This window comes from Pholis gunnellus (assembly GCF_910591455.1).
Source record: "Pholis gunnellus genome assembly, chromosome: 14".
NCBI lineage: Eukaryota > Metazoa > Chordata > Actinopteri > Perciformes > Pholidae > Pholis > Pholis gunnellus.
This window is the reverse complement of record NC_136541.1, coordinates 8153432-8225186: the sequence shown is the minus strand read 5'-3', so window position 1 is coordinate 8225186 and position 71755 is coordinate 8153432. Positions and strand designations below refer to the sequence as shown.

The following is a 71755-nucleotide window of genomic DNA, read 5'->3' as shown; positions in this document are numbered from 1 at the left end:
CGCCCAATGCTTTGCAAACAGTTTTTGACAACCTTTCAACTTTGCATTTACCTTGAACGATAGCAGGTTTAATCAGTTTCAAGAGTAGTGCGAAGAAAAGCTTGCTGATTTCCTAGAAAAGCACAAGAGGAGAAGAAAACACGGGGTTGATAAATAGAAGGCGGATTTTCATGTCTGATTTTCTCTCCATCTCTTGTTCTTACTGTCTTTCTTTCTCTAATCGTTGCTGCTTCTCTCTTTGTATCCATCCATCTATCTTCTTTTCTTTTTTCTCCTTTTCGCCATTTCACTTTGGACCATTTGATTTGTGTCACCAAATCAGATCCAAAGTTTGTGAGCATGTCTATGGCAGAAATGAGTCTTTGTTTTTCATCGGAGAGTTTGGCATAATGTTCCTTGGCTGAGCTAGCGATGGCATGAAGCAGCGTGAGACTCGACAAAAGGAAAGAATGCAAAACAGTCAAGTGGACTAATATTTGGAGTGACGCCACAGTTCTATAAAAAAATGTGAAGGGACGAACTGTAGATGTGTTCGAAACTATTGAGTGAAACAAAAATCATTGATGTCTCATTCATACTGGCTGACATACGGCGCATTAAAAATGTGTTGTATCTTTTTGGTCTTTTTGAAACAGACGAGTTAACTCTACGTATCCATTTACTTGCTGAAAAACACATAGTAACACGTTCATAGCATTTTCAACGGGACTCAAGTGTGAATAAAAGCGCCCATAAACAGATAAACTTGAACTGTTGTTAACATGCAACATTTGACACTACAGATAGAGTTTTGTAATCTTTTTATAAATGGTTGGAAATTAGTCTGAGGCTGAAATTAGAGAACTACATAAGAAAGACAACACCTGCTGCATTAGACAATATTTCTCCTTGTACATTATATGTAATTTCCTGCATGTCTTGAATGCTGAATGTCAAATGCCACAAGATGATGGAGCTTTTTCCGCGTTTAAAAGCCAAAAAAGCCCGTAGGTAACATAACAGATAAACAAACCCAGCAATTTCAGTGATTCCATGTCTGAAAGGGGCTTATCTTTATGGCTTTTTCTGCTTCCCTCCATCTCTTTACAGCTCTCTCTCTCTCTCTCTCTCTCTCTCTCTCTCTCTGTGTCTCTCTGCCACAGTATAGTTGTCATGTCGAGTCTTTTGTCACCTCTGGGGTCAGGCCCGGGGCACTGTGTTTTCTCCAGGTGAGAGTAGAATCCTCCTCGTACTCATGTTTATCACTCCAGTGCTGAGGAGCTGCTGAGTGAGGTCAGTGTAAACCAGGATTAACCCTTCCCACTTTCTGGTTGACCAGAGGGTCAGAGGGAACTTGCCTGCCTCTCACTCACCTCCCTTGTTTTTACTTCTTTTGTGTCCGGAGGAGCATCTGAAATATTTCAATCATTTAAAGAGCTTTTCTTTGCTGAGAGGTTGGCCTGTGTTGTCGCGGACGAGAGCTCATTGGTTCACTCGTGCAGCAGCAGGTGAAACAGGAGATGTTGGGGGGGTGTGAGCGCAAACACTGGAGGAATTCTTCAGGGATTCATTACCAAATCACCAAAATATAAACAAAATGACATCTCTCATCATTTCATTAGTGAAGAGTTTAGGTAAGATATCTACAATAATTTGGTGTCATTTCAAGTCATCAAGTCCACAAGCCGATGTCACTTCCTCAAATGCTACTTTTGTCATTTTTGACAGCTGCAAAATTAGCTATTTAAGTTTCTCTCTTTGCATCGACGACCATAACCGTACACTTACCCATTTGCTACATAATGCATTCACATCGTTTGGAAGATACTTCTGTCAAAAGCATTTTACATCCCACAGGATCAATTCGTAGTTCAGTGACACTTAGATACATCAAACCATCAAATCTCTGTAAATTACAGACCTGCTAATATGGGTTAAGCTTGAGTCAATCATTTGATAATATTAACAAGTAATATGTTTATCCATGTATCTGTCATTTCTTCTTTCCAAGAAAAATAAATGTATCGGCTAACATTGCTGGCAGAAGATGCGGCCAACTTCTATATCAGGTCAAGCAGCTGAATCAATTTGTAATTAACCATGCAATTAGCAAATACGATGTGGTCACCAATTGGTCCGGCATGAGACTTTTTAAGTGCCCTGAACTTGGTCTGAGGACACACCAGAGCTTCCTGCGGGTAACGTGACCTCCCAGGCGGTGTTTGCTCTCCGGCGCAGCACGAACATGTTTTTCCTGTAGATCCTGGGCTCATAAAACACACTAATTAGAGGGCATCTTTCAGCAGAGTGCAGCTATCAGTCAGTCATTTTATGTTTATGGCCATTTTTTTCTGTTGCTATAAAATCCTGTTGCTGAAGTGGTATATAGCTGACTTGAGGAGCCAGGGGACGAGATAAGACACCTATAATGTCTGGCATGGCTGTAACCCTTGGCCAGGCACTGATACATGACTTTGACAGTCGCCCACGCATGTTTCCAAAGCCAAGAAACACTGTGTGCACAGTGTGTTGTGTTGAAAATATCCTACACTGGCATTCTTTAGAAGTAAAAAAAAAATCTAAATCAAAAAATAATCACAGACATGCAGGAGAGAGAACATCTGTCGATTTAAAAAAACGCAGATAGGAATACCTCTCAGAAGCCCAAGTCAAACAGATACTCAACTGAAGGCATGAGAAAAGATTGTCCGTCCGGGTCCCATCCAGCAAGCATGCGATGAGTCATGGCAGCTTGGGCAAACAATGTTGTCTGGCGTGACTCATAACCACTGACACATGGGCATCCAGAACTCGTGGATGGGCACATAATGGGCAAGTCCGGGCAAAGGGCTGCATCCAGCCTGACAGCCATGTAGACCTGGATAAATCCTTTGATCCATCTCACACCAAACCAACCTCTACACCCGACTGCTGCGAGAGAGTTCATGCATACATTTTGCTTTCATTGCACCTTTATTTCTTGTTGATTTCTTGATCTACTGTGTGTCCGGATTGGTCCATTATACCTACAGCAGGATCCTGCTCCTCCACCCGCTCACGTGGCCATATACCCTTGTGATTAACAGCGCAGTGCAAACAGCAACAACCGTGCTGTGAGTCATTGAGTCAATATGCAAGTTGTCTTCTTGTCTTTGGCACTAAACAGTTCCCATCACCGACCGTCCAAGTCTCCCTTCACCAGCTTAGAATTAACAGTTATTTCTGCATATAATGTGACAAATATGGGAAATATGTTTCAAACATGTTAAACCATAAGGATATGATTTGTTTTGGGTTTTGATAGTTTTGTTTCAAAGAGCGAACACACACACACACACACACACACACACACACACACACAGACACACACACACACACACACACACACACACACCTGTCACTCTGGCAGTTGCAGATGCATTCTTTGCATATCCTGTCTTACATTTGCGAACAGGATTTAAAGATTATAATGCCACAGTGAACAAAGCAGCCAACATCTTCTCCAAGCTGATGTAAACCAATCTAATGCAATACACAATGCTGTACATTTATTCACTTTCACTAGTGTATGTACGCTGTGACATGTGACTCCTGCCATTTGAGGTACTTTTAAGGGCACTGTAAGGCTGGATTGGTTGGTTTGGTTGAGGGTGCTCCCACGGAGGAAAACAGGGATGTAACCTGACATGACACGGGACTCCGTGCTAAAGGATGAATGACTCTGGAACATTCAGTACTCCTGGTTGAAGCTCTTTGTTGTATGTGTGCCCATACAGCTGGTAATTGGTTTGGTGGAATGTGGCAATTCCTGCTGATGCCTTCAAGGAAATAAAAAGAAAACACAGACGATCTTCAGTCTTTTAGGACAACGGCTTTTGAGTTTTCAAGAAGAAAAATCTGTTAGTGACATGATTTCACCTGTCTTCAGTGTAAATTCTCCTCTTGTTTCTAGAATGTTCCTGAATCAAATGACTTAAAGCTAAAAGAGTAATTTGTCTCAGTCACTGTTACCTTGTAACTCTCATCTGCATCTAGAAATTGAGAGAAATACTCATCACAGTCAACTTTTTTCAAGGAAAGAAAAATCTCTTTCTGTGCAGACTCGAAGCAACGACAACTAAAGGTTGAACATATTTGAGATTCCGTATTGGATAACTTGCATGTTAAACTCGGGATGTTTTGAAGTGTAAAGTTCATCCAGGTTGCAGTGAAGGCATACAGATGCAGCAAGTTGCAAAAAGCACTTGAGTTTGATGCTCTCAGCACAGCTGCTCCGTGTCAAAGCCATGCTGGAAAAAATAGTATCTAGAGCCAAGAAGCTGTTGTAGTTAAGTTTTCAAGTGTATGAGACTGATAAAAGGAAATGCTAATCAAAAACACATGTCATACTACAAATGAACCTAAATAAACCAGCTGCTAGTGACATCTGCGATATGAACGTGTAAACCAAAGGAATCTGACAGGTTGACTGGAAATGGTTCACAATCAGTTTCATTTTTTTTAACTTTATAACCATCTTCTAGTGTACATTTGTTATCGGCTGTCGTATTTCCACAGAAAATTCCCTCCACTGTGACTTGAAAGTGTGGCCACGAGTCATGACCTCTCTCTGTGGTCACTTGGGGTCTGAGGATGAAGACGAGGTCCCCGGGGTTCTGATGTGGCCGTTCACTACACTGGACACCACAGCTCAGAGGTCTCTAGCAGAGAATAGGATATGTTTTTTTTTTCCCTTCCTCTTTTTTTTTCTCCAGGGTCGCGTAAACACCAGCTCCAGACCTGAGTGGGATCAAAGTGCTCATTAAAGAAGCCCACAACCCTGAGAAATGGCAGACAAATAGCAGCCCATGGTGGCGGGCAAAAACTAAATTTGGAACAAGGGAATGCATTCATTTCCCAGCAATGGGGTGTCTTAGGCAATTGCCATTGAGCAACGACAGTGTTTTAAACAGTAGTTTTTTTTAAAGCTACAGTAACAAATGCTGGAGTTTTGATGCAGAAAAAAGAGGAAAAGTTAGATAAGATGTGATAAGATATGATCGAACTTTATTGATCCCAAAGGAAATTCTTGTGGCAGAGTTTCATTAAAGATTACAGCAAAAAATAATTTGCCATATAAACAATAGAATAATTGATAAAGATATTGTTTATGAAATTGAAAAAGTCGTGGAAAGTTTTATTGCATATAGATTAATGAAAATAATATTGCACATGAAATTGAAATGTAATACTGCACAGGTAGAAAAGACTTCCTGTGGCAGTCTGTGGTGCACCTCGGTGGTCTCAGTCTATGGCTGAAGGTGCTCTGAAGTGATTTCAGTGTGGTGTGTAGGGGATGAGAGGTGTTGTCCATAATACTGAGTAGTTTCCTCAGCATCCTTTTCTCTGACACCTCCCACACAGACTAGACTCCCAGGACAGAACCAGCTTTCCTGATGAGCTGATTGGGTCTATTGGCATCAGCTGCCTTCACCCTGCTGCCCCAGAACACTACTGTACAGCGTAGAAGATCTGAGTCCTCGACGATGTCCACCTCTGTTCCCCTGATGCTGATCAGTTTCGGAGGAGTCCTTTGCCTCCTAAACTCAACCTCAAGCTCTTTTGTCTTTGTGATGTTGAGTTGCATGCGATTCAATTCACACCACTCAACAAAACTGTCCACCACACTCCTGTACTCAGCCTCCTGTCCCCTACTGATACAGCCTACAATGCATCCAAAAACCTCTGCAGGTGGCAGGACTGTGTGAGCAGTATCTGACGTCCGAGGTGTAGAGTGTGAACAGGAAGGGAGACAGGAAAGTTCCCTGAGGTGCCCCCGTGCTACTCGCTAATTTGCTGGACACGATGCTCTTCAGCTTCACAAACTGTGGCCGACCTCGAGAGGAGCACCCACATTCATGTCCAGTAGCTTATTCCTGAGCAGGGAAGATGGCATGTTCCACTCCATTGCGGGGCTGCAAACAGAGGGTTCAGAGATGGCTCGAGTAATGAACGGAGGTGCTTTAGGACCAGCCTCTCCAGTGACTTCATGACATGTGAAGTCAATGCCACTGGCCTGTAGTCACTGAGGTTTGTTTGCTTTTTCTTGGGGACAGGAACCAGGCATGATGTCTTCCACAGGACAGGGGCGACCATAAGGCTCAGGCTCAGGTTGAAGATGTGCTGAAGGACTACGCACAGCTGAGTAGCACATCCTTTGAGCATTCTCGAGGAGCTAAAGCCGTCAGGCCCTGCAGCCCTGCCTGTGCGTAGTCTGCTGAACTCTAGATAGATAGATGTGACGCATGATTTGGAAGTTGCATTACAAGTGATATCAGTAGATGCCTGACTATTCTGAACATTGATTGAACCCGAAAAGAAATATCACATGCTTTGACATTACTGCCGATATGCAAACACATCATAAAGATCTTTTTTTCAAATGTCACTTAAGCAGCTTACAAAAAGGAAATTAAAAGTTGTATTTAAGAATGTGTCATTAAAAAGTAAAAGAGTGCAAATACCCTGCCAGATATTCACTACACAGCTCATGTATGATCAACAAGTCTTTAAACAGGTGACCATACCTCCAGTTAAAATAACATACACTTGTAGTGAAAGAAAATGTGCTTTACAATTTTCATTCCATGGAGGTGTCATAGTTTCTGCTCATTTAACGGTTTCCGCCAGCTGGGCTGAAATTGTGGAAATGCAGTGTTTGTGTGTGTAACAGAAACACACTGAGGCATCTGTTGTAAGCGGGTGAACACAGGAGTGTGATTCACAGTTGGCCACGGATTCAAATCAATGTTTTTTTCTTTTAGAGGTTGTGAGCAGAATCAAAGATTGACTGGCAAGATGGAGAAAAACACCTTTCATGTGGCTTCGGAGTAAAAGCAAAAACACAAAAAGCACAATTACATATCACCGCTTACAGGTTTCTTAAAGGCTCAGTTAGAGAATTGTTAACATTTGTCAAAGGACAATAGGTTTTTACAGTTCTGAACGTAAATCAAAACGGCCTTGTGTAAACAGACGGAACGAAACAATTTGGAATCATCTGTTGATTTAGATTTCTATTTGAGTCTTTGTGATTATGGCTTTCCCACCATTGCTCTGTAATTATAGGCCTGCTCTCCTCGGCAGTAAGGTTCACATTACAAGTGTGGTTATCAACATGTGTGCGAGAGCAAGTGAGAATGTGTGAGAGTGAGTGTACGTGACGGGCAGTGCATGACTTACAGCGCAGGCTGAGCGTGCCTGTGGTTGACCTGTTACCATTAACGTCCACTGTGGAGGCTCAATTATCAGAAATAATGCCTCTGGTGAGACAATGTGCTACATGAGTGTATTGATGACAGGCGTGCACTTTTTGTCAGCGTTGTAAAATAACAAAATTCATTTACTCGAGGTCTGCTTGAGGGCAATTTTGAGGTTCTTGTTGTTTACATGAATATTTTTATGCCATGCTGTTTTTTCCTGTTTTTTCCGAGGGTAATATTGTACCTTCTACTCAAGTTTATGTGACAGCAGTTATTAGTCACTTTGTGGGTTGAGATTTTGTATAGAGTACAGTATATAAGTATTTTTTTACACATTTTTTACAATTGGTCCAGTATTAAACGATAGCACTGCAGCCAGTAGCCGCTAAATGGGCTGCAGTGTAATCGCTCTAGGTAATACCTCACTGTCGATACAACACTATGAAACGGGCTAATCTGCATTATTAGGATCTTTCTTTTATTTACAGTTATAATCATTAACATTTCTGTTTTGGCGGATTTGGTGACACCTGTGGTTACTGGTGGTAACCACAAGTGTATTTTAATAATACATGTCTGTGTGGGAAATCACACCCAGCTGTGGCAGGTGGTGTGATACGTGAGTGTAATTTTCCGTGCTATTAATTGTGAAGTATGGCATTGTGAGATTTGAAAGTAGTACATAGAAAAACATTGCTTGTATGATAATGTTGAACGTGTACAAGTTTAAATTAAGGCTCTGGATATCTCTTCCACCACTGATGTTTGTTTTTTGTGAATCAATGCAGCCTAAAAAATAGGATTAGGAAAAAATCCTGTTCCCTGTGTCAAACGGGAGGACCTTTGAGGAGAAACGCAGGCGTGCAGCTTTTAGGTAAAACCACATTTTAACTGTGGAATTTGGATTCTCCAGAGAAGTCATCAGTCAAACAGAGGACAGGACTGAGTTGTAGTTTCTTAAAGCTCAAGAGACAGCGCCAACAGTCCCACTTTTTAAGTGTAGATAGAGATATTCCCTGATGAAGCTGAGACAGGCCTAACCCCGAATGATGAATTAGGCTATTCACCTCTCCCAAATCCACACAGACCTCTGTGTGTTTTGTCACATGAAAACACAAGGTTGCCTCTTGTACCCCAGGCCCAAGTATGTAAAAACAGAGGAAATAGCTGAGAGAAAAGGTGTCATTTTTCTTCATTTCTGTGTGTGTATGTGTGTGTGTGTGTGTGTGTGTGTGTGTGTGTGTGTGTGTGTGTGTGCGACTCAGAGAGGGTGAGTGAGAAAAAGTGAGAGCGCCTGCATGCGTGAGAAGCACATGGAGGGAAAGTGAGAGCGCGAAGGGAGAAAGAGAAACCGGCCTCTAATTCGCTGATCTCAGCTGATTACATTTTCCCGTCCAGACGGTAGACATTCCTCCGACCTGTGGCCGCAACCATCGGGCCCCTCGGTTTTAACTCTGCAGCAGAGTCCCATTAGAGTTAAACAACCCTGAGTCTATGCAGGCCGCAGAAACAGGTGGGCGCGAGGGGTGAGACTGGTCACCGAAACCCTGTCAGAGGTCAACAGACAGGAAATCTCCACAGAGACACCATGAGGATTCACACATCGAGGATCGTCAACCTTTAGTACGTCTGATTTTCTCACGGACATCAAAAGGGAGAAAAAAAAAGATCCCGTGCGGTTTCTGTTTGTTTAGATGGCTGTGAAAACACAACATCTGTGCCACAAGGAGTTAAACATCAGATCTGTTTGCTGCTCTAAATACAGCCTTTGAATGTGATCTGCCCGAGTTGATCAGAGAGAAGCTGCCATTCCCACTGGGAGTACACCACTTCACATCTCAGGATCCCAAGGCCTGTGTGTCACTGTACACCTGTGTTGAGAGAAGTATTCAGATATGTTAAATGTAAAAGGACCAAAAGAGAAATTGTGAAAAATACTGGTAAAAGTCCTTCAACTAAGTAAAAATGCACAAGTGTTAGCAGGAAAGGTGCTTGTTCTTTTTACTTATTACACAAAAAGCTAGTGCAAGGGTTGGGTCCCATCAAGAGGTCCCACTCTGAGAGGTTTAGAGGGGAACTGCTTAAGATTCCTTTATAACTTCTCGTTGGGCCGATTACTCCAGAACCCCCCCACCACCACCTTTACGATGTTGGAAATGGGTGGGCTGTGTCCAACCGCTGTCATATTTGAACAATATAGCGTCTTGCCTCTAGATGACTTTTTTGGCCTGTCTTTAAGTGTGGCCATTTGCAACAGCTTTAAAAAAACATTTTGATATTCGAAGGTTGGACGACACACCGAACGAACGAGTTCTCAAACCCTAACAACTCATCTGAAAAGTGACACGGGCAAGGTTGCATTGAAGGACCATGGGGATCTTTTTCTAGGCCTTTTCTCTTTTCTACCGTCTCACTCAGTCAGTCAGTCAGTAAAAGAAACATATCACAGTCAGATATACAGCTGCAAGAAAAAGTTATTTTTCTTTCACGGCAGGTTGTGTTGGAGTAAAAAACTTCACTGCCATTGAATCTTTACGGAGCATCTTGTTGCGTGCCGGGTAGCGCTTCTCCCTGTGTTTGTCTTTTTTTCCCCCAGTCATAATGAAAAAACACTTCTTTAATTTCTATGTATTGTATTTGATACATTATAATATGACTTCTTATGTAGAACAATAACTAGTAACTTTATCTGTCAGATAAATGTCATGGAGTAAAAAGTGCAATATTTCCCTCTGATAGGTACGAAGTTGCATATAGTGGAAATACTCAAAGTACAAGTACTTCAACATTGTTTGTGAGTAAATGTATTTTCTTACTTTCCACCACTGCTGTGCACCCGCAAACACATAAACACACCTCAGCCCAGCGACACCATCATTTTTTCCGCCATGGAGGCCACAGAGGTCAGGGAAACACTGACAGCGTTTCAGCAAGCTCCCCCCTTCCCACCCTTTCTCTGCTCCGCAGCAGGCCGCACGTTTACTATCAACAGGAAACATCTTTCACCGTAAAGGAAGTGTTACTCTCTAATTGGCCTGATGTGATTCAATGACCAGACTGCTCTCGGCCAATGGGAGGGGGCTTATTTTAAGAGGAGGTATAAAAGGGAACCGAGGACCTTCCAGAAAGCTTAGACGGCAGAAAGTTCTCACACTGAATACATGGTGTGCTCTCGGCTCAACTTCTGCAAAGTTGTTAAGACTGTACATAGACGCATTACTAAGCACATCTGGTTTCGTTGTTGTTTCATGGATCCCATAACACATCATGAAACCACAGTCTAAGCAAAAGAAGATGGGGGGAAACCCAGAGTGCAAAAAAACTGACCTAGTTCCTCCTCGCACATTTAATGAACAGAGAGAAATGATCCATGTAGCCTGTAATATATCAAATCGTAAATCAAACAGGAGCTAACAGGCATGTGAAGGTGAGAGGAGTGTCCCGTTGAGAGGGATTTACTGTTATTCTTTCACTTTTTGAGCTCTGCCTCATGACGGAGCAGTTACCCCCTCAGCTGCCGCTGATGCCACCATCTCATTTTTAGTCTGCACATTCCTAAAGGTTATTGTTCTTGCTAACTTTTACAATTTTTTTGTTTCAATGACAGCAGAGCCAAAAATATCATTACACAGAGGGTGACATTAGGGGAGCGCGGACCGGCGACGGGGAGCTATGACGGAGTTCCCTGATTAGCGAGTTACCATGCGGAGACAAAGGGCCTCTGAAATCACAGGAAACAGAACAATCAAAGAGCCGGTGCACATTCCAAGAAAAGCAGCGCACCATAGAAATACAACATGATCCAGGACGTTGCTGCGTCTGAACATCTGATGAAAGCTCTAGCTGAGCAAGTGCAGTGAATTGTTTGAAAAGATTGATGCCAAGGACGGAGCGAATAGCTGAAATCTTAAATTACTGAAACGCACACATTTGTTGCTATCTTTGATCGCTGTTCCACACATTTCCCTGCTGGGAGAGGGAAAATCAAAAGACGACATGACTGCGAGCCATATGTGGAAAAGAACTGACCCTAACTATGACTTCCACATTGTCTTACGATCTCACTGACAGGTATTTTCATACACTCGCATATGCAAAAAATAAAAATAAACTCAAAGCTGTGGGGTCCCCTGCCTCCCAAATAGCACCGCTAGGCCCACACAGCTTTCCCATGACCCATTAGATCTCGGCATGGAAATAACTGGCTCCTTCCCTTTCTCCAAAATGGCAGCTCTGTTTCTTCAGCATCGGTTTGCTGGATTAGAACAATTCCCCACTAGTCCATAATTTGTGGGATTCTCATAACACGCCACACCCTGCCATACATTTCCATTATAACCCCTTTTTGTCCTCTAATGAGGATATTTCAGGATGAAGGAGGACATCTTATCCAAGGACCCTCTGGGTTTTGGAGGCTACTTTGGGTTACGGCCAAGACTGATGATCTTCTAGCCGCTAAATGTCTCAGATTTCGCCTCAATTGTTCAGTAGCAGGTAACAACAGGGTTGGGTAGAAAAACCCTCAATGTGGGCGCACAAATTCTAGGTCAAGTGGAGATGAAGGAGATCTATTTTGAGCAAAATGTGCTGTTTATCTCTGAGTGTAAAACCAGTGGGGAACCTCTTCCCCCACAAGTCAGGCCCACTTCTCTAATTTGTGGCGCATGTGGCTACCTATGTGATGCGGTTGCTAGATTATATGTTTTCTCTTTCTCTTTTGTTAGTTTTTTTGTGTGTGTGACATAAACCACTCCCAAATTTATGAGGAATAAGTAGTTGATACTGGGTTTGACCTTGATGAAGTGTTAAAGAATCTCCCGAGTATTAAGTTTAAAAACATGATACCTTGCAAATCCCTCATCAGAGCATCACGTGCTGAGAAGAGGACAAGATGAAAGTCCTTTCTCTGTATTTCCAGGCTAACAGTGTTTCAGTCAGACTTGTGCAACGCAACGGGGCGAGGGCGAAAAAGGCCGGATGAGTATAAATCCTGGCACGACTGACATCAGAGTCTGCAAAAACAAATTAGGGCCCAGCAGTCCCCTTGGCTCACTCAGAGACACACATTATAAACACAACTGGTGTACATATGTTCCTGTTAATCCCTGATTTAAAAGACAACATTCGACATGGGCCTCAGCACATGCAAGAATGTGGTATCTCTGTCGTGCGCCTGTGTGAGGTCCACGCCGCTGAGCTGATTGTAGACAAAGCACAAAGGAGAGATGCAGAGATCAAGAGACAATGTGAGCGCAGCTCTCACATGTTACTGTTTATCTGAGCAGGAAGGTAACAGCATGATGCTAAAATAGTGAATGATGCATCGGTTTCCTGAGAGCGTTTAAGACAAAGAAGCTCCAACACATGTCAATCAGACAAAAAGGGACGCACATTTCGTTCCACTGCACCATCCCCCCATAGACAGCCACTCATACATGAAGCTACACTCGCTGCACATGCACGAGGAAGCACACAGATACAAATGTTATTGCAGCATTCTTTGCAAGAAACTTAAGATAGTGTTTGCAGCACAAAGGTGCACCACGGTAAGTAGAGAGGAACTGTGATTGTTCTTTGCAAACATGCAAGCCACCTCAGTTTGCGTTAACCCACAACACACAAACGCTTGCACTCACACACACGAAACACACTTCAGGAAATTATGGCCAAACTGTGAGAAGATTCACTATTCAAAAAAACAGGAAGTGGTTACCAGCTGCATCAGAGTACACCTCTGTAATACTACCACTGAAAATACACTGACAACCTTCCATATCAGACTGCTTTAAAACTCTGAAGCAGAACTGAGGAAACTGTTCCACAGCCTGCTCTAATTTAATTTGTATTTGTTTTATTTGCATGAGAGACGTATGTTTCTGGGCACATTTTAAAAGTTCTCATTTGTGCTGGAATGCAGTTCCTCAAAGAAGCAGCTCTTGGTCATTAGAAAGTTGTACTAACTCACATGCATGCCGGCCTTTGTCAAAGGACATCTTTGTCCCTTTAACGAAAGAATGTCTGAATTGCATAATATGCCAAGCAGGTAGATTAGCAAAAGCTTATTATACTGCACCTTGTCTGTGCCTCAGGTTAAACAGAGCAGCTGCATTTGAGAATGTCACCCAGAGCTGCGGGGCTCCCCTTCCAAATGAGCACACATGCATTTATGGATCAAGTGTGTTTATCCCCTCGGCCTGTAGCAGGTTGAAGTACGTGACCTGTCCTGCTGCAGAGAAGTGCCCAGGCACGCTGGCGACAGCATGGACTTTGATGGGAACAAAAACAAGAAGGGAACTAATCGAGTCAAGAGTCATTATCTGAGCGGTTAGTGTCAACGGCTCAAGGGACGACACAGGCACAGAGCCGCTGTGAGAACCGGTTCTGACAGTTGAGCTGAGCTGCAAACAAGATGGGCCTAATAAGTGCTTAAGACAGAGCTCAGGTGAGTTTTAAGTGGCCAGTCAAGGTTGAGAGGTTGGGGACCTCAAGCTCTCCAGAGGTCATGGACTCAAGAGAAGCAGCCACTTTGACTTTTGACCCTTTGAGACGTGGTCACAGGTTCAGCTTTGGAGGAGTGAGAGTTGCTCTGTGTCAGCTTTCCCCGCTTTGTCAGAGCACAAGCAGTTGCTAAGCACAGGGTGTGTGTGTGTGTGTGTGTGTGTCAGCACAAGTTGATCACATATTTTGGGAACAGTTGGTTGATGAATAAGAGTAATGAAACGCTGCGGCGTTGTTACGTCGACAGTCCATCCTCGTAGCAATAACCTCGTCCATTCACAAACACACCTGACCCTGCTTTGACCTTTTAGAAAAATGTCATTCAGATGTCAGCTGCCGTCATCTTTTGAGATTTCAACAATAGTATTAATCCTTAGCTTCTCAGCTATGATAAGAACCAGCCCCCGTTTATTTTCACGTCACAAACAGCCCATAAATTACAGCCTGATCAATGGAGGGCCCCTTTCAGGAAGTGAGGGAAGAGGCATAGATGATACAAGAGATACGGGTTATTAAAGAGCAGCGGAGAGGAGGGGGAGTTTGAAGTTAACCTGTCGGGTGAGACCCCTGAGCCATTACAGTAGGTTAATTATACCTTAGTTGAAGTGTTAAATAGACCAGTAACCTGCTCTTTGGGGCCTTTTATTGAAGCCAGGTGTAGTAAATAAATCAATTAGGTATGCGGCTTCACAAGTAATGACTCCCTTTGCTTCTTGGGGGAGTTTTCAAAGCTGTCTTTGACTTTATGTTGGGTGCTGTGTGGGCATTTTCAGTTCTGCTACAATAGTAAAACGCTACCCTATTTAAAACAGATGAAAATTCTCCAACTGTAAACGACTTTCTACCGATTTACAATCAGGTTTCATTAGTATATTGCTCATAGCCACAAAAGAAACTGCTGAAAGTTGAAGAGGAAACCGACATGCGGCTCAGCAAACCACTCTCTCTCTGTTGAGGTAGCACACTTCACACAAGATGAACTGAATATTTTTGCATTGGTGTGGATTCACTCTGTGCATCGTGGACCCACCTGGTTATCTGACAAAACCACACTCCAAACATCAATTCCTGTCAGCAGGCTAAGAATGAAAGAGGGACACCTCAAAATATGAATGCTGCGCGTGCCAAATTGTCAGTACACACCGGATCTCGTTTGTTTGTGAACCACAGGTTGTTATCTTCTCTGCCGTTTTGCAACCAAACCCAAAAATCTAAATTACTCAGCTGTAGATACACCCTCGGCACCTGAATCCTCCCTTTAACTGTTCTAACTGTCCAAAGTAGAAAAGACACAGATTTATCACTTGTTCCACCCAGAAATTAATTCTTCAACTGTATTTTTCTCAAAATGAAACTCACATTGTGGCCATTATTCAATGAGAATCTATATTACACTATGTATCTATATGCTTCACTAGACTTCATCCGTTGGTATCTTTCTCACCCCTCACCCACTTGAAAAACGGGTGTTTTATGGCAGAGACCTGGGGTTAATGTCCCCGTCCTCCTTTGAGATAGCATCTGTAATGTGCAGAGGAACCTGTCTTAAACCCCCCAGTCCAGGTCACACAGCCTGATGAGTTGACTGAGTGAGTGCTGGATGGCTTTCAAACTCTTGAGGCCTCTGGTCTTGAGACATGGCGGAGAACAGACTTCCCCTGTGTGGAGTTTCTGTAATTATTCTTACTAAAACGTGCCACGTTAGATATTTGGGAGAGACTTTTGATTCTATTAATTATACAACAAATAGAGTTTGTACAAATATGTTAACTGTAATCTTTATATGTCATTCTATATCAAGGGTTTCTTGGCATTTACTTTATGAACTCTCTCCTGATTCACGTGATTAGAGTTTTGACAACGTTTGTCAACAGATTATATATTTAACATCAGTTTCAATTAAAAAGGCACTCCCTACTACATATGATATTGTGAGATTCACAAGAGGCAGATTTGGGGAGGAAAAATCCTGACTTTAAATCTCAACTATGAGTCAAGAACCAAAAACAATGGATCCTACATTTCCCATAATGCAGCCTTCTAAATGCCCTCTTCTTTCAAACCCCACACTTCAAGTTTGCCCCTCGAGGTCACACTGGACTCCAAAGATCAATCACTTTCTGGCCTTCAAGGGAAGAGATGCGCTAAATGTGGTCTCCTACGGTAGACTGGATGTGATCAAAGTTTGGTTCCAGTTTTCCGAAATTCAGCTTCTCTGTGTTGTTCAAGCAGTTTGGGGATGGCCCTTACTGTTAAATTAGCTTCCGAATCGTCTTTTTATACTTTCGAAAGTCATTGCTGTAGCCTTGCTGCAGAAACTTCATGTGTAAAATTTGTGGAAAGATCAACACACAAGTTGTATGATATCTTATGACAAATGTGAAGACTGAGAAACCTCCCTCATACACATTTAGTCATATAGTCCTGCGGTAGGTTTTTCACAATGATAGACACATCCCAACCTTTTGACCCTTGTACTTCAGCTGTTGACCTGTCACTGCCTCCCACTTGATTTCACACGCGATGACTACGCACTACGCAGTTCAATCCATGTCACCATCGCATTACAAGTCACACTCACTCATTTCGCAAACAACTCACCAATAAGCTCCTGACAGTTCAGGCTGAAATGGCGTCAAGCTTGTTTTCAATGTCATCCATTTAGAAAAACACAACGCCATTCAGGGGTGAGGGATCAATATCCACTCTCTGAAAGAGCGTGGTTCTGTGAAAACAGACGAGTGCACTCAAGGAATCGTAACCAGGTGTAGGGGAGGAAATACCTGGAGCATTCCTTGCTCCTGGAATGTTTTTATTAGCCTTTTTACAAATGTCGCCATTTCGAGGTGTGTACACTATAAAGTGCACTGCAGGCTGGATCACTCCATCAAGCGGAGCGTGGCTTCAATGGGGAACCTGTGTCGAGGCCGGGGTGATGCTATTTGAACAGCTGGCACAGTTTAGTTCGGCATGTTCAAATGTGCACAGGTCTGAGGCTGTCGTACCACATTGAGCAAAAAAACACAGGCCTCCCCGAGCTTTCATCGGGATAGACTCTACTTTATACAGTGTCATAATATACTGAAAGTGTTGATCAAACAGTTGAGTTAACCTGCTGACATTAGATGTGTCAGAAATCAGTGCAAACAAAACAGAAAAGGCTAAATGCACTTTAAAAGGACACACAAAGCCTGTCCACATTGTGCACAGTCAAAACATGAGGTTTAAATAGGAGACGTTTGACATTTTGGAAAGTACGCTTATTTGCTTTCTTGCCGAGAGTTAGATGGGTAGATTGACACCACTCTCTTGTTTGTACGCTAAATATGTAGCTACAGTCAGCAGCAGGTTAGCTTAGCTTAGCCTAAAGACTGGAAAGGTAGGGAAACAGCGAGCTTAGCTCTGCTAAAATGATTGTTTTCATGTACACATGGCTTTTCATACGGATAAAACAAGAAATTGAAAATCGCATGTGTTTGGCAAAGTAGTGAGCATGCAACTGGGTAAATTAGACTTTGATTGTACTGCACGAGTTGCGTGAGAGTTTGTAAGAACGTTTTCCTCACAAATACAAGGTAAAACAGGGTGAGTAATTGATATACAAATGGTCATTTTGTAGGCGTAGTAACCCTTTAAGATAAAGAGGAAGCATGACAATAGTAAAATAACTTTTATTTCATAACATACATTGAGTCTGGCCAGCACTTTCAATTGTCATATGTGCAAAGGCCGCTATGAAATGTTCCAGTCTTTTCAGAGTGGCCCACTTCAAGCCCCTGAGAGCCTGCCCGTTCTCATTTATCAAATAAAAAGCACCTTTCTTAGCACTTTGGAGAGAAAAAAACAACATTTTCACAGCCAGTGAAGCCATGTGTGTGTGGTATGACGAGTGAGACCGGTATGATTCCTGGTGTTAACAGCTAATAAATTGGGGCCCATCCCCCCGGTGCTCTACTGGCTCAATTATATCCACATGTAGCCATTATTCCTGCCATGTTAGCCGGAGTGAGCTGCATATTTTTAAAAGGTTGGTTTCCATAACACTTGCTGAAAGCTACATTAGTTGTCGAGACACATGTTAGGGTTCTGTATAGAAGCCAGACGCTGGCTGTTTTAATGCAGAGGTGTTGTGGAGCGCTGCGGGGGCCAGTATGTGCGCTTTGTTTTCAAAATGCATGTGTGAAGAGACAATAAACAGGTTCATTAGCTGCTTTGACTTTTCTTTTTTCTCTGGTATTTTAACATTTTAGTCATGAAGTTTCCTACAGTATACCTGACATGCACTCAGTCGCTAGTTTATTAGTCCACCTAAGACAAACTAATGCAGTCGAATACAATATCCCTTCCTTCATGATGGTTACAACTTTTGTTTAAACTGTTTTAGAGGTTGATGGTCATTTTGTTATTTGTGGTGCTGTTGAACTGTATTGTGTTTTAATGAGAAGTGTTTCTTATATTCGGTCTATACTCCAATATAAATTGGATGGAAACATTTTTTAAAAACCTCTCTGTAGTAAATTCAGCCATATTTAAGAACCATACACCCATTATCATGATGATAGAAGTGAATATAGGTCATTTCAATAATAATAATAGTAATTATTCTACTAAAGATATTCTTCTCAATATAGAAAGTCTCCACTAACTATTTAAAGTTACAAAATACCAGAAATATTATGGTTATGATTGTTTGAATGATAAAAAATTATTAGAAGGAGTTGAATTAGTCTCCCTGTATTCTCAAGTAACAACTGGTTTACTTTTTCATCTCAACAATGTAAACAACCAGGCAGTGTCATGCAAAACATTTTTATTCAAATAAATGCAGAGCGATTAACTTCTGTATACTGGCAGCTCTGTTTGGTGACAGTTATCTTTAACAGCTTAACTCAACTGTTCTTTAGCTGTACCAAAGAAACCTTGTTGAATTCTACCCAGCAGGTACAAATATGTGTTCACTGCCTGCCCTGTGCTGTTTTTTTAACAAATGTTTGAGGGTTTCTGAAATTGGAGCAGGACCAGAGCCCGCTCTTTGAATGTCATGCCGTTGGCGCGTGCCAACCTTTTCTGCTGAACATTTCCCCCCCCCTTCGTCCTCCCTCCCCCGTTTTTTTTTTTCCAACAGGGGGGATGGAGAGCCTCAATGCTATCATTCTTTGATTCTGTTTGAATCTGGCCGCGTGTGAGCAGGAAAAGGATCCAAACGTGCTTCCTGAGTGGTCCGGGGGGGAAACTCTGTAATAAGCAAGGGGTGGGCGGTTAAAAATAACTGGGCTATATAAGCCCGGAGCAGGATCCCACTCACTCTTAAACTCTCACTGACTCTCGCTCTGTCAGGACGTCCCATGCAGGTCCAGCACTAACTCTCACACTTACACACTGTTTTTCCATGGAAGTTAATGGAGTATGCCACATGAAGCAGAGCTGATGTGTCCAAATCCTCACCGCAGGAACACTTACAGCCATTAAAACAGACGTGATGAATGTCAGTATTCATGTCACTGATTGAACAACCCAATAACAACTTGTATGTGACAACATGAGGTTTTAACGTGGAGAATATGAGACATACTTCTCTGCATGACGAGCCGTGTAACCCACCCTTTGTGCAGTCTTTTGGAAGCAAATATACGTCACAGTTTGTTTTCTGTCCATGACTTCATATTTTAGGAGACTGTAAGGTCTCCTGAAGGATTGGCCTAAAGTGGGGCACGTATATTTATTTTATGAATGCTTAAGACAGGATGAGGTGGAAGCGCGCTGATTTCCACACTTTTGTACTTTTTCTTTGTATTGTCTTCTTTCGAGGAAGCCACTTTGTATTTTTGTTGAGCCCTCTTTCTTCTGTGTTTGGGGGGGGGCGGGATTGAGTTCTGTTTGTAAATAGTTTGTCGTTTTTTTCCAAATGTATAGAACTAATGCTGTATTTAAAAAAAGAAAAAATCTCAAAATGATCCAGAAAGAAAACAGATCACAAAAATCTAAAATTCTCAACATAGTAACTGTCAAAGCTGCACATGGGAAAGTTTTTGTAAGTGCATTAAGAAAACTGAATATTCTAAAGAAATGGCCTAGCTGTCAACACTGCATGAACGTGTCTACATGGCTTCTTAACAACTTGACAACTTGTTGATAACTTGGTAAATTAACTAAGCACCAGCAGTACAAGCTTTCCACTTGTGAAATGACAATGCGGGTTGCCCAATGGTAAAACCATTGTGTAAATGTCAGTTCAGGGAAAATGTCTGTGGAGGCTTCTGTGGAAATGTTGCTCATCCACATTCAGCGCTCAATGATTTCAGTGGTTCCTCTTCTCCAGTGAAAGTCAGACGTGCAGCTCACATGGGGCTGCAGGTTGGGAGACGGTGTTTTCACTAAAGGACACAGGGTCAAGAATCTGAACAGCACACTGAATCCCTGCCAGCTCCAAGGCGTTTGTCCTAAATTTGACCTCTGACCTCTCTGTGAAGAGGGTAAGCAAAAGGAGAATTTCCCTACGGGGAGCAATTAAGCCCCACTTCTTTATGAACTTCTTACAAAACCTCTTTAACTGAAACCTCGACTGAGAAATGTTTTTCATGTGGACTGCTGCAGTCCCACCCATCGTATGTGAGGCCTCTTATTCTCGCCCAAGTCGCCCAAATGAAATTCTCTCGTCGGGTACGTACACTTCTCCACAGGAAGTGACGGATCAGCATGAAATACAAACCTGTCTCTTAAACGTCATGCGAATTAACGCGCGCCCCTTTTAGGGAAACACCAGACTCGCCAACTGCAGCTTTCTAGTTTGCGTTGTTCATCCCTTTGCTGCACGTCACCGAGCAGAGCACGCTGGTGTTTCACATGAATTCAGGCTACTGAAGTCCCAAATTCAGTTGTCTGGCTAACATTTGAATCCACCAGGCGCAGAGTTGTCTGGTGAAGACTTTATACGGTTCTGTTACAAATCTCCTGTTAACCTGGTCTGGCAGCATCGTGACATTTAACTGTGTGTTTGCTATTTGAAGGATAAACCGGCTTGACTTGCTTTGGTCAGGACTAGTAATGTTTGGTCTGTAATAATTTAAGTAAAAGTTATTTAATATGAAAATAAAAGTAAAATAAGGTGGATTTATGTGGCTAAATTTCCAGTCTTTCTAAAGTTTAGCCACGATACAATAAAGAGATTGGCTCTAAGATGAATTCAGCGGCTGAGGCTCAGTGGGTAGAAAAGGTTGTTGCTTCGTCCCCGACTCCTCCTGTGCACATGTCAAAGTCTCTTTGAAGATTAGTCGGCATTTTGGTAAAGGCACTTATTTGCTTTCATTCCAGCAACAGTTTTTGTTGTTACTGCGCCCGTCCCCTCCCATAAAACCACAAATTGTCATTGTTACACTTTTTGTTTGTTCGTTCATTTATACAGATTAAACAAACAAAACACGAGATGCTAATTAGTGAGCTGTTAGGCGGATTACCTTTGGTTGCTTTGGACAGAGTCAGGCAAGCTGTTTGTCGCCAGCCTTTATGCTAAACTAAGCTAACTTGTTCCGGGTTGTAGCTTCATATTGAACAAAAAGTTATGACAATGGTATTGATCCTCTCATCTAACTCTGAGCAAGAGAGCAAATGTATTTCCCAAAGCATGGCACTGAACCACAAACTCAAAGGTAAGTTGCTTTGGACAAAAAATTTGAATCTCAAATCAGTGAGGTCATAAAAAGTGAATTGTCAAATAGCACAGACATGAGCTATTCTGTTATACAGCCTGGTTTTAAATATTGAAGCTCAATCAGCCAGTGATATTCACCAGGCGACAACCGCCAACATGGCCTCCAGAAAGAGAAAGTGCTGCAAAAGGCTTTTGATGTAGGTAAATTATGAGATATGAACATAACTACCAAGAGGTAAGCAGTGGGTGAATGTTCTAAAATTGAAACCTTGGAGCATTACAAAGCGTTAATGGTAGCTGAGTAAGAGGGAAAGTGAGAGTGCTCTCACTCTCACTGGTAGCAGAGCCGTGGACTGCTGCACAGAGCCAAGGTCAGAGTCAGCGGTCAGGGGTTCAGACATCAGGCCGGCCGCTTCCTCTCCAGTCTTCACTGGACGGCTGCCGTGTGACGCACTTTCCACTGAACACACAAGCACAGATCAGGGATCAGGATGTGGAAACCTCACAGCTGCACTGACAAGAGTTTACTGGTGAAGGTGGATATGACAGCTTGATGAAAGGTGATGTGTCTGTCATGTGGATGGACTCAGTTCTGTGTTTGCACAGATCATCATCACACTAAGCACTTTTATGTCTTTCTTCAAGTCTTTTTTCTTGTTGTTACTGCTGCACCTGTTAAAGAGAGCGTGTCCCTCTCCGTGGGTTTTGGATTCAATTGTGTCATAGTTACATACAGCACACAGTAGTAGAAAGTCACTAAGTACACTATAAGTACAATACTAAGCTACCTACACTTTACTTGAGTACTTCCATTTTTAACCACTTCATAATTTGACTGACTGCACAGGACGACTGTGGATGAGTCAGAGTAGAGCAGGGTCGTCCTTCATACAGAGGATCGGTGGTTCGATCCCCGGTTCCACTAGTCCATGTCCACGTGTCCATTGGGCAAGACACTTAACCCCAAATTGCTTCCGTTGGGTGTGATTGATTAGTTAGTCATGCTTGGCAAGTGGCACCTTGCATGGTATGAATGTGTGTGAATGGATGAATGATGACATGGAGTGTTAAGGCGTGAGTACCTCGGAAGACTAGAAAAGCGACAAGTACAACTCATTTACATAAAAGGTCATTAAGATGCAATTTATGAAGGAAAATAAAGTATCCCAACAGCATTTAACCTATAAAAATCTCGACCAGATAAATAGCTGAGTGACTGCACCACTCACAGTGATCTAATTATAGAATATGAAAGTATAGTGCTGACAGTGCCATTCTGCCTGCAATATGACTTTTTTATTTTTGATACTTACCAAATTATGTTGATAATACTTTAAGTCAAGTGAACATTTTAATCCAATACTTATACTTGTATTGGAATATATTTACACTTTTATTGAAGTAAATCAGCTGAATACTTCTACCACTGCTGATGACAGAAATGAATGTGTGTCGCAATCACGTGTCTGCGGTCCCTTTATTTCTTATTTAACACATTTCTTATTTATTTGAGATTTTATGCATAAATTGCTTGAGGAAGTGATCTGAAAATCAAAACCCACGTGATTGTACATTAAAAAACAATACATTTGAACATTTAGGCTATTTCAGAATTGGATGCAAATGATATATAGAGCAGAGTTACAGTTGGCCTAATGACCTCTGGAGCCAGAGGAACCCTGCTGAGCAAACAATCCCACTGTCTTCGCGTCAGAAACCAGATCTCTCAGCAGAAACAGCAACAAGCAGGCCCGAGTTGTGATGCAAATTTGACTCCAATCGACACCGCAGCCCCCTCGTCCGTCATTTACACCTGAATGGATGAAACAACAGGACGTTAACCTTTAAATCATGTTTACATCATGAGTGGTTAGAGCGTTAAAACGCCGTGAAAATCGTTTCAGACGACCCTGGCGCCTGTTTGGACAAGCCTGCTGTGAGAGAACAAAACGGTCTTCCCTTAATGATAATGAGCCGGGAGCGAGACGCGCCAAACAGGTGGAGGCAGAATATCTGGATCTTTATAGAAAGTATTTTGCATTATTCATTTTTTTACTTTCAGAGACACCAGTTTGAAAAGATGAAGTTAGTACGGTATATGTTTCCGAGTGTTTGTCATAATGGATAGAAAACAAAACAAAAACAGACACGTTTATTTTGAGACTTGATAATAGATGATGCAGTCTCATGGAAAAGTACAAATATATTAAACGCTTGTGTTTTATTACAAAATATATCTTAGTCTGTGTTTTTCCTTTCAAAGTTGTAACCCGAGTCTGTACGAGTCTAATTATATTTTGTATTACTTTTCATCAAAAAAAGCCACATCTCGTTTGTTGTGATGATTAACTGAAGCGTTGACAGTCTATAATATTAAGTTGTTGGTGCAGCTTGGCCTCCAGCAATTTCTGTCATCAGGCTTGTTCTTTTCAGCATATTACGTAAGTATCTATGGTTGCTATATTGCTCGTGTGTTTGTAATTTGACTACAACTTTTTTCCAATCTCCAGCTCAGGGGGCTGGTCTGCTGAGTGCCTGCGTCAGTGTGTGGGGGAGGTCCTACACTTTATAGGCTCCTCTGCACTGCGTCCACTGTCATATGAAGCACTGAGCCCCACTGCCTGCAGGAGCCGCTTTATAAAGAGCTAATTTTACCGAACTTTACGTTGTTTCCTGAGCTCTCACAATTGGCCAGGCGCACTCGGGCTAGAGACTTATAAAGTTTGGAGGACCTCCTTCCACTTTTACACTCGTTCATGTCTTTTGGAGAGCAGCTGTGGAGAGCGACAGTGAAATAGACGCACAGTATCTGGTGCGGCTGCCGCTCAATCTAAACGCGACTTTGACAAGAGATATAGTTATTATTTCACCAAACGATGGCCTTATCCGGAGTGATGCTGCCGTCATTTTCGACATTCTCAAACCAAAGAGAAAAAACATGGGAAAACGTAAGTTAAAAATGATATTGTATTGTGTTTCAAAATCTGTGGATATGTTTGATTTGGATTATGCCACTTTGTTTCACTCGTTTTGTACTATTATCTGAGCAAACTGTTCGAAATAACGTATATGCTTTAGGGAAAACAAGAAAACACAACATGTTTCCTTCTTTTAAGAAAAGAAAACTAAGTATTTGGCTGTTTACGTCTCCAGTTGGATATCAGATGCAATATACACTATTCTATTTCACAGAAACATCATATCTAAAAACATCTATTTATTCTTTCAGAGGTGGAAAGGAGACACGGACAAATTAGTCTCCGCCAGCTGCTCCATGCTTGAAATGGTACACAACCTGGACAATCACAGCAAAAGGGACGACGAGGATCTGAGTAATTACTTGGATCTGGATTTTATTCTCGCCAACACCACTGGCTCAGACAGCGCGGCGGAGTTTGTGGGCACAGCCGACCTCAGCATGTACATGACGGGGACCTCGGTGCCATCCTACGCAGCAGACGACCATCGCTCTCCGCCGCCACCGTACGGCGCCAGCCTCATGACGGAGCTGCTCCGCTCCGAAGTAACCAACAACTATGGCATTACGCGCAACCCCTGCGTTCAGGGGAGATTTTATGTCAACGCGGCTCATTTTCCCCGCCAGGACATCAAAGTGGAGCCCCCCATGGACGGCTACGGTCCCGTTTTGGGCATGGTGCCCCAGAGTTGCACCAAAATCAAGCAAGAAGGGAACGTTTCGTGCATGATGTCTTTCGAGCAGCCCCGAGTGGCCATCTCCCCGCGGGCAGTCAGCAACATGACCCCGCCTCTCAGCCCCGGCGACCAGGGAGCTTCAGACTGCCAGGCACAGCTGTGCCAGCCCATGAACTACTCACAGAAGTATCACACACCAGCGGCTTTCCCGCACCACCCTCAGGTCCCCCAGATGCAAATGCCCTACCACGCTCAGCATGCTGCCTTTGGCATGTACGATGAAGGTCTCAGCCTGCAGCCAGGCGCGCAGAGGGTGATGCTCACACCACCCTCCTCTCCCCTCGAGCTGATGGAGTCCAAACCCAAGAGAGGACGGCGCACATGGCCGCGGAAGCGCACTGCGACGCACACCTGCAGCTACGCTGGCTGCGGGAAAACCTACACCAAGAGCTCACACCTGAAGGCACATCTCCGAACTCACACTGGTAAGTCTGAGCCCATATCCATCATGAGAAATGAGACTATATGTGTGCGCAATTACGCACATACTTGCATAGCTCAAACCCATGTCTTCTTTTTACTAATAATCTCCCATTTGTATTGCAGGTGAGAAGCCGTACCACTGCAGCTGGGAAGGCTGTGGATGGAAATTCGCCCGCTCCGATGAGCTGACCCGTCACTTCCGCAAACACACCGGACACAGGCCCTTCCAGTGTCACCTGTGTGAACGCGCCTTCTCCAGGTCTGACCACCTGGCACTTCACATGAAGAGACACATGTGAAGGAGCCCACATAAGGACTTGGGAGGGTGTTGTGTTTCTTTTCTTTTCTATTGTGATTCAACTGATGTATTTTTTATTTAAATTGTTGTCCAAATGACCAAAGTCTTTTTTATATGTAATATTGAATGAAAAAGTTTTAGTGGTTTTATATTCTAATAATGTAGCTGGTACTACTTTGGTTCAATAAAAGCTTTAGAAAAGCTTTGTTTGCTTTAGAACAGGCAGACCAAGAAGGGGCTGGCCCTGTATATATACGACTCTTCTTTGACAGAACTCTGGAACGCTGTGTTTGACACAAAAGTGCCTTTCTATGACTGTGCTACTGTAAAACTCTTAGTGATGGAACGACATGGCCACGAAACAGTACATGTTCTTAATGACAGGGGTGAAATGCACATCGTTGCCTGACATGTGCAGAGACAATGTTTTATTTAAACTGCCTCAATGTCTGAATGGCCTGAACTGCTTTATTTTATTGATCATTCCTATTTGGAGTTGCTGTTGTCTTCTCGTGTGAAACTCCTGGATCCAGCCCCTCTGTTCGCTATCAGGGCTTGATGTCCTGTGCATTATTTTTCACTTAAATTTATATAAATATGTACATGTTTTTTATACTGTAAAATGTATATTTATTGTAAATATTAAAAACAACGAAATTGAACATTTGACTGGGGAGCTCTTTACTTTTCATGCTGTCATTTCAGATACATCTTGTTCACACATTTAGTTCAATGAACCACATCCACCCAGTCAACAGGTTTCATACTGTGTTTACAACCTAAGTAGGTGCAGCAGGCCTGCAGACCATCAGATCAGTTACACTAAATAGGTTATACATGTTGCCATCGTATACCCACTTTAATTTTAAAACAAGGGCACTTGATTTCCACTGTGATGTTTTGCAGCTGCAAGACACAGAAGGACAGCCGCTTGTGGGCTTAGCCTATAAATACAAACACTCCATTTCCATAATTACAGAGTGAGCCGGGAGCCGTCTGGACAGAGGGGCACAGCAAACCCTCATCAGGGAGCCCTTAGACTCGCTTTCTGATGGGTAGAAATTATAGCAGGACATCAAAGGGCCTTAATACTACAATTACACAGAGTCACTGTGCACAGTTTCAAAGTATCCGAGTCCGTGCGTATCATGTCTGCATGGTGTCAGTGAGCATTTGTCTCTCCCGCATCAAAGGCTGCATTGAGTATGATGCATCGAAGCCAGATGGCATTTTGTAAAGTAGATCAATATTTAACATTATTCTTCGAATATGTGGTCGGTGATTGACGCAATACTTCACGTGACAATTTTAAAACTTAAAAAAAGAAATGTGATAAAACCACACCCTTCCTCAAAAGTGGTGTCACAGAGTTAATCTTATCTCTTCGGTTCATGTAGAACACAATGTACACACAGACAGTGACTTACATGTGTTGGTGAACACTTTACTAGAATTTATCACATGTTTGAAAAGAGGAAGTCCACAGAAGGTTAAAAATATCTGCAGTGGGAGATGCAAATGCATCACTCTCATTTCACTTTCCCCCCCTAATATCAACACAAGATCTGAACACTAACTTGTATTCATGTCGGTACAACTGTGTACTGTACATTTTATCAAAGCACCAGATTAAGACTTAATGGAGTTGACCATTGCCTTCCTTCATAACACATCAGGTCTGTGCAATGCTGAGCTACTGTTCCTCGAGGCCACCTACTGTACAGTAGAGAACCTCTCCAATTATCACCGATTGTCACGTGTAACTAGCACACTCACATATTTCTGGTGTCGCTACAATACCTGATTTGAAAAGATGACACTTACCTTGTCCCAGGAATGTTAAAAAACACTTTTATTCAATTAAAAGTCATTACAGTGATTTATTTTAATAATCACATACATACTGTTTAACATTACAATGTTGATATGTTGATAAATAAGGCGCCATCACTCTGTACGTGTCCAGTAAGGTCTGGAATATACAGTGCATACATTATGTGCCGAATAAACCTGATTAGTGTAATATAATTACAAGGATGCAATATTTTAAGTCATTTATACAAATGTCCATCAACTGGAGTATAAGACATTAATAAAATGAGGGGAAACAAAAAAATCCACAGAAAAAAAGATCCAAAAGGTTCATTTGAGTGTTGAGAGAAAAGCACAAAATTGGAAGCAGATGTCCTTGAGCATCAGTGGTGTGACGCAGTAGAACGGCTCCAACTAAATGTAACAGCACCAGTATAAACAACGTAGATTTACACTACTTCCATTTTATAGAGAGGCTCCTAGTTGTATGGGAGGGCAAGTTGTTTGGGCGGAACAACAAGGCAACCAATGACAAACCATCTGACACGCACAGGCTGTTGACATCAGGTGGATTTGTTCATAAGAAAGGAAGACCTCAATGATTATCGCTAGCGTCAGAACTGTGAATGCAAGAGCCAACTGATGATACGGGGCTAAACTATATGTAACCAAAGCTATGTTAGGACTTAAATGCTTGTTAGGGATTCCTAAAACATCATTATGTCTACTTTGACATGTAGATCCCGGTTAAAGGTTTGATTATATTTTAAAAATGTCTTCAAGCCTTGTACTTTAAGGCCATAAATATTCCATACGCAGGCATAAATGGCAAGAAACACCTAAAAAAACCCCAACCTAAAACATGTCATAGATGATCACATCACAAAGCTCCAGTCCTTTAGCACAGGCTTGTTTTTAAATATGGTCTTTTCTAGGGATAGTACATAAAACCACCATTCAACAATATTTACAGAAGATGAAGAAGTTTCGTTAAAAAAAAAAAAAAGAAATCTGAAATTGGACAAACCGATCGTAGGCCACCAGAGAAGTTAACCCATCTGGTTTGACTTTCAATACAAATGTCTTTTTCTAGGTTCTATAGGATATTTAAAAAACTGTTCATACAGTGCATTTTACAAGTACTTCATACACAACAGATTCATTGCTTTTGTATATAAATAAAACAGTAAAATGTTCTTTTAAAAGGTCGGTTTCTTGCAACAGAAAGGCTTTTGGATAAGGCAGGGTGATTAGCCAGAACAAGAGATGGAGCTAGATGTTGGGTTGTAGTGGAGTAGCCTGCTGGTGTGGGTTGCGTTAAATCGCTATGTTTCTTGCAGGATGAAGCCAGGGTTTATATCAAGCAGCTCCGTATTGTCCTTGATTACAGTTGCCATGTAGTTTGGGCGCAATGAACCGTAACTGGTTGCTAAATGTGGAGTCGTTTGACATGAGTCCAGCCACGGCTGGAGAAACACTGGTCTCTTACACAAATTGGTAACAGGGGCTGCGAGTCATGACGGGCCAGAGTCGGTGCAGTTGTCATGAGCCTGCGGACGGAGGGCCGTAAGGCGGACGGAAGAGGTTAAAAAAGATGTGGTTGGGGCCCGGGCCGGTCAGGCGCTGGGCATGTCGGCCCTGCTGAGAGCGATCGCCAGCTCCAGGTCCTGCTGCTCCTGGAGCCGCAGCCTCCGCAGCCTCTCCTGCTCCTCACGCTCGCTCTCCCGTTTGACCCACTCCAGCTGCTGGTTTTCACTTCCAAACTAGAGCGGAGAAGCAAACATCAGACGTGGACCAAAAACAACGCAGAGACGCAGGCGGGAATGTCAACATAAATAGAGAGAAGTCACGAGGCAAAGAGCAAAAAACGGTGGATGCAAATTTGAAATCAAATGCTTCTTATTAGGCAGAACGTCAAAAGCTACGACAAACATAGCTGAAAGGATTCAGAGAAAAACAACTGCGAAACTACAGACGCTTAGATTTCACTTGGACGGCCAAGAAAGCAACACTAAAAGCTTCTTACACAACACAGTGACAATTACTGAGATTATGCAGTGCGGACAGGTTTTTCACATGCAGAAGGTTGACCAACACACCTTTGGACAGTCTTACCTTGATACATTCAGATCCTGCAAAAATTACAATACAGAGCTCGATAAAAAACCCAACTCAAATCCCGTTCACAGCTGTCATGAGGGATAAAATGAGTTATTGTCAAGACAAATGATACAAACCCGACACAAAAACCTGCCATGCATCTTCTCTGCACTTGAGAGCATGCACAGCCGTTAGGCTATACACGATGGCAAAGGAGCGGAAGGAGGAGGACAAAGAGGCAGATTTACTCTGTTGTGCTCTCCTTTGAGGCACATCAAGCTTTGACAGCAATAAAGCCTTTAGCTTGTACTTCAAGAGTTGAAAAATGCTCCTCAAGTGCTGCCTGACCAGGCAAGTTCACCGACTCGCTGACTAAAACTCTTTAATCTTGACTTCCTGCCAAAAGGCTGAAGCCAGAGACGACAGCAAGCATGCAAAAGCCCCTTTACCCGGCCGACGGAGGCAACAATCGACTCGACGGACACAAGTAACGAGGACTGTCCAAGTCAGTCATACGGACATTTAATTTCCTTACACACCAAGCCCTTAAAAACGCTCTCAGGTGTTCTATCAGTTGTTAAGTCAACAGCCAATAAGCACAGAGGATTGCTTGCTAATGTCCCGGTGTGAGCCTTCAGCTCTCAAATCTGTAGACTACACCTACAGAGCCAAAATCTGCAAAACCCAAAAGGACAGTCTTTTGACGCTTTACTTGAGTGTGTCGTAACAAAGGAGTCTTTACTGTCTGCTGTGGAGCAAACGCTGTGGAACGGCTGCGGTGCAGTCAAACTGAGCGTGCCTCCTGGAGAAGGAAGACGTTCAAATAAACACAAAATCCGTGTTAGACAACCCCCGAAACGAGTGCCTTCACTTCAGAAGCTAACAACAGGTAGCGTCCTTGGGAATATAAGTTCACACCTTAAAGACTAATGTGCAATATTGTGTTGCTTCACTTTTCACAGGAAGCCAACAGCTTTGAGCTCGTACCATGCAGAGCAGTCACCCTGGAGAGAGATATATTGGTTCAAAAAAAGGTGTTAACCGCATTTTTGAGTAAGGCTCACTGATGCATTGAAGCCTAACAAGCACAGTGTTGCTTTTATGGAACACATAATTGCAAAAGACTGACACACCCTTGTCTACTGTAAACGTTGATCACATTTCCTAGAATAGCGTTAATAAAGTGTGGCCCTGATTATTCCATCTCTCGAACCTTGTGCACCAACGCCGCAAAGGCTGCATCTGCAGAAACGCTTCAAGGAAATAAAAGCTCCATCTTTAAATAACCAAACTGCATCGTGGGCACTTCACTTGTCCATCTCTTATGAGGCACATCTCTGGGGCTAGCTTTGCTGGCTAACTGTAGTTACTCATCTCTACCCTTCTGTGTGCGGTAAAGCAAAGGGGAACACCAACTTTCTCACGCTGCGGCTTCTGCTAAAGGAATAAGTGCAAGGTCACAGCGGAAGGGCATGTGCTGGGCACGGCCTGTGGGTAGTGTGTGACTTATCATACACACCAACGAAAAAAAAGAAGAAGATAAAACTCAAGGCTAAATTCATCCAAAAGCCATTGAAAGGTAGCTCTCAATCTCATCCCACGATTCACTAGTAACACCAGCTATTTCCCCTTTATAACACTAACAACGGCTCAACCCTGTGTAAAACCATAGTACCGTCCCTCTACCAACAGCTTTCCTGTTTACAACTTCAAAAGAAGAAACTGCTTTCTCTGCACCCTCACAGCTCAAAGGGGAAGTAGTTCTTTTAGAGGAAAACAGTCAATCACAATGAGCGCTGCAAAAACATTGCTGCCACGATATTTCTGTGGCAACCATCAAAAAGTAGTAAAGAGCTAATGAAACTTCTTGGAAAACGTCAACTGTATTTTTTTACATTACAGTTGAATTTGACATCTGCATTTAACTCCGGGTTCAGTGTGCAGCTCAAAGACACTTCGACATGCGGAAAGGAGGAGCCGGGGATCGAACCGCCAACCTTGTGATTCACATCGGCATGATGACGTTTATTAATTTCAAAGGATTCAAACCAACATTAAATAATAAATATGAGCACCACTGAATCATTCAAATAGGCCGTAAGCACAGTAATACGCACAGTAATACGCACAGTAATACGCACAGTAACACACACACACACACACACACACACACACACACACACACACACACACACACACACACACACACACACACACACACACACACACACACACACACACACACACACACACACACACACACACACACAGGGCTTACCATAGGGAGGCGCAGGCCGGTTAGGCACACTTTTCTTTGACGGGAGGACGGGGTTGTCCGACTTCTGTTCACACACACACACAAGGGAATAGACAAAAAAAAACTCTAAATGATGACTCTAACAGAAATGTCAGCCCAAATCTAATGCCTCTGGCTTTATACCAGAAAGACTTTCTAAATGTGATAAATTAGCAGATAAAAAAATAGTCATCAATCATGATGAGAGTAAAATTAACAACACAGCTTTCTACAGCTGAATGGAAAACGATGCTTTATGGTGCAACTGATTCATAACTCCAAGAGTCTCCAGAGCTTACCTTTGACATCTGACTAAAGTCAGCAAACCCACCCCCTTTGCTACCAAAAGAGTTGCTTCCGAAGGGGTCCGCTGTCCCAAACGCATCTGTGACAAGAGTACATTGAAATGCAATTGGAACATTTGATACCATTTACGGAAAAAGGGCAGAAACTGATTTCAGACTCAAAAACCATCCCCGGCACCTTGTTTATTCTGAAAGGGCCTGCATGCTATTTTCAGAGAGGGGAATGTGGCATGACCGTTTCATTTTCCACGACATTTCGCAAAAGAAACCCTGGAAAGCAGAGGTTTTGTTTAACCTGACGTGTGCATCTGATCAGATAATTAAAGGCGTCAGTTGGCGCACTGTTAACCAGAACTGTGCCCGGGTTGTTTTGAAGCTCAGTGGTCTGCCGCTTCACGACAAAAACAGCAAACTGCAGATGGTTACAGTGAAAAAACAAAATATTGTAATAGAATATGTTTGTTGCGAGTGTGCAACCACAAGAGACCCCATTCATGTGCTGTCGGCAGTGTGTTTTTTTTACGCACAGTAACTCAGCTCAGGTCTACAGTTGCCTCTGTGTTCTTCTGAAGGTGTGTAGCATGGCAGAGCATCGACCAGAGTTAGCCACTAACTTAAAACAACTTCCGTACCGAACGAGGCAAAGCAGTTCAATAGCAGCCGATATAAAGACAGGACAGAGGCAGTAGAGAACTGGTTAAAGGAGTGGCAGTGTATTCTAGTAGAGAAGGACCAGCAGTCACAGAGTTTCTGTTATGCTTGGCTCCTGCAAGCCTCCTGTTTTTCCAGGGTAGGGGGGAGTATTTTTAGTTGGCCAGTAGTTAAATGCGTAGGTACTCGACTAAAAATAGCCCTGAACCACAGGAAAAATTGAAGCCGCAGTGAGTAAAAATTGTTTGCCCCCAATGCGCCCCAAAAATAAAATCTAAATCCAACACGTCACCCAGAATGGCGAAGAATGAGTCTTTGAGACTTGTTTTTAACAACGAATAAAACGTTCAGATGTCAGTTAATAGAGTTCAGTGTCTCATTCTGAGAAATCTGCACTTTTATAGTACAGAGACGACTATGCATTTGTGCTTTTATTTGACAAAATGACAATAAGTCAATGTACAGTACGGTTAACTGCAGGGCCATCCCCTGCCTTACTGCAATAAGAACAAATAAAAGCATTGAATCCTTATCAACCTGTCTTAATTGAGTAAGCAAAGTATGGACTACAATATAGAAAATTGGAAAAACCATAAAAGCTAAACTGAGAAACTTTATGACAGCAAGAAGTCCAGAAACAATTACATGTTTTGGCACAAACAAATGCTACCTCGGGTCCATCTTCACATTTACAGCGGAGAAGAGTAAAATCTCTCTCTCTGCTCTGATCGATGCTTGAGACCAGCAGCGTACCTGGTTTTGGGCTGTGTGATGTGAAAGGGTCCCCACTGCTGAGGGCACTTGGCTGAGAAAAACAAATAAGCAAAGCACAAGTACAGTAAGTAAGCTATTCAAAAGGATCTCCATTAAATTATACTTACACAATGACACTTGCCAGCACATCCACCAGAAACCTCTCTTTGTGGTACTGAATTTGCTTTTCCAGTACAATAGTGAAGACATGTCAGAGCTTGTTTCTATCAGCTGAAGCATAACATTTAATATTGAAAAGCATATTTCATTTGGAACTTTTTGACAAAAGCGCGTTGGTTTTCTCACGTTGCATACAAAAGAACCATGATCAACATTTGAGTGGTAAAAGGAAGGTGGCGTTTGATACCTTGAGCGGGGGAGTGGGCTTCCTACTGAAGGGCTCGGAGGATCCAAACAGGTTTGACTTGTCGGTTTTCTTAAAGAAATCTTCAGGGGAGGTGCCTTTGAAGGGGTCGCTTTCTTTGAAAGGATCTCCTCCAAACGGATCTAGAAAAAGGAAAAGACAGTGAGAAGAGAGCAGCTGGCTGTGTGCACTTCAATCGTCTTCGGCCTCTAAAAAGGAGGAATAATCATCGCTGTTTTTCCACAGCAGGAAACAGGGTGGAACATACATTTCCACAACTCGGCATCTATAATGAAAGTACATTTCAGGTATTTAGTGGAAATGCTTCATCACAGGAACACATTAAATCAAATTAAAGCGGGCAGGGCAGGGAACAACATGAGCCTTTCATAAATACAGGAGAAAATGATAAAAGAGACCAGAAGGTATTCAGACCTTGGAAAGGGTCGGACTTGAAGGGGTCCTCTGTCTGGAAGGGGTCTGCTGCAGGCTCCTTAGCACTGCTGTTGTTGAACATGGCAATCCTTGACTTGAAAGAGCCGTCCTGACGAATGAATTCAGAAGAAAAAAAAAAGTCAAGACTTGACTGTTGACACAGTTTTTAGTCGTCACTATGTTACAGCATATATGGCATAGGGCAAGGAAATACTACAACACTGGGAAACAAAAAAGGTTTGATGAGTATATCTGCATTCCTCTGACATCCGAGTGGTCGTGAAACAGGCACATTAGGAGTTGGTGATGTGAAAGGTGCTCCTCATGAGGACGAAAGTCAAATTAAGTTACTGACTTCTAGGGTAAATTCTTGAGGTGAAAAGTCCTCACCGCACTTCTGAAACCTCCGTTCTCCCTCTCTGCAAACCCTTCGCTTAAGTCCGGCAGGTTGCTCGAGTTTCCTCCGTTGATGTCGCTCAGAGCGCTGTTGTACTGCTCAATGGTCTTGGTCACCTCCTTTTGGCTATCCTGGATCAGCGACAGCTTACTGCGAGCCTAAAAACACACATACAAGTGGAATCCATAAAACACAATAATTGGATTTCCTTTACTGTCTCAGTTTTAAAAGGTGGCAACACTGGCAATGTCCCACCTGGCAGAAATGGATAAGCCAGTACGATTTAACGCCACATTTTCAAAGAAAAAAGTGTTTTCAAAGAATTATTACTTGAATGGGATTTATTTTTGCTGAAGTCCAATCTGTCAAGGCTTTACCTTCACTAACTGAAAAAACAATAAAAAAATAAAAATGCCTCAAATGTCAAGTCTTTGGCAGATTGAGGACTGCACCGGATTTAGCAATTTATGTAAATGGTGGTTAGTGGTTAAGTTGATCACAACTAAAATACTGTAGCACGAAGGTCATTAAAGTAAAAGTAATGTTTCCCGAGTGAGATTGCTGCGTTATAAAAACCATCGCCAGCAACACAAAACAAGTCTGAATTCCACAGATAGTGCCTAAACATACAAACCTCTCTACCCCCACAGGAAAGTCAGTATTATGATTGGACATCCACAGCTTATTGGCCATAAGTGGCAGAACATCCTTCTGTAACCTGTAGTTACTCCGCCTGCACTGACCTGGTTGATCTCTTCCTGAGTGGTTTTGAGAGACTTAGTGATGCTGTCCAGCTGGACCCGACCAGAGAGCAGACTCTGCTCAAGAAGGGCCTCCTCATCCTGCAGCCGGCTCAGGTCCGTCTTGGTGCGGCTCATTTCTTCCTCCTGGCTCTGGAAGTCGTTCTCCTGAGAGCGGATCTGGCTCTGCAGGGATGAAATCTGGAGGGTGAAAGCAAAAGAATGGGTAATCGGTATCGTATGTGTCGCCTCATAAGTTGTGCGACAGTTGAATAGCTGGAAATCCAAAGTTCTGATTTAAATCAGACTTAAGTTTCAGATCAAAAAAACCCCAAAAGGTTGGCTTAACAGTAAGATGGTGGTCCAACATAAAGGTTTTTTACATAACTGTCCTCAGAAGAACCAGGAAAAGCAATGCTTTACCTCCTAATATGCATGTAATTTCCTCCAAAAACTCAAGTAAGCTAAACACATAGCAGCTACAGTACAGCTACCGTATTTAAAAGCACTATCTATGACTTTGTTAAAAGTAATACGGTGCAGCATTTTCCTTGAAACAAACCTTGACCTCATAGTTTGATTGACATCTGGTATCATACTCCCAACAATACCAAAGCATTGTCCACAACCAGAAGACAACTGCATGTATATTACCATGTCACAAGAGGCACAATAACAAAAATATAACAGCATTTCCTGCTTTAATAAGTCGAGTCTCTAACCATATGCGACTCTTCCTGGCACTTCTGCTTGACATCGTTGAGCATTCCCTCCAGCTTGGAGCGCTGCTGGTCCATCTCCTCCAGACGCTCCTGGGCATCCTGCTTCTGCGAATCGAGGTCCTGCAGGCTGCTGCTCTCCCTGTCCAATCCATTCTGCATGTCCTGACACACACACACACACACACACACACACACACACACACACACACACACACAATCACAGGGGATTGCATGGTACAGTATCTACTACACACATCATCGTGATTACGTTTACCATCTTTTTGAGTGGGTCTCTAAACGTACAACACTTAAAAAATAAATGAAAAGGATTCATAAGTTTGCTTTGTTTACAGATTTGTACTTACACTATACTACACTATGTATTTTCAGGCAGACAACTGAACCCCTGAACTTTGTATTGTGGACTATTTCACTGATATTTGACCCTTCAACAGACAACTTGAAAATGATTTGGGCTCAGCCTCACCTGAACTTCACTATTTTGTTGTCGGATGGTTTCCTCCTTCTCTCTGATCTCTTGCTCCAGAATGAATTTCTCTCTGTAGGTGAACAACATGAGAGAGGAGGAAGTAGTTAAGTAACAAATGGTGTTAGTACTTCCTCACAAAGCCTATGTTGGCAAAACTTAAAAAGACAAAACTGTGTCAATTTGGAATTGGGACATTTGAAAATAATTTTGGGGTCTTTTTAACATCCTTGACTGATGGCGTTTCCCACTTAACAAGGTGATGAGTGGCAAAACATTTTTGTAAATCATTAGTAAATTGCATGAGCAACAGCAACGGTTTGATCAATATTTGAAGGCTCCGACTGTCAAATATTCTCTGAAAGGCCCCAACTAAGGCGCCATGGTGACAGTCGCTCTTGGAGTAAAAACAATCTAATAAGAGCCCCTAGTTAAATAAAAGTTAACATTAGTTGAGAAATACATCTAAGAGTTGAAGCGCTTTGAACCTGAACATCACTTCGCTACAACCTACCCTCCTTTTTCTCAGAGGAAGAGGAACAAAGCTGTCCTCCTGCTACTCACCTCTGCAGCTGAGCTATTTCCTGGCTGAGGTCATCCAGCTCTTTGATGCCCGTCAGCTCGGCCGATCCTGTGGAGCTGGTGCTGTCCTGAGGCGAGGCGCAGAGGCGGACCAGAGAGAGACAGAGGAGGAAAGTTGGGTAAGAAAGTACGACGGATGAAAGTGAGCGTGACAGAAGGTGAGAACAAAGACGACAAGAGTGACGACGGAAGGTAGGACAAAGAAAATGGACACGAAAAAAGAGGGAGCCAAAAAGGAGGGACAAGGAGCGCAGAGGGGACATGAATAGTACGCAGAGTGTGTGTGTGTGTGTGTGTGTATGGGGGGGGGGGGGGGGGGCTCACGACCGATACATCCAACCAAACAAAAGACACAGGAAGGAAATACAAAAAACACTCACACAGCTTTTGGGGGGGGGGGGGGGGGGGGGGGGGTTTAGGGGGTTAGTACTTCCAGACAATACATGAATGAGGAGAAATGCACACAGACAAGAGCATACAAAAGACTCTGGTGAAACCTGGCTTATATATCAGTGTTCAAGCCTTTCACCTTCAGTGTCCCAGAATCCTCTCCTCTTGGTTCAGGCATACGCTACACTTTAAGCTTTTGCCCCCATTACGAGTCTTTTCACAGTTTTATGTAAAACGGGAACCATGTTATTGTGTGATCTGTGTAAAAGAGCCATTTACTTATAATGATAGTACTTGTGTAAGTGCTCTTGCTTAATCGATTTGACTCCATTTATGATATCAATCTGCTCCTGATAGACACAAAGGACCAGTTTCTTTAATGCCGAAAGCTCAACTACAGTTACTTATTGGTTGTCCTTGTAGTCAGATATGACCCTACACACGTTATCCAAAATGTTTGTTCATGTGGCCATTAACTGTGAAAAAAAATCAAGCAACCGTATTAATAATTTGTCCTTTTTCAGTTGTTTCCTTTAAACAGCTTACAAGATGCAGCCTCATGTCTGTTTTGATGGTCTGACACAAAAATGTAAGAATTTGACTCTACAAACACATTTTTTATGATGTTTGTTTGAAGATGCAATGCCTCTACAATGCCCTGGATATTCTATTTTTGTATACAACTAGTAAAGTAAGTGACACTACCTGTTTTACAAACATTATTAAGTCACTATACTCTAGCTGGTTGGTTGACGTTGGTTGCTTTGAACACCAATGATGATGAAACTGCAGCAGGTGGCTCAAATTTGGGGAAAATCCAAGACATGACAGATATATATAAGAGTAAACTAGACCTAATAAATTCTGTGTTCCCGTTTATTGGGAAGATCATTTGGGGAAACTAATACGGTAATATGAGGAACACGGTCCCCGTCTGCACCTATAGTGCTTCAGACTGAGAGGGAGAATATGACAGAACAAAAGCGCCACCTTGTGAAGCAAAGCTCAACTACTCACTCTGCGCATATTAGCAAGTGCAGCAAGTTCAGGCCTCGCAGCTGACATAAGCCCCGCATAAATCTGTTAGACAGGACAGAAGAGAGCTCAAAAAAAGCAAAAGCATAACAAAAAAAAAAAAAACAGTTTCACAAGGCAAGGCTGAAAAGCCAGAAAGCGGAGCCCAGCATTTAAAATGAATATAGTAGCAGGAAAACATAAGATTCTTGAGGTACTGATGCAAGAAAGAAGTAGCTTTGGAAGAAAATCAACAAATAGGGCAATTAAAAGATGAAGCAGTGGTTGCTGTGGGATGAAGTCAGGACTCACAGGGCCCGCTGCTGAAGCTGCGGTCCTTTCTGATGGGGGAATCATGTCTGGGGTTAGAGAGGAAGGAGGGTCTGCGCCTTTAGTGACCTTCTGCTGGATCAGGTACATGGCCAGAGAGAACTGCTCCCGGTTCAGCTTGCCCGTCTGTTTAGTGTCAGCGAGTCCCCTGCAGAAAGGAGAGACTTCACTCAAAAGATAAGATACTGTATTCTTCCTGAGAAAAGATACCAAACGTCTTCTGACAACAATGTCCTGTGAGCTCACCTTCATCTAAAAGGCCTGTTTCCAACGCCTTGTTATAGCACACTTTCATATTTGTTTCTTTCTTATATTGCACCCATCTTCTGGGAGAGTTGTAGTGATTCAACCTGTCCACCAGGTGGAGCTATAGAGATGAACTGTGAGACTATAGCTTCACGTAGTTATGGACGATTTAGTGTGTTGTGAAAGTAGGAAAAACCTCTGCAGATAAATATGATGTAATCTGAGCCACGGTCTCACCATATCTGTGCCAGCATAGTCTGGGAGAGACTGGACTGCATGAAAATCTCTATGACCTCAGTTCCATTAACGAGGCCGTCATTGTCGTCGTCTGTTTTCTTGAAGATGTCATCATATCGCCCCCTGTCAGCTACCGGTACCACCCAGGTCACCACTGGCTGGAATGAACAAAAGACAACAATTCTTTGTTTATGTTAAATAACAGGTGGCATTTGTGTATCATACTGGTTCAAAGTAAAGATGAACTACACGTTCAACTACACGTAAGTCTTGCCAAACATACTGGATTAAAAATGTACCGTTTTCTTCACCAACCGTCTACCACACACATTATGATGATTTGTCACTGAACTACCATATGTAATCAAGCTAAAAGGTGAAACAATCATCATGTAGAATACAAGTTTAAATTCAAGCTACTGTAGCCAATGCAAGTGATACATATTGTACACAGTGCAAGGTATGCACACTAATTCTTTGCCTTGGGTAAGAAATCGGAGGAAAAGGCAATTCAACTGACAAGGAGAAAAGAACATGACTGAGAAGTGGCATAACAGGAACAGGGCGACAACAAGCGTCATGGCAGTCAGGTGATCACGGTACAAGTGTGGACAGAGTCTCGCTTCTTTTCCCTTTCAAGGAAACCTGTTACTCCAAAACAATCTCTGCAGCTATTACAAGGTAGTGAGGAACTCATTGGCCTGGGGACAATGCTCAAAACAATGTGGCAAAACCAGTCCACCCATTCGCAACAGAAAAGAATCAATAATTGAAAAGCTGGTTTTAAGGCTCTGCCCTTGTGACACTCACTTAGAGAGGGTCAAGGAAAGCTGAATGCATTGAAGAGGATTGAATGTGTTTTTCATCTTATACTACTTGAAAATAACTAGCCACATTTAGAAAGTGACATCCTCATGCATCCCAAGATTACCCTGGACTGGACTACATGACGCTGCACTCGAGCAATAGATGAAGCATGCAACAAATCCAGGGAGGCAGCTGTGTGAAACTACCAGGATAGCATCCTGAGAGCGGAGGAAACAAGACGTGAGGTGACATAACTTTTTAACGAGAGGGAATATAGTAGGGCTGGGCGCAAACACAATATTAACATTCATCAACTTTCGGTGCAAAATGCTGCTGTATAAATGATATATTAAAGTGTAAATTGTTAATAAAGAACAATATTTGTATTATACATGAATGGAGAGTTGTTTAAAGCAATAAAGAAAAGTAGATCATCGTTACGCAGTATATTGTTGATTTTTCAAACAGTTACAATTTTGGGATGTATAGCTATATAGGATATTTGTTCCTAATAATATTGTGATATTCATTTTAACCATATCGCACAGCTTTTGGAAAGAGCACTTCACCCCCCCTACAGAGTAATCGATGCAGTGATGAGGTCGCTACACCTCAAGAGGAACTCAAGAGGCGACATACCGGTGAGCTGGATTTAAAGGAGTGTTTTGGAGAGATGTTGACGATACTGGTGCTGAAGGGAGAAGTGTTGCCCAGAGGAGGAGTGCTTCGCAGGGACTCTTTGAGAGGAGTCGGGCCAGCCGCAAACCCTGACAGAGCAGGCAGCACAGCCACAGCACCGGGCAGCGAGCCTGCAGACTTCTTCTTCTTAGAAGGGGGGATGAGGGAAGTGGGCAAGGCAGCTGGGACAGGCTCCTTCTCCATGGCACGATACACAAGATGCATTGCCTAGAAAATGGGAAATCAGATCATTTATTAATATACCAAAAAATAACTAATATTCCCAGAATTACTCTGGAGAAACAGTCAAACTTTAAGTAAACAAAAGGCACCAGCTCACCACTGTGAATTCTTCTTTGTCCAACTGTCCATCTTTGTCCACATCACTTAGGTCCCAAATCTACAGACACATTATAGAAATGCCAAAATGAGCATGCCATCTTTGAATTGGTAACTTTGCAAGACTGCAATAGGGTTCTGCGTTACATCACTCTGACAAAAAGAAAAATGCAAATTCACCTTTCCTAACGCATCCAGAGGTAGCTTGGAGTTTATTAAAACTGGCCTGACTTTATCACCCGGGAGGAGACCATTTACAGGGCACAGACTCTCAAAAATGGCCTCAAACTTCCCTTTTTCATCAGGCTGGGAAAGAAAAGAAACACAAGTTTAGGTGACAGGCTTAATTCTCTCAGGAATGTTCTTGAGAAACATATCAACTCACCCTAATTGCCCACTGTAAATCAGGTACCGTCGTTGAAACACTTAATAATGGGCTGTTAGTATCTTTCTGTAAGAAATGAAGTGAGAATAAGATACAAACAAACAAAGCAGGCAAACAGTAACATACAAATACAGGTAGTGATACAATTTACCCTTACAATATCACTTTGAGACATTCGATGTCATTGGATATTGTGATTGTCAGAGTCTTACGAGAGACTTACAAATTTGGGTGCAGCTAAGTGTTGATTGAGATTGTTAAGGCTGATATCATTTCCACTCTGTGCTGAGGCCACAAGTCTCACAGCAATGAAGAAACCCTACGAAAGAGGAAAAAATACAAGTCAAATCCGGTCTTTTATGCACACATCAGCATCACCGATCACAGCGAAATCCAAGAGGAATGCAGGTGTACCCGTCTATCCAAATAGCCTTTTCTTTCTGAATCTGCCAAATCCCAAATCTAAAAATAAGACACAAAGAAAACAGTTTAGATGTTATTGTTTACATTTCTATTTCGTGTACATGTAGGCGGTTTTGTGACCCACCTTCCCCAATGTACTGTCTGACAGCCCTGACTTCTTAAGGAACTGAGCCGCATCTCCAGCTGATATTCTGCCCGTGTTTCCTGGATCCAGCTACAAAGAACAAATAAAGAAATACTAAGTGGACACAACAGACATCATTGTATTCATCACTTGATTTCATATGACGGATCACATTCAGCTGAATGAAAAGTAGAAGCTCTGAAGTAGAAACCAAAGCAGTGGCCCCGGACCTCACCTGTCTGTAGTAGCTCTCATAGGCTGGGTTCCCACTTGATAACTGGAGAAGCAGACAGGAGAGAAATGTAACACACGCTGTAAATGGCACTGTCAGCGAACACATACATCAAATTAAGTTGTTAAGAAGCTTCAAAACATAGTTATAACGTTAGCAGACTGTAGCTAACGTTACATCATTCAGTTAAACACAGCTTTGATCGCTAACGTTAGCTGACTAACTAACGTTAAAGGTTTGTTCTAGCTACTAGTTAGCCACGTTTTATCTTGATCAGCACCATCCTCGAACAAAACGTTATTACTTTCCTAGCAACGTTAACGTTAGCTTCCCTAATCGACTAAAACGTACAGGAACTCTGCTATCCTTAATTAACCTAGCTAACCGTGTCAACTTAGTAGGTTGCTAATACGGTTCCACGGGACAATATTCACCACAGATTATAAAGTAGTAATGTGGTTAGGCCACACAGCGACTGTCACTGTCACTTGGTAATGATCAATAAGTATATTTGACACTTTTCTTGAGGTATTGAGAGTTGTTACCTGACTGAGAGTCATGAGCGCCGCCATATTTCCTGGTGTCTCGGGAGTGCGCAACCGCCCCTTAACCGAGCGGGCACGAGCGGCGACAGACCGGAGGGCCCCTGGTTCCGGTGAACCGTTCTCGGTCACTACACCAGTGACAATGGCTGAACTATGAACCGCTATGAACGCACCACCTACTGACGCTGAGACGGATTACAGAGGGGAAACATAGATTGTCCCTTTCATAAACTCACAGCCTAGTAGATTTAAAGGTAGTACACTTCTATCACCCATCCCATTCACTCATGTGGTAAACCTGGAGTTGGGAGTGTTTCAGCAGCAGGAGTCCTGGATGGTTTCTGTGGCTCTTGGCAAAATATGATATACTTGCCATCTGCTGTTTGCTTTGAGGCAATGCAACACATATACAGGTCGAGGAATATGTGGGTCACATCTACATTTTGCTCCAGGGCCCCTTAGAGGAGAAGTCCGGCCCAGAGAAACAGCAAAGAAACCATCTTTATAGAGGAAATGGATCTTAACTTGTGAACCCATAATCACATTTCGGCTTTCTCTCCTCCAACACACACCTTCATGAAGGTGAAGGTTTACCACTATCCATTCATTTATTTCCCAGTGGACAATTTTAGAATTTAAAACTGTAAAATAGTCTCTAATTTGTTTTTTTCAATTCTGTCCAACACTGCAAAACATTAAGTAGCTGTAAAGTCAGATAATAGTAACGTTAACAACATGCCACAAATGTGCATATGTAGTAAGAAATATGACCAGGCAATAAGGTTATAATCTTTTAATAAAAACTTTGGTATCAATAACATTCTGTCCAATAAAAATAAGTGTGACACTTCGTGATGTCACGAGTCACACCAGGGGCTCACCATCTGTTTCTCCAGAAATAATGCAGGATCCATCACATTACCACGAAGATATTCAAATGTAGAAAAACAATTTCATTGTGCACTTAGATAAAGATTAATTTATATCTAAACACTTCATTCAATTATGCCTTAAGAGTGTGGAAAAGAAAGAGTCAGTGCTACAGACAACCAAAATAATTTACACTACAATCTTGATTTCTGTCTGTATTTGGTTGATAGTTTGCATAAATCTTACAGATTATGAATTTAGATGTTCAGTTATGTGCATTTCTTGTTTCACCAAGCTGCAAGATGTATTTTCACCTGGGAACAATGAATCTTAATGGATAATTATTATTCTCTGCAAATGTCAAACGTTGCAGCTTCTGGTTAACTCTGTAACCTGTGCAAGGGGATCTGCATCTAAAGTAGATGTGTAGATCGAGAAAATCAAGAAAACACTGGATGTCAATTTCTCCCAATTCTCTATAATCACAAAATGATGAATGGACTTTAGAGGTGGAATACCTTAGAATCAGTCTAGTTCAGGGGCAATAAGGTCATTTCTTGACCAAAAATAAAAGACAAACTAATTGTATTAAAATCCACTTCCCCCGCCCCCCCCACCCCAAATTGGTTTGTGTCCAAATCGGAAATCTCTCAGGGAAAGGATGCACAGCAGCCACAATACCCCTGGGAAATACAGGACAGAGTTTCTAAATGGAGGGACAGACAACATTTCTGGCCACACCTCCTCAAAGCTCATCTTTAAGCTTTGCTTCCTCGTCTTCCATTTCTGAAAGTGCCTCCTCCATTTCATCCTTTGTTTCTTCCTCATCAACGTCGTCATCATCGTCGTCGTCGTCTCCGCCATCATCTTCGTCATTATCAACTTCGGTGTCTTGTTCTTTGTTCTTCTCCTCATCTTCCTTTCGTTTCAAGTCATCTTGCTCCTGTTTCATTTTCCTCTCGGGTTCCTGTGGGGAAAGTTTAGATAATCAAACCATGTCGCCTCATCTATTCAGTATCTCACTGGCAATTGCTCTGTGTGTGTTGTGTAAATGACAAAATATGGCTTAAAAAGAGCACCAGCACACCTTTGTCACACCCCATGTCTCCATTGTAATGTCTTCCGCTTCCTTCACATCGTCTGAGATAAGGAAGTTGTCAAAGACGGTACCAGATTTCACCTGAGATAAATCAGTAAAAAATGTTAAACTGTAGTTTAAGCACCACTATGGCAACAACATTACTATCAAAGATGATTTTTTTTTTTCTCTCTCACCTGCCAAAGATCAAGACCTAAAACAGCAACGTTGTCAAACTTGTAGATGTTTGAATCAGGACTGTATTCAGGATTATCAATCTCTGGATGCACCCAGGGTCCTTTGTAGTTGGCGTTATCGATCTGTTTGGGTTTCCATTCTCCCTGCAATACAAAAAAGTATTCATCATCAGGAAGCCAAAGCTGAGGAAATATTAGCCATTTCTCAGGTAGGAGATCACACAAAGCATAAGCCATGACTATCTAACTTTAGCCTACCTTGTACTCTGGGTTAGGGATCATGGGTGGCTCCCACTCTCCATCCATATCCTCATCCCAGTCTTCAGGCTTTTTAGCGTCAGGATCTGGAATGTTTTCAGGAGTATCCCAGTTCTAAAAGAAGAAGAAAAAAATGTAACTAATAGAATTATGAACGTAGATCTAAAGCGCAAGACTGCTGTGAAAATCCTTGAAAATAGAGAAATAAATGGAAAAGCACTCAACATTTCCTATAAACAAACCCTAACCTCCATACCAGCATCCTCAGTCAGTGCGAACCAGAACAATGGTGCATTTGACAAATTGTATTACTTATATCAGTAAGCTTATGCACCTCAGGCTTGGCGTCATCAGCATCGTCAATCTTGGCACGATCATCCCAGTCCGCTGGCTTACTGGCTTCGGGGTCCTTAATGGTCTTGGGAGGCAGGAAGTCCCAGTCATCCTCCAGACTGCCAGATTCTACCTTCTCGTTATCAATCTTCACCTCGTAGGTCTGATCTGGATTCAGGATCAGCGTGTACATGTGGGTCAGCTCATCATCCTAGAAGAAAAAAAAAAAACAATCGTTTGGATCAAGCCACTGGTGCAGAGGCTGTGCATGTTTTTTATACTCTATTTTAAAATGCCAGAATTACCTTGCACTTAATCTCTTTCTTGATGAGGTGATTCTTGCCCTTGTAATTGAAGATGACGTGGACTTTCTTTGTGCTGTAGCCACAGATATCAGGGCCTGGGTGAATAAATAAAAACTAGTAATTGAATTTATGTTCCAAATCCTGTTATCGTAACCATTTCATTATAATTGTTAATTACCATGCACATTATCACTTACCAAACATGACGTAGTAGGAGGATTCTCCATGCATGTCAGTCTGATCCAAGTCTGCAGGGAAGACCTTCACATAGCCACCACCACAGTCAATCTTTTGCTCGTGCTTTACTGTAAACTGAATGACCAAAGGCTTGCCCTCGTTGCTAAAAGGCTCAAAACGGGCAGAGGTCGCATAGAAGCGAGCATCCTGGCTGGTTTGCAGACCTGAAGAGAAAATGCAAAAGAACATTTTTGCAAACACAAGACAAAAGCAAAATAGGTTATTTTTGGCTAATAGCGTGACAACTGTTCTACAAAACAGAGATGACAAGGTAATTAAACATGCACTGGATCTCATACATTTTTTGCATAAAAGAGCTGTTTAGGACAATGTATTTACAGCACAAACATTTTTAATGACAGGTGCCTTGGCATCTTTTTAGCCATAATGAACATAGCATGATCAACGCAAATAGATTGAATATGTAGATAACGCACAACGTTTAACTTACCTTTGTCTTTCTCAGCATCTCCATAGAAGTTGCCAGCTGTTAGTTTCCACTCTCCATAGTCAGATTTGTGTTTGGAATTCAACCAGCGACTTCTCCATTCATCTGCACAGAAAAAGAACACGTTTGCAGAGGTTTAAACACTTATTTTACAAACATCAAGCTACTTCCTGTAAACCACATTAGCTAACTGGCGTTAGCTACTCTATGGAATGGTCAAACCCCGGCCACATTTGTTTGAATAGCTAACGTTTATACAGCAACTTAGGCCACAGCAATTTCGGTGTCAGTAGTATGGGTGTTACGTTTGCTTGCTTCGGGGCCTTGGTAAAGTTAACGTAAGCCAGCTGCCAACCCAGTTAAAGTTAGAAAACGGAGATGTGACGCGTTTTACACTGAATCACCGATTGAACAAGAAAACCGTGAGAAAAAAAAAAAAAAACAGGCTTTCAAGAGAAACTCAAGATGATAATTGTGACAAAATGACGGCTAACAGTCAAGCTAACATGCAATGCATCAACGTCAACCTCATGCACAGCTAGTATACATTTCTATTCCAAACTTACCACCGTCTAGAAACTCCTCCCGAAAGTAAACTCTGGCATGAACGGAGTACACTGCTAACATTATCGCAACTACACCCAAGGCTTGCATTTTCCCCATCTCAGCTTAACTTTCCACTACTGACAACGTCCTTGCTAAGTACTGAATTCCTTGCGAAGAAGGAAGAGGAGAGAATATTTTAGAGTCGCTCCAGCGAACAGATGTATGCATGCCATTGGACAACGAGTTGGTGTGTCTGGACCAATCACAGTAGACCACGAAACTTATGTCCTCTCCAGAGCCCGATCCAGGATCAGTGATTATTTCTATCATTTCGACCTTGTCATCATATCAACATTCCTGTAGAGGGTGCCAAATACAAAATGTAGAAAATAAAAAAGTCACCATAGTTGACCTGAAGAGGACTCGGAAGTCATTGCAACTAACGTTAGTCACCTGATGATGTGTCTCTAACAATTGTGACGTTAGGCAGAGTTAGAAGACTTAACGTAACAGAGTCAACTAAATGAATAGGGCTACAACTGAGAGAAATGTATGGACAATGAGAATAATCTAATATCTGACAAGCACTCAAAAACGGAGGGAAAGGCCACAAGCAAACTGAAATATGGCGAGGAATGTTGAGAGTTAAACTACTGGTATAGCTATGTCCCCGCCTCGTCGATGGCGCTAACGGCTAGAGCGCGTGGCATCTCCACGCTTAACGGCAAAATCAGCGGTCAAAAAACAATTAACAACAGCGAGTCTGTGGAAAACAGAAACAGCACTTAGAGAAAATGTGGTCAACTGAGTTTTGGTAAGGTCAGAAAATGTTACAATAATGTTAGCAAAGTTAAAAAAAAAGGTGACTTAACTACTAGCTAACGGCAAACTGACTCACTCCGAGATACCGTTATTTATCTAGCTAATGGTCATGTTAATTTTAACGTTAGCTCTAATATAGTTAAACTATCACAAGTCAACATTAGCACCAGGTTAATCCAACAAACGTTAGTTAACGCTCATCTATTAACTGAAACTAATAACACGTATGTTTCACACTGTTACAAATAACTCAGGGTAAACCCAACCATGTATTACTCTAACAAACAAGAGAAAAAAAGAATCAATTTAAAAAAGGTGGTAAGCGGCCAGGCTGTAGGTGCTGTAGTGCACTTCAAGGTGTAGAAAATATGACTCAGTGTGGGGGAGGGACCCTGGACCACTGTACAGGTTAAGATACTACAGTAATCAGACAAATGATCTATACATACATCACCCACATAGCACCAATTGATGTCCATGCCTGTTCTGTATGCACAGGACCTGATGCATCTGGGTGGCTTCAAATATATGGACAGATTACATCTACTGAGGACCGTGTTGTTAAGTTGACCAACATGTTTCTGTCGCCATCCCATCCTGTCAGTCCCACTGGGTGTTATGGAAGTAAGTTATAGTCTCCTATTTGATCTTTCTGCCTTTTGTGGAATGAATGAGATGTTGAGGCTGACAATTATTTTGTTTACAGGATGATAGTAGAGATAAAGTTGGAAAAACACGCCAGAAGACGAAGCCGACCACTGCACTCTCACACCAGCACCGGAATGCAGGTAACTTCTTTTGGAGAGAAAGTACTAGTGAGTAGTTATCTGAACTTTGCTGCACCAAATTCTAATCCAGCATGTATAACAGTACATATATAATCAGGCTCTTTTTAGTCACTCCCATTAAAGATTGTGCTTCTAACCAATGGAGGAACATGAGACAGGTGTTCTAATGTACACAAACCAATCCGGAGGTGTGATATGCAAACAAATTTCAGTATGACCTTAATAATTTGTAGTCAATTTGACAAAATAATGCGTTAAAACAGCTCACAATCTCACCATTTGTAAACTTACTAAAAGTAACACGTAACAGCAATGAGGTCTGTAATTTTTGCAAAGAGGAAGACACTCTAGCCAGTTGATTGTCTACATTGAAGAGAACCCTTGTGTTGTCAGTCTGGTTTCCCTTAAGTTACATTCAGCACTCACTAATGTGGTTTCATTCATTAGTCAGTTGAGGTTATGTTGAGCAATGCAATGAACGCAAAACTTAACCATTAATTAACATGTGTGCTAGTGAATGCTATGTGTGTGTGTGAGGGAGGGAGAGCTTTTTTGAGCGACATGTTTTTGAGTGACAGTGTTCACTTTTTCCCAAAGTGAACACTGGGGCAAAGACGAGCAACTGGCGCCAGCCATCAAAATCCCCCCCACCCTTTTAAGTGAGCCACAATTATGTCAACGGGGGAAATGGGTGTCTTTTTGAAAAGTGTTCTTAATCAAACCCAATTAATTCCGCTCTTTTCCCTTATTATTTCCACCGTGGACCACGTCCCGCTAGTCAGCCTGTTAACTAGAGCCTGGGCCCCAGCGAAGGTCACGCTTGGCCAAGCAAAATAACATAATTAATCACTCGTTCTGAGGGCCTCTCGAGCAAATTCTGGGGGGGTTTTTTACATTAAGTTTTTCTGACAAAGGTGTGGTGAGAAAGGGTTATCACTAAATATAGCATATTTTAACACTTTTCATCTACATCCTTTTTCACTGTTGTATTATGCCAAACTGCTGAGGCATATAAATTGAATGAACACTTAGCAATGCTCTACCTGCAACACTAAAGGTTAGTAATTAGAAGCTGAGCAATGAGAGAAATAACTTGAAAAAAAGAGGAAATTATTCCTATGAATGTTGGTATTAATCCCTTTGAACACCTCTCATAAAGCCACTGCTTCAGTATCTAACAATTTCATACCCCAACCTTCAAACCAATCTGACTATAGATAGAAGCTGTGAAGCATCCGACAGAAGCATTTCATTGATGACATCAAAAAAATGTTTGCTCACAAAAATGGTGGGTATTGAGTTTAGGTTGTCTGCCTACTAACACAGTGTTGCAAAGTACTCAAATGCTAAATAAACCTCTATACAAACCTGCATCCAAAAACAAAATTGGAGCAGCTAAACCACACAGGCTAATGGAGGGCAATTAGAACTTGAGCCCTTGTGGCCTCTGCAGCCTAGCAGGCGGGGCCTCCTGACACCCCTGGATGGGCCTGATGGAGTGGAGCTTCATCTGCCTAACGGCTTGGCAAAGCTCCACAGGCCTGGACGAACACAACAGGCCTCCATCAGGCCAACTCTCTCTGTCACAGCTTACGCGGCCTATTGTACATAAGCGCTCATTAACGACACAAAGTCATGTTGGTAGCTCACTAATGCATGTGCAGGAATAAAAAAACAAGATCCACAATCAAAGTGCTTCTACAGTGGTGCTACTGTAACTTTATTCTGTTCTCCACATGGACAAAAAATAAATCACAGTCTGAAAACTTTATGAAAAAAAATATTTTAAAATAATAAACATTCTCACACATTTATACATGTATGTGTTTTCTAGAAAATTTCAGTTTTATTTCTTTGGCTTTTTCGTCCACTGTTGTCAACAGGGATTGTAACAATATAAACAAAAAGACTATACAGCTGACAGTGTGGATGCTGTCATTTCTAAAGGCCATGATATACAGATCATTTTCTGAAGTGATGTAAATATTCCTTACACTTCCTTATGCCACAGGGGACTTCCATTGACAGCCACATTTCCCTCAAAGCATTGCCACAGTATTCAGTAAAACATTTAGGTCAGGAATGATAGCACTAACTTAATGACACAGTATTTTGTAAGATAGTGGAAAGCATGAGTAAAATGCATCGCAAGTTACTCTTCCCTTGATTCCATTAAATGAGATATTTTTGCTGGGTTTCAAGAGCCAGAGAGAAAATGTTATTCAGAAAATATACTTTGCTAGCCTAACACCCTTCTGCATAATTTCAATGCACACACACCAAACAAACACACACAGCATAAACACACAAGCAATATTTTCATGAACGTATGTCTCTGACAAATGTCATTTGCTTCTGGTTCCAACAGCTACATCAAACTGTGCTACTTCCAAGGGTTAGAGAGGCTGCCAGCACCCATTAACTTTCTATCTCCTAATCTTTAATCTTTAATGCATATTTAGTCAACAATGCAATTAGGAGCATCTTTTACCAATAAGATCAAGATTAAGACAGCGCATAATAGAAAACAACATTGATATGGTGTGCCGTATATGTAAATTAGAAATAGTATAAATGTTCAGGCTTGAGGGGAGGAGCAAAGTTAAGCAGGTCTTGAAAAGGATTTTTCAGGGGCAGCTGAGGCCATTCTGTCTATGGCTGAGAATCCGGGGTTAATCGCTTTAAAAGCAGTAATTAGGTGTTAAGAGGTATGCTTGTCTGTTTAAATTAGCCTCTGAGCCAGATTACTCTCTGTGACTTCCGATAACCTCCACCATCAGGACTCAATGCTCTCCAAAAGGCCAGTTTAATGATTTAAATTAGACACATATCACTTTTGAACCGAATCAAACTTAAATTTGGGGAGATGTTTTTTTGAAATTCAAAACTTGCTTACAAAGGACCCAAAAATATACTGGAAAATTCTGAACAATAACTACACTGTTCAGGGATGGAAATGGATTGAAAATACAAAGACAAAAAACCCAACAAAAGAGACAAAGGGAGAAAAACCTCTTTTCACAAATCAAATTTATACTAACATTGTCTAGTTCTGACAATCTAGATACAAGCAAATGCCCAAAGCACAGCACCATGTTCATTAAACCTCATGAAGATATTGTCACTTCTGGGGATTACACCAGGTTCATGTAGACAGAGTTGGGGTCGGTATTACATTTTTTCGAAAATATCTTTCTTTCCAATAAAAAGGATTTAAGACCGCAAATGATGCTACTTCTGACCACATGGCTCTTCTTAGCCTCTCATATTTCAGTTTGCCAGGACTGTCTCAAATGTATCAGAAATGTACTCAGTTAACCCATAAGAACCCAAACCAATTTTTCATTAAAGGAAAATTATAGGGAATACAAAACAGACTAAATGGACCGCATGGAACACATTTCTGAAAATATTTTCTAAATACTACCCCCTATAGCTAGAGATCTGAAATGTTACATATATGTCACAATGGCCGTTTACATATAAATGTATTACTCATTTGAAAATCAATCAACTTGGCCTTTTTTTTTCTTAGTAACAAAGTTATGCCTTTTTATTTGCATTTCCACAACACATATCAAAACTTAATAATTTACTTTTCTGGTTAGGTTTAAGCAAAAACAAGACAAAAATGTCTTGTTCTTGGATGATCTTCAGTGCATCCTGAACACTGCATCGTTCATTCTAAACCACACTGCAAAAACAATAATGAAATTACTTTGAAAAAGGACCGAATTAGGATAGTTAAATCTAGTTTGTTTGTGTTTTATTTACTGATATGCAAAAATTCTTTCATAATACATGTTACTAATAATTGAATCAATTTGACATTATTTTATGTTTACATTTGTTTAAATGTCTTTTAAATTCAACAACGGAACGTATTTCAACAAAAAAATTATTGAAACAGCAAAATCAATTGAGCAGCTCATTACTATTTTACTTATTGTGACAAATATGTCACATTGGTTTTTCTGAGACTTTATAAGTTTAAAAGCCTGATGTGACATATCTGTCACAACAATATTTTCATAACTTTTTATTGATAAATTAGTTTGATAAACATGGTTAGAACAGTTAAGAGCTAATGCAGGACATGTTATCAACACATTAGAATTGTAAAATGTGTAGAAACTTACCTTTTTAGCAACAAAAACAAGCTTTTTGAAATGAGCTAGTTCTGTCAAATCTTATGGGTCTTAACGTTGACACAAAAGTGTTTAACACATTCATCTTGAGGATTTTCTCTAAATAAGAGTCTATTCCAAAACCAAAATAAATGCCCCTCAGAGATTTGATAATTCTTTCCTGAGGGCTAAAACATTTAAAGTGATCTTTTTTTTTTATCACATGAAGTTTATTTTCAAGCGTCAGCCATCAAATGTCACGTGTCCTCGTTATGGGTACATGAAACAAACAGTGGAAGAGCAGTTTGTAAACATTCATGGGAGCAGCTCAAAAATCCCTCCCCGGTGGCTCATCAGATCACATGTGCTGCCAGGTTTTATCCATTGACTGAATGTGCTCTTTGGCCTTCATCCTGAGTGCTGCAATGCTCGAACTCCTGTCATCCTCCATCGGGTATTTATCGTTGAAGCTGGGTGGGCACTGGTAGGAAGGAGGGCCCATTGGCTGCATACCTTGGACCATGCCAGGCGGGGTGTTGAGATAGCCATGGCTTGGATAGGCAGGCTGCAGGCCCTGCGGTGAACCCATGTACCCTGGAATGGTATGCATAGGTGTAGCACTGGAGATGGGCGAGGTCAGCCAGGGATCAAGGGGCATAGTGGTGGCCCCTGGCCCCATGTTAGGAGGCATCGGAGGACGGTTGAACGATAACATGGGGGAATCATGGAGCTTCATGGTGCTAGTGTCCATCTTCTCTTGACGTCTCCACTTGGCCCTTCGGTTCTGGAACCACACCTGAATACAGATAAATTAATTAAGAATTGGTGCAGTGAGGCATGGGGACATAATAGCAAAAATCATTCATCATAAAAATATTTATATACATATAAGTAACATTTAGATAAACTTAGTCAAACTAATTTTGGAAAAGTGGTTTTATGAGAAGTGTTCCAGATTAAACCTTATTTGTCCCAAAACTGTACAGACTGTTTTTACGGCTGGGTGCAGCATAAAGTATGGAAAACAATTATGATAAAATGTTTAATAAATTGTGTTCTGTTGAATTATAAATTATTCTGCATTTGAGGGCTAATTGTCCATAACTTTAAGCTGCCATTTTCTGCTCAGTAACCATATAACCAATACCAATACCATGACTTTGTACCAACACCTCATACCATTAGAATATCATATAGCCCCTACCTGAACACGAACTTCAGGCAAGTTAACCTTCATTGCCAACTCCTCACGGCTATAGACGTCCGGATAGTGGGACTTCTCGAAGGCTCGCTCCAGCTCGTGTAGTTGATAGGTGGTGAAGGTGGTCCGGTTTCTTCTGTGTTTTTTTTTAGTGTGCTCTTCCTCTGTAACGGCCTCTGGAGACTCCTCAGCATCGTCCACTTCCTTCTGCAGGTTACTCATTTCTTCATCACACTTGTCACCGGAGAATAGGTCAGATTCTAAAATGAACATGAAAGGATACATATAGTATGATGTATAAGATGCAAGAAAAAGTATATCCTTTAACACATCCGTTAATTCATTTTTTAAACAAACAAATATACGAATAAAATAAAAAGGGAAACGGTTTATGTTTGGGAGGTTTTAGTCTATGCATCCTCTGAGTTCGATCCACTAGATCAGCTGTACTTTCCGTAGTGTTCATCACTGTTTTGGGTCCTGGATAATGTCCATGTCCCCCCACTTTTCTTCCATCTGTGCTTCTTGCAATCTCAAACAATGCGACAGTTTTTCTATTATCTAGATTAGCTCTTCTGTCTTTATCCATTGTTTCCAAGTAGGGGGATCCGCTCTACCCGGTTTATTTGTGATAACTGGTATCAAGCTAGTAAGCAGGTCCTAAAAGTTGGCAAGGCCACAAGGATAGAGTAGGACACAACCTACAGCTCTGACAAATTAAGCCAATGCGGAAGTGCCTTAAACTTGCATTCTTTCTAATGGCCATCAGGGGGTGACTCCTCTGGTTGCAAAAAGAAGTCTGATTGTCTATAAGTCTATATGAAAATGACCCTACTTCTCACTTGAATTATTTTCTCAGTAAACATTGTTAACATAAGTTGATGATCTCAATCAGTAGTTTTAAGTCTTTTTCAATACAACATGATATGCATTTAGTAAGAGATGATCCCATTTAGAGTAAAATAGACAATTAAGCAGGGTATGGTTTAGGGCGTGGTTAACTTGTGATTGAGAGCCTTGTCCAGTCTGGATGTTGTCTGCGGTTTTGTCTTTCAACTTTAACCCTTTCACATGGTGTTTTCAGGTCATGAAAGTTAACTGTAGCCGTTTGGACGCCTACAAATGTGATATTCAGCATTTGGTTGTACCACCCTCTTGTGTCACTTCTGATTGCAAAAAATGTGGCGACACCTGAAAGCATCTTTTGGTTTTCCAAAAACAACTCGGTGAGCAATTATTCATACTGACACCTCAAAATAATAGGGATTCACAAAGTTCAAAGAACTTTCCTTGCCTGGATTTTTTATGGACAAATCTCCTCACTCCCCACATTACTTATCACCATGTCATGTCTTGTTTCAACCAGAAATGTAGTTACAAGCATTACAAAAATATGTCACCAGAAGAAAACACCTCTACTTATGTGTGATTGTTGATAATTTCAACACAGATGAAACTTTTTAACCTGCAGCCTGATCAAAAAGTGAAATCTTCACTCTTCTCCTCATGATAAAACAGCTTAATGACTGATGACCTTTATACAGTTGAGGGCTTGCAAACACCAGGGGTTTGGCAAGTCCAAATGACATCACGTCTTTCACTGAATTCTTCCCCCGCAGTAATCATAGTAACAGATGCTACCAGTTAAACCTATGATTCCCTGCCTCCTCTAATCTAACAAGGGACTTAATGGCTTCTGCACAAGTTGAGTAAACAGTTATAGTCCAGATTGTGTCTTCCAAAACATGAATGTACTAGAGCAAGTGAGCCAATAGTGAGATGCACCAAAGCTCGTTAATCATTCCAAATCTTTTAAGGCAATATGGTCAACAGATCTTGAAATTATGATGCCATGGAGCAAAATTTGCTTTCCAGCTAGTCTGTGAATTCTTTAAAGCATGAATGTTTTAAAGGGTACACCATGAATACAGACAGAGCAGTATGATGGCTTTTAATACCAATTGAAAGTTACTTTCCTTGTGCTTTCTGCTGAATGGAAGAAAATATTTGTTTTCCACATCATCACAGTCCATTGTATCATTATTGACCGTAATATAGGGAACTCTGGATTAAACATGAAACTCTTTAAGCAAATGAGTCACTGTGGCCTTGGCATTTGTCATAATTACATATGTACAGGTTACAGGTATAAAGCACCCTAATAGAAGTGTGTAGTTTACGATATTATCCATGTTTATGGAGCAAATTATCATTTCGATCATCACAAGTGTGGTGGGAAAAAAATAAGCTGAATATCTAAATTGATCTAAATCAAACTCTTGCAAATTTTGCCCCAAGACCCATATAGAAGTCTTACAAAATCTTGCTTTGGTGTATGAAGCACTTAAATAGTAGCAGTACGTTTTTTCGTAGGTTGTAGCTACGTTAATATGCCATATACCAGGCAATATTAAGACAGTCATTCTTTATTACACCCTACATGATGATTGTGTCTCTGGGTTATTACAAAATCTGCAGTTATCAGGTGTACTCAAGACACATGAATTGCAGGCCAGCTTAATGCATGGCCACTGAGAGTGGATATGAGTTGCGATTGATCATGTCCATTATTCTACAGCAATACATTACAGCAGTGATTATATTGATTTTTAAAAATGGCTTCATGTCCATAGATTATGTCAAAAAGTATAGCAATGTTGCTTTAGATCATGTAAGCATACAGCAGCTGAAGTGTTATGTCTGTCCCAGGCTTTAAAACGATTTTTAGCTACAAGTAGCTGTAACAGAAACACCATCCACAGAACATTATTTTAAATTTGCCCAACATCTCAAAGTTACCAACGGTTACAAAGTCTTGTACAAATGAAAATAAATGAAGCCTTGTAACCGTTATGTTCGATATACAGTAACTTTGAAGCCATAAAAATTGCGACTTGGTTTTAATTATTTAACTCAGAACAACCTTCATATAGATTAAATTACATTTTAGAATAAGCAGGTAGAGTGATATTGTCAGATATTGTAAATGTGTTTTTCTAACTTTAAAGCAACATAAGATTAATTGGAAAATGAGGATTCAGCAGAGTAGCATGGGACACTCATGAGAGTGGGAAACAAACATTACTAGGGAACTAAAAGACGTTTGCTATTATTTCAGCTGCCTTTGTATTTCTGTTGTCGTACTGCAATGTGAGAGTCCGATCGGCATCAAACTACATCCCTGAAAAATGAATTGTTCTATCTCTGTAGATGAAGCGAACAAATATAAATTCAAAAAAATTCAGTACTATGCTTCCCCTTTTCCACTCACCAAAACTGCTACCATTATTGCTTATTTTGAATGTATAAGTTTAAGTGCTAGTTATATTTACATACTTTGCATGACTGTCCTTTCAGACAACCAAATAACTCATCATGAGAGTAGTTGATAAAAGGTAACACTTGAACTTTTTTATAGAAGGTCACTGGTCAAATACTTTTGGGAAAAAAACTGTGTGGGAGTAAAGTGTTTTAAACCGGACATATAACACGATGACAACCTTACAGCTCTACTTCCGCTTGTTGTACAGCTTAAGATAAAACCTCCATTATGGTCCTGTATTAAAAGAGTTTCTGTGCCTAATAGTTTCTTTTCTGAAAGGACTCACCATGGTAGGAAGAATGTTGGGAGCTGTCACCCAGTTCTGGAAGGTGCCCATAGGGATCCAGGGGGAGCTGCTTCTCAGGGTGCTGTGCGGTTTCTCCGTTGTTTTTTTTACTGTCATCATCCCCTTCCGAATGGAGTAAAGGGTCCTGGTCTTTAGTGAATCCCAGTATAACATCAATGCTGTGGACCCTGCCTCCACCGCTTGACCCAGCACCTTTTGCCAAGTCATAGTTGTCCAGGCAACTATCGTCCACTATTCCCAGGGTATCCATTGACAAATGCATTCGAGCCTTTTGAGACACCTTTTCTCTTCTTTGTCAGAAAAAAGCAAAATGCTACCAAGTGTGACAAAGCAGGGCAGTTGTTGTACAGAGCTATTGTTCTGCTTCACGTGAAATAGAGCAGATTTATGTGAAGCGTGAGGGCCGTATCCTTCAAGGAGACTGAATATATTGTTTACACAAAAGCCGAACCAATTCACATCTTTATCTGCAAGGGAATGAGAGAAAATAAACAAGACATAACATTAGACATTAGTCATGCCAATGTAATATCTGCATTAGTAAGCAGGTTCCCTTGTTTTGATTATTAAGATAGATCACTTTAAATAATGAGTGTGACTATCTTGCTTTTTCCTCCAAAAGAAACTTCACTAAGCTATGCTGTGTTAGTATAATTTCCATTATGATGAATAATCACATGTGTTGTTCAGAACACACATACAAAACTAAGATGTAGGAAGAATTCAAAAGTGAACAAATGAAGAATACGTTGAGCTTATAGTGTCTAGAAAAAACAATCAAATTCTCAAGTCTGATTCCCATCATTGTTTACTTTAACATTTTATATCTCAGCATTTTAAAAGTTGTTACATAAGTATGCAGTTAATTTAGTTTGGAATCCACCCAGCGTCATTTGAGAACATCATGAGAGGCACCAAATGCAAGCTGCACTTATACAATATTTTACTTTATTGAATTCCAATGAGCATTATGGAAACACATGCATCAAAAGACACAATTGACAGAATGCACAGTACATAAGTACATCAAGTAATCTTACCTTCTTTCAGGTTCCTACCACAGGCTACGCTATATACATGGTGTCTCTGTAGTCCATAAGTTGCCGAATGACACTAACAATATCTACTGTAGGCACTTGTTACTCCCAGTTAAGTCCTTGAAATCCCCTGCACGCAAGTGAGCAAAGGACCTACCGTTGGAGTCCTGTGCAACAAGCACATGTAATGTCTTTCTCTCCTGACAAAACTCTCCTTAACCACACAAGACACCAAAGCTTCCAGGGGAATGGTAGTAAAACCAAAGGGTTTAAGAGGTTTATTAATTGGAATCCTTCCCCTTTAAGAATGACTGACAGTTGTTTTCTGGTCAAGTAATTGCTCCAAATGTGTCCTGCATTCAGACCACAGAGGGAGGCCATTGCTAATGAAGCCTCAACAAGACTTTCTTTCAAAAAATCTATTGTCTGAAAGATAATGGCTCGTACTGAGTTTTTGCTAATCCCTTCATTATAGACAATGTAAGGGAGAAAAGACACAGAGATGGACTTTTAACTTGAATGGGTACACACTGTAAAGACTTGTATTCAAAAAATAGTTGTATTCAAGTAGGCACTTAACTCTTTATGAGCAGCATTTAATAATGAAATTAAATAAAACAGACGTGAATCACGTGTTCAAAGCAAATTTGATTGTATTATATTATTTTGTGGAAGAAAATAAAAGCTAATGTTTCCTAATTTGTCGAACTAGAATGAGTTACTATAAATAGTTTAATAATAATAATTATCATCTGATTTCTGATGCTTCATTTTTCATACCCTAGCCAAAAAAGCAATGAGTTTATAGTACAGCTGTCGAGATGCAATGTAAAGACACAATCCTCTATTTGACCTAATTGATGAAAACACAAGCAAATAGTGGACAAGACTAATATTGAACACAGTTCTTATCACCCCTTAACCTTTTTCAATTGTGTGACATGCAACCATATTGTGTCAAATAAATACATAACAAATAACATTGCATTTTTTGAAGAATAATCTAGTTGCTGAGCCTCTGATCGTTCACAGTAGGATTGGGTTGGGGACATTGGGGACGTTTTATCCTACAGCCTGCAAGTTTCTCTTCTGCCAGCTGGCCCAGCCAAAGCTGGGGCAGCTACAGTAGGTGTTGCAGAGATCAATCCCATCCTTAATCAGTCTAAAGACTTCGAGATTTTCTCTGACCTCACTCTTCCTATCTGATGATATATTTAGGAGTTCTTTGCACGCTAGACAAAAAAAATCCAACCTGGACATTTTCTGCAGATAGTACTATTATCAAGCATCAACCACGCCACAATGAGAGCATACTGATTTATTTTATTATATTATGTTATTATTCGTTGAACACTCACACCCTTTTAATGGTAGTTTGCCTTTATTCAAACTAATTGTATGTCTTTTATCATTAGGGTTAGTCCCTTGCCCAGAATTCAGACAAGTTTTTAAGAGTTTCAGGAAGAGTTATCAAGGATTTATTATATTATTATATACATATACATACATGCAAACGGACACATACATACATACATGCATGCATACATGTTGTTTTTCCTTGTACTAGATTTTATTAACAGGGCTGTATTGCCAATGATTTCTATGAGCAGAATGGTGTGTGTTAAGTAGGGATGGGTATCGTTTGGGTTTTTTCCGATACCGGTGCTAAAACGATACTTTTAAAACGATACCGGTGCCTAAACGGTGCCTGAACCGATACTTTTTTTATTGCCAAGTCAAATTTAACAATATATTTAACTGTTTAAAGTATACTATACATATTAGTGCTGGGCAACGATTACAATTTTTAATCGCGTGGAATTTTTGCGATTAATCTCATTGTTATGGCAAAGTTCAATAATGAATTCAAAGGTAGAGTATTGTGCACTTTTATTTTAAAAGTACTGCTATATGAACAAAAGTGCAATAACATTTGGTTTGCAAACACTTTAAACAAATAAGGTTCTTTTTAACAGCAGTATTCCCTTTACACAGTAGCAGTTATATCTCTTCACTATCTGTGCTCAGTGTGTGACTTCATGTGAAACGTTCCACTGCTGTGCAACAGGAATACAATGTTTCAGCACGTTTCATCTAAATGTGTGTCGTCTTCATGACAGAGCATGTGAATGCAGCCCTACTGTTCATCAATATAATGCTGTAACTCAGAGGTGATGATGGTTACCCAGCGATCAAAGAATAAAGACACACTTACGCACAATGTAGGTGTATTTTCCCTTTAACTCACGAGATGCAGGTAGCATGTTTTATACTTAATGTGAATTTAATTCATACTTTGTTGGCATCTTATTCTGAAAATCGGATGTTCCTCTGAAGAAACCGGATGTTGTCTCACGTTAAATCTTTCCGCTAACTTTCAAAGTCCTTCGCTCGCTCCCGATCTGTGCCGTTTGAATGTGTTTACCGTGAATTTCAGCGTATAGGTCACTAACATCTAAGTGTCTGCTGAGTTGACCACGGAGACCTGAGTGTCTGCTGACTTTACCACAGCGATGTCCAGTAGTCTCCATTCCTCCACCGCTGCCAGTGAGCAACGGACTTTCAAAATAAAAACAGCCACACTTTTGACCGTTTACCTTTCGGCATTTTCTCTGTTAAAAGGTTGATGGCTAGCTAGCTGCTGTAGCTATACAAACGGTAGCTATCGTTACCTGCTGCCAGGACGGAGTCATCAGAGTAGTGTTAAAAAAATTTATTTCAATCGGCTCAGGCACCGAAAAGAAGCACCGAAATCTGCGTTGCGTTTCGGTCCGGTAGGTATCGGTCGTATAGGTACCGGTTCCATATTGGCACCGGGTTTCGGTACCCAACCTTAGTGTTAAGTGGCTTTGGCTCAGCAACTTTGCTTGGCTCTCAAGGTTGTTTTGCTAAAAAGCAGAGACTACAAAGCACATTACTTTCGCCTGTAAATGACAAGATTTGCCACGCGATAAATATAATAATAAACCTAAAGATGCCCCTCTAGCAATGATTTGCCTTGCTTTATGTTGTTGTAATATGGTGACTAAAGAAAGTCAGCAGTGTATAATGTCTTGCAGACCCACCTTTCTCTAACTTTCAGTACATGCATGAAAACAAAAAATGTCATTCAAAAATTGTATTCGTTGATTATTAAGGTATTGCCATTTTTTTTTAAATGAGTGTAAGTTTTGGGTTTTCTATTGTGTGCCTTCATTTCATATCTTTTTGTACCAGAATTTTTAAATATTCTAGTAAATCAAGACATTAAAAGCAGCATTAATTGCCTTAGTAAGCTGACACCATAAGACAGTCTCCATAAGACAGTCTATGGACTTAGAGGATGATAATTAGTCCAATTGATTAGTGATGCAACTGAGAAGATTCATTGCTAGAGATTCTGTACATTCAGTTGATGTCAAGAACATTTTGTATCCACTCAATACATTTCTTCCCTGTCAGAAAAGTTTGAGGTATCGCATTAATTATCTCGACCAACATAAAAATCTTAACAGAATTATCAGGAGGTAATCATTTCATTGTTGGGGTTTCTTTGAAGTCAATGAAAATCAAAAGGCTGAACTCCAAATAAAGAGTTTACAGACATCAAGCAAAAGTATGCATCAATTCTTAACAGAAATCCTGCGTTAAAAACTGGACATGGGCATGTGTGGGAGTTAAGTTGTGGGCAGGTGAAACCTGATATAAAGAGGCTTTCAAGTTGCATTGTGGGAGATGTAGTATCCAAGGCTTTTGAAGCTTAACTCATACCAGGCACAAACAGGTTGGCTAATAGGCCTCTGCTGCTTCGCTTTTGACCATTCTTTTTGTAATTTGTTTCTTGCAACCCCACTTTGTGGAAGTACTAAATACTAAAACTAGAGTACCTCTTTAAATTGCAGGGAATATATCTGGTGAACATTTTGACATGTCATAGCACAAACAAAACGGTTGTAATTAATATGAATGAGTGTTTTAGTGCGCCAGCATGTACAATGCATGCAAGGGCCATGAATCTAAACACCTACATGCAATCAGTCAAAATGTCTGCTCTTACATTTGTATTTGGACATTTGTACATACTAAGCCACTGCACACAGATAACATTTAAAATATTCTTAGATCTAATTTAAATATTTCTGATATCCTTTACTTTCTGGCCCACTGCATTAATGGCTTATATATATATGAGACCGCTTCTAATACCACCCAAGTCGTAGGCAAGGGAAATTGATAATCATTTTATCACATTAATATATTAAAGCTGTCCCTCTTTGCTTGTTTCTCCATTATCCTAATTGAGTACAAATTGGTTAAGAGGGTGCTGCATAGCTATCAAGCTCCTTAGTTTTATCAGATGACAATTTAAGCCCACAAGATCCTATTAGGAAGAAAGCTGCTAATGTTTCAAGGCGCTGTGTCAGCTTACAGGGGGAAAGGGGGATGGTGAGCAGCAGGGGATGACAGGAAGATGATGGAAAGGGAGGGTAAAAAGCTGAGAGACTGGTCATGTGATCAGCTTGACCTGAAATGTGAAGGAAGAGCCGACACTGTCACATATTGTGCATTCATAGACATGCTGGTTAGTAAAAGGAGATTTTTTTTACTTTTTGACTATCAACCTTTATTCGCCACCAGAATTAAATATGTTAAAGTTCACTTTGTTTGCAATTGTAAGATGTCAGTTCAGTTCTCCCATGGCGATACAAGTAAAACATTTTTGTTAATTTTCATCAACCAGAACAAGTGATCTAATGTGACTGTCAAGTAACAGACAGCACAAGCAGGTAAAATGTATAATACTTAATTCAGTGTGGCTTTGTGGCACAAAGGCAGTGAAACTGCCGGTGCCAAAGCACACTGACTGACTATAATCCTGCGGGCTTAATGATAATCATATTCTTCCGGGCAAAAGTACAAAAAATACATCAAAACGTGCGGCCTGATCTGAAATCATGTGCTATGACTTTTCTCAGAGATTTGCCCAGCCGTTTTCCTGAAAATCGCGAAAAACTTGAATGAGATTTTGGCGTGAAGAGAGCAAAAAAACCCATTTAAATTTGGGCCCATATTGAATAGCCATACTTTAACGTAGAAAAATGAGTCAAAGTTTAAAACGTAGACAAAACACTGGACTTTATTCAGCCAAATGGGCATTTTGATAGCTAGCACAGTTTTCATGAAGTCACAATTAAGTTTCAGGAACATTTTGGGTCCGTTTCAGATTTTATAATGGGTGTGTATTGCACGGAATGTTCAGCGCTAGAGTGAGGACATCACGGTCAGAGTGGAGCAGAGCATGAAAAGTATTCTGTGATTTTTACAAACAAATTGCGCCGAGTCCCACAATTTTTACTCTTTACACCATTTTTGGCCAAAAAGCTTGGAAATGTGGAATCCAACAGACTCACACATTTGGCTCAAAGAGCCGTAGAGCGACATGAACTCCAACCAACTGCTCCATTAGACTCCATGTTAAATCTGACCACTCATTTCTCAAAGGAAGCAGACGGTACCAGTTTTGTATTTTGCTCTGTAGCTCACAGAGCACCACAAACATAAAAACCACATCAGCGCGTTTGGCAGAGTCTTATCTCTCTCATGATACTCATATGTTGTTGATTGGACTCATGGTTTTGGTATAAAGGTCAGAGGTCTGACAGGTAGTTTTGTTGAAAATCACTGCATAGCCTAACCCCTCTTAATTAGCCTCTAACACTCAAATGCTCCAATCACCATGGCAACAAGTGCACACAGGTGTTTGATATGAGCTCATTAGTGCAGTTGATAAACACACATTGGGTACATCCCAAGTCTCTTATTTGTAATTTCCTCCCTCCTTGATCCTCGCTTGAACCCGAAGTTGTTCTGCTCCGCCATATTGACGGCCATCCCAAAGCTCTTATTTAGGAGGAGTGAGGATCGAGAAGGGATCTCCGAGGAGCCATGAGCGTAATGGGATTTTCCTCAACTTTCCGACCATGAAACAGACCTTTTTACAAAAAGAAAACTTGCTATTATTATTGTTATTATTACAGCGTCTTGGGATACGATTGATCATTTTGGTGCAAATAAATGGTGGTTATATTAAGTGTCAACAAATATTTAGCTCCCAATGTCACTATTAGACTAGCCCTCTCAGGCTTCTTTGTAGCAAAGTCCTCGTCACGAAACTATGAAGCCAATTGTGCAGTGTGCAATTTATATGTACTATAAAATCCCATTCATTAGTAAACAGTGATATTTCTAAAAATATATCTCTTTCTTAAAACCCGAGAAATTAAAATGTTCTATTTCACAAAAGTTGTATCTTTTCAATCTTTTTATTGTACATTTGAATGTGTCTCACACAGTAACTCCGGGTCCTGTGACCGATACATCTAAGCCCAAACAGTGTGTACTAGCATAAGGACAGTGTATTAAAAGGTTAAAGGGTAGAAAAAGAAGCAGGTGGCTTTCAGTAAAGCTTTCCTTGGAGTGTGTTATCTTATCAGCAGCAGCTTTACTACATTACAGTAATGTTGTTAACAAGGGAAAATAATACACACCAGGCATGCCTGATCAGAGTCCATTAGATCATTCTATGAAATATTATCTTGTTAAAACAACCAACAAGTCACATTGCACTGATTTTATTTGGTTAAGAAAGCAGTGCACTCTAACTGACCTCATCGAGAGCAATGTGACCTTGTGTGGATCTGTAAGAATGTAGTCTCTCCTCATTTTTATTTTATTCACAAAGTTACGAAGGATTACACAGTTTGGCCTTGTATTTAGTCATTTCACAACTTAGAACAGATTGGCCTGATGGGGGAACTATGACTATGGAGAAATATAGAAGTCCATAAGCCACAAAACATGGTCTTGCCATCCACTGACCTGGATTTGCAAAAACAACTCCTATTATACTCATTGGTCGAGTGGAAGTGATCAAATTAAAGGTCAAATGTTGTAAATTAAGACCAAATGTCTTTTTTTCTTTGGAAAAGCAAAACAGATCGAAACAATTGTAGTTGCTATAAAAGCATAGAGAGTTAATGAAGGCACAAGGCGTGTCATAAACCAATGCAGTTTGTTGTTTTGTGATTTTTGAAAGCTCCACTGGTTTCATTTGTTTTTGTAAAAAACAAAAATTTGAACATTCATAGCATATCTGTGACTTTGCCTTTGCACCACTCTTTGGTTACATTTTAGGTCAGTGTTTCATATGTTAAGGTCACGTTAGATTACTTTGGTTGAGGTTATGTTTGGGTTTATTATTTAGTTTAGGGTAATGGTTAAGTTTTTCTTCTGGTTACTTAATAAAAGACAAATACATACTTAGTTCAAACAGTTCATTAAACAATGGGTTTAAAGACAGTAGGGTTTAGCTAACTTAACTAAAGCAGAAAAGACGCTGTTAATTATTCAATCCAGACTTAACCGCCTGACCTGGAAAAACTGAACTTGTGTCGTTTGTTTTAAAAGCCCACGTCTATAAGTGTACCTGCAGTGATGTCATCTGTACTATAAGGCAGTGTCCATATTAATAATAGGTTTGAACTGTTTCTAGTACAGGGTGGTCTGTTCACGCCCTGACACTCTTTTAATAAGATTATCTTTACCAAGCGCTGCAGCTTGACACAGACCCACAGTTACTTGATGTCTTGGCCAGGGCTGCACTCCTTAACCCCATACCCTGGCACTGCCATGTCATTTATAAACGAGGATGATTGTGAGATTTACTGAAACTGTGATCACGCCACTCACTTAGATAATGTCTCTTGCGTACATAAAACGAAAATAGGATTTGTAGCTTATCCTTAAAATAATTTCAAGTAATCTGTTGTTTTAACAGCTAGCCCCTTACTATTTAGTTCTCGATAAAAATGAAAAAGGGCTGTGAAACTTGTGAAATATTAAATATGTATATATATATATTCTTTACTTTATACTCTAGATGTAGAATATAGCTTGAATACTCTTCAACTACAATTATAAATGAATTATTGAACACCCTATGCTACTTGAATTCAAAGAAATGACTGACATGTCACGAAGAAACCACACTTTAAATTGGATAATGAGACTTTAACTTCTTTACAATTTGCCTTTTTAATTAATTAAAGATAACTAACACATCAGCATTAGTTGAGAATGTAAGGTGATTAAATAATTATTGTTTTAAAGCACACTGGCTAAGAGACGTGTTTAATGGTGGCTTTTTGAAATCGAGCCCTGACGAGTTATTACACGCGGAGCCTAATCTGCTTCTCTGGCTAATTTGAGCCCCAAGGAAATAAACCTCTACCTAAAGCTACCTTGTAAGCCTGTCTCACATCCGTTGATGTCACACATGCGTCATGGCCGCACAAGCAAGCAAGTTCAAACTGCCTAAGTCACACCCACACACATTAAAATATACAGAAAACAGCTTAATCTATAGACCCAGTAGAAAGCAGTATGTCACTGTCCAAATATCTAATGTGATGAGATATTGTTGCTGATATTAATGGAAATAAATAGTTTTCTCTAAATTTCGATGTTATATGACGTCAGTGGCCAGCATAATCTACTTATAAACACATATGACAGCTTCTGTTTAACTATGAATCACAGCATGATAATGCAAACCCACTTGTTTCTGTTTGTTTCTAAGATCAAGTAAACTCAATGTCACTGTGTAGTTGGTCCACATTGGGAGTTATCTAAAGATGGGAGTTTTTTTGTTTTGTTTATCTGTGTTAATATCTGTGGTTCTTAGACAAACATGAAATGGGAGCCTACTTTTAAAGTAGTACTAATCGCACTTGCTAATCCCTGCTTAATGGATATGTAGGTCATATTTTCTCTTTACACTTTCCACTCCATTCAACAATTCAGTATGAAATATCGTACATTTATTATGCTCACTTTTGTCCGTACAATGATATAGCTCAGTCTATCGCGCAATGTGCTTCCAGTGACAAACACTAAGACATGTAGGTATTATAACTAGTTATTTAATGTCCTTGGTAAGTGTGCATACTCCACAAAATGCACAATGATCATTTTGGACAGGACATCATGTTCTGTATTCCGTATTGTGCTACAATAGTCATTAATTGTTTGAAGCACTGTAGTCACTTTTCTTCCACCAGCTGCTTCTGGTACTTTTTAAACCCCTCCCTCTGTTCCTGCTTAAAAGCACACTTTAAATATATGTTGTTCAGTCATACAAGAATAAGGGGAAATGGTAGCTAAGGGCTAGTGAAGGGGAGAAGGGCAACACTAAAATCCAATGCTCTTAACAACAACAAAATATTGACAACAACTGAGCTACTTGCTGTTGAAACTTTCCAAAAATGGAACTTTGCGTATTGCGTGTCAAGATGATTAGACTCTATCGATAACTTGTGGCTGGAGTAAAACCGCTAAAGAGCTTAGCTCATAGCTGGAAGCAGACAATGGAAAGTCTTTACGTTGTCTACAACATGTAGCAGGATAAACGACGAGGATGTAGGCCACTGCTGTCTACCTCACTAGCCAGTGCTAATTACTAAAGTAGACATGGGTAATGTTGTAATATACACAGATAAAATCAATTAAAAATCCCATAATGCAATAAGGGCACACAGTTTTAATTAATAGTTACTACAGAATTATCAGAAGTTACTAAAGTAGGAAATACAAAAAAGTAAGTAAGTGAGAAAAAAGTAATTAAATGTATCTATGTATTTTCTTTGTCCCGAACCCGATACAAATCATTTATTATTGGGTCTCTGCTGATACCAAGTCTGGTTCGATACTTATATCTACACATATGCAGTGAAATGCTAGCGCACCGCTGCAACATTAGCAGGCTGAGGAGGAAAACACAGTGAAATGACAGGATCAGATTTTGATCGGGTTCATTTTTGCCGATTCATTCGAATATGCATATGCGCTGATATGAGGAATGTAAATTAGATATTTACACTCCATTTCGATCTGTTTTGGTTTCCACTGACACTTGAGAAAAATATTTAGACCATTAGTCGTAGATCCTCGACTATATGGTCACCAGCTAGTTTGTGTCATCTGAAAAATTGGAAGAATGGTTGAATTGAGTTGTTTCAGTTGGCCCAAGGCAGCATTGCAAGAGCTTTATACTGAAAATGAATTCTCATTTTGAAAATTTCATTTCAAAAGCACCCCAGACTGAACATTGTTTTGTCTTTTATTATATTTTATACAAGATATGACCAAACTTTTTGGAATTGATAGACATTTGACAATGTCCTTTTCAGAAAATCATTTACAGTCACGCATGAAGCACAGCTCACACTAGGTATCTTATGGATTATTGGCCAGTCCTTACCGGACCTCTGTCACAAGTGGATTTCTGTATTAAGAGGACTCAAGGAGCTGTAAGATACTTAAAATCTTTCTGAAAAGCTGTACTGTCCACTACTGGTGGCATGTATTCTCCTCCGAAAACTCTATCTTAGGAACGCATTGGCCTTAACACCTCGGTGACCTAAAACCTTTATAGTCAACACAGAGGGGTCTTAGCTCATAAAATAACCTAACTACAAAAGATCTATTTCAATTATTTTCCTGTTCTGTGGACTGAGGCCAAATCGTCCAACTTTAAGATGATATTTTAAAATGGACAAGTCCAGATCTAATAACTGGCTGGTTGAGTGACTTCAGATTCATTGTAATACACGTAAACCTACTTAACTTAAGCTTACTCTAAAAGACTATTTTAATGTTACAAGCCCAGGATAATGCAGCTGTTATTCAAATTAATGTGAAAACTGCAATTTATTTGGAAATCTTCCATCGTATATTAGCTAAAACCATGGCATTTGTCAAATTAATTTGTGAAAATTGAATTGAAAACTTGATATTTAAATTCTATTTATCTTATTATGTGTACACAAATGGAGTTTCAATGTGGTTGAATGATTTCATCTTAAAACTGGCAGTCCTGAATTTTCAGAGAAAGTAAGAATAATAGGTGATGCTGAACAACTAATGGTTTAATTAGAGCATGAGCAACATAAAGAAATATTTTTAACTTTGCCATAAAAGCTATATGTATACTTGTCTTTCTGAAAATTATACATAAATTACTCGGCAACAAACCAAAACTTTTGTTCTATTAGTATTATTTAGTTTCATATTACCTTCATCTAGTTTTGTTAAGTGTTTTTATGTGACATTGAATAAATAAAAAAAAAAACGCTTTTTCAATTATTTTACTTAAAAATGGGAGGTTTGATATTGGCCGATCATTTTTCATTGTTGCGGAGTCTAAATTATCCTTCTTTAGGAGTGGTTTAATAACTGCAGTTTTTAGGGCTTGTGGGAAGACACCTGAGAGAAGGGATGTGTAAAAGATCAGTGGTCATGTAGTTTGAAATATTTTTGAAAAAGTGTGTTGGTAGAATATCCAAGCAGCAGGAGGATGACTTCAGAAGTTGTATAATGTCTTCTAGACTTCTAAGGTCGATAGAATGAAATTGTGTCATGATATTTGAATGGATGTTATTTAGAGATGGGGACAGCACATATCCTGTGGTTGGTGTGGAGGCACTGACTGCTTGTCTAATTTTCTGAATTTTGTCAGTAAAACAGGAGGCAAATTGATTGCATGCCCAGGTAGATTGGAGCTCAGCAGCTACTGACACTGGAGGGTTTGTTAGCCTGTCGACGGTAGCAAATAAGGTGCGTTATTGTTTTTGGTTATGATGTCAGAGAAGATGGACTGCCTTGCATTTCTAAGTTCCAAATTATAATTGTGAAGTCTCTCTTTATAGATGTCACAGTGAACCTGGAGATTTGTTTTTCACCACCTGCGCTCAGCTTCTCCGACACTCTCTTTTCTCTTTTCTGACCAGCGTAGCATTTCTCCAAGGAGATCTTTGCTTACCCGAGACAACCTTCACTTTAGTGGGTGCAGTGGCATCAATAACATTGTTAACTTTAGAATTGAAGCTATCGACATGCTCATTGACTGAGATGCAAGAGACGGCTGGTGTGGAGGAGTACTTCTGAAAAAATAGTTCACTGGTGTTTTCAGAGATGTAACACTGTCACAACCTCGGTTTGGACATTTGTGTGCAAGGAGATTGCACTCTTAAAGAAAACACAGAAATGATCAGAGAGTGCAACATCAGTCACAGCAACCTATTCATTGTGTGATGTTGTCTATTCTGCTCACTCATTAGATGCTCAAACAATCATTTGCGAGCAACTTGAGGGAAAGGCGCGGACACAAAGTTGATGATTAATGTAGTAAAGTCGGTGTGTTGAAGACATTGTTTATCGCTGCTACTGCAGTGACTGGACTTCATGCGTTGGACTGTTCAAGGAATACCATTTAAAGGTGATGATATTTTTCATCCATGCTGCAAGATTTCTTTTTAATTACTTTTTATAATCCCTGCTTGTTTCTTCCACGGACACATTATCATGTAATTTTATTTGTATTCACACTATAAACCTGCTTTTATGTTGTGTGTTCTAGGTTTTATTTATTTTTACAAGCTCTGTAAAGTCTTTCAACATGAATGTCTTAATGGTCCTTTTTCTATGAATGCTAGAGATCTGTGTTTTGCTGTTTGTAGGGAATTATCTTCAGATCTCTCGGCGATGATGCCAAGCCTTAATGACCTGTCTGAGTTGGACTCAGTAAAGGTTACAGAACCCCAAGAAACCCAAACAAACCTCAAATGTAATAAGCCCTCAGGTCATGTA

At 40.8% G+C, this 71755-nt stretch overlaps 4 protein-coding genes across 6 annotated transcripts; 1 reads left to right on the top strand and 3 right to left on the bottom strand.

Annotated features, from left to right (window-relative positions):
* The first annotated feature begins 24016 nt into the window (after window positions 1-24016).
* Window positions 24017-26463, top strand: LOC306705784 (Krueppel-like factor 2). Its single transcript, XM_079172634.1, has 3 exons — window positions 24017-24314; window positions 24596-25505; window positions 25627-26463. The coding sequence occupies exons 1-3, from the start codon at window positions 24243-24245 to the stop codon at window positions 25800-25802; spliced, it is 1158 nt and encodes a 385-aa protein (XP_079028760.1). The 5' UTR covers window positions 24017-24242; the 3' UTR covers window positions 25803-26463.
* A 1205-nt stretch (window positions 26464-27668) lies between these two features.
* LOC306705920 (epidermal growth factor receptor substrate 15-like 1) lies at window positions 27669-43232 on the bottom strand. 3 transcript variants are annotated; one of them, XM_079172793.1, is made up of 23 exons: window positions 43196-43232; window positions 42654-42695; window positions 42419-42508; window positions 42286-42333; window positions 42095-42190; window positions 41872-41937; window positions 41667-41792; window positions 41488-41547; window positions 41109-41375; window positions 39663-39820; window positions 39162-39327; window positions 37428-37513; window positions 36864-36936; window positions 36377-36538; window positions 35658-35855; window positions 34908-35072; window positions 34518-34626; window positions 34086-34225; window positions 33719-33770; window positions 32309-32394; window positions 31992-32055; window positions 29729-29745; window positions 27669-29376 (listed from the first exon to the last, which is right to left on the bottom strand). In XM_079172793.1, the coding sequence occupies exons 1-23, from the start codon at window positions 43220-43222 to the stop codon at window positions 29230-29232; spliced, it is 2445 nt and encodes an 814-aa protein (XP_079028919.1). In that variant the 5' UTR covers window positions 43223-43232; the 3' UTR covers window positions 27669-29229. The 3 variants fall into 3 exon arrangements, with proteins under 3 accessions (XP_079028919.1, XP_079028920.1, XP_079028921.1); XM_079172794.1 differs by lacking the exon at window positions 29729-29745 and having other exon boundaries at window positions 31975-32055; XM_079172795.1 differs by lacking the exon at window positions 29729-29745 and having other exon boundaries at window positions 29235-29376.
* A 741-nt stretch (window positions 43233-43973) lies between these two features.
* Window positions 43974-47631, bottom strand: LOC306706388 (calreticulin-like). The gene is made up of 9 exons (XM_079173456.1): window positions 47488-47631; window positions 46925-47026; window positions 46434-46637; window positions 46237-46331; window positions 45933-46142; window positions 45599-45712; window positions 45341-45484; window positions 45153-45245; window positions 43974-45032 (listed from the first exon to the last, which is right to left on the bottom strand). Exons 1-9 carry the CDS (start codon window positions 47582-47584, stop codon window positions 44811-44813), a joined length of 1281 nt encoding a protein of 426 aa, XP_079029582.1. The 5' UTR covers window positions 47585-47631; the 3' UTR covers window positions 43974-44810.
* Window positions 47632-53562: 5931 nt separating this feature from the next.
* On the bottom strand, window positions 53563-58296 carry LOC306706295 (retinal homeobox protein Rx2-like; the record flags this gene model as incomplete). The annotated part of the gene is made up of 3 exons (XM_079173308.1): window positions 53563-54000; window positions 54409-54665; window positions 58014-58296. 3 exons carry the CDS (start codon window positions 58294-58296, stop codon window positions 53563-53565), a joined length of 978 nt encoding a protein of 325 aa, XP_079029434.1.
* Between the last annotated feature and the right edge of the window lie 13459 nt (window positions 58297-71755).

What these genes read in the sequence shown, in the direction of transcription:
- LOC306705784 (XM_079172634.1), top strand. Translation starts at nt 24,243, where the DNA reads ATGGCCTTATCCGGAGTGATGCTGCCGTCATTTTCGACATTCTCAAAC. An exon ending in GAGAAAAAACATGGGAAAAC is followed by an intron (nt 24,315 to 24,595) that starts GTAAGTTAAAAA and finishes TTATTCTTTCAG; the next exon opens with AGGTGGAAAGGAGACACGGA. An exon ending in ACATCTCCGAACTCACACTG is followed by an intron (nt 25,506 to 25,626) that starts GTAAGTCTGAGC and finishes TTTGTATTGCAG; the next exon opens with GTGAGAAGCCGTACCACTGC.
- LOC306705920 (XM_079172794.1), bottom strand. Translation starts at nt 43,222, where the DNA reads ATGGCGGCGCTCATGACTCTCAGTCAG. An exon ending in GCCAGGAAGAGTCGCATATG is followed by an intron (nt 35,856 to 36,376) that starts GTTAGAGACTCG and finishes TTCACCCTCCAG; the next exon opens with ATTTCATCCCTGCAGAGCCA. An exon ending in ACGGAGGTTTCAGAAGTGCG is followed by an intron (nt 34,627 to 34,907) that starts GTGAGGACTTTT and finishes TTCATTCGTCAG; the next exon opens with GACGGCTCTTTCAAGTCAAG.
- LOC306706388 (XM_079173456.1), bottom strand. Translation starts at nt 47,584, where the DNA reads ATGGGGAAAATGCAAGCCTTGGGTGTAGTTGCGATAATGTTAGCAGTG. An exon ending in CTGATGACGCCAAGCCTGAG is followed by an intron (nt 45,713 to 45,932) that starts GTGCATAAGCTT and finishes TTCTTCTTTTAG; the next exon opens with AACTGGGATACTCCTGAAAA. An exon ending in TCCCTAACCCAGAGTACAAG is followed by an intron (nt 45,485 to 45,598) that starts GTAGGCTAAAGT and finishes TTTGTATTGCAG; the next exon opens with GGAGAATGGAAACCCAAACA.